The sequence below is a fragment of the Cervus canadensis genome, chromosome 11 (genome assembly GCF_019320065.1).
Source record: "Cervus canadensis isolate Bull #8, Minnesota chromosome 11, ASM1932006v1, whole genome shotgun sequence".
In the NCBI taxonomy this organism is placed as follows: Eukaryota; Metazoa; Chordata; class Mammalia; order Artiodactyla; family Cervidae; genus Cervus; species Cervus canadensis.
The window spans coordinates 27,514,146-27,586,234 of NC_057396.1; the positions used below are offsets into that span (position 1 = coordinate 27,514,146).

A 72,089-nucleotide genomic window follows, 5' to 3' on the forward strand; every position below is an offset into this window, starting at 1 on the left:
GTTGGTTCCACCAGCACCTGGCATCTCCAAGGCTGTGTTAGCAGGGGGCTGTCAATCTCCAGGCAGAAAAACAAGAGACAGAAAGGAGAAGAAACAATCAAGAATCAGACAGCAATGAGAGAGCGGGAACAAGAGGCTGGAGGACTATTTTAAGGAATGTTTGATAAATTACCTGCCTGTTCTGGCCTTCCTATAAAGGAGATGCTGTGGAGCCTGTGTTTGCATTTGACAACTCACCAAAACAGTGGGTTGCGAAGATAAGAAAGATCGAGGCTGAAGGAGACAGCTGTGTGCTTTCTGAGCAGGAGCCCAGCTTGGGGGCCAGGTCCACTGGTCACAGGATCACATGTGACCACACACGCAGCATCAGGCACACACACAGAAACGTCTATACGTGTAGGAAATGTGACAGCCATACTCTTTCTTAGGCACAGGAGTACATAAAGCTCACAGGGTGCCTAATCCACACTACACATGAGACCCTCCCCCTTCAGGTAAAGACAAGGGCCAAATGCATTCATTGGCTCCGGTGCTGTTTCCAGGCAGGCAGGAGAAGATGCCCAAGCTGTGAGTAGGTACCTTAATTGTTGGGGGGGAGAGATGGGGGCATGGCAATTTTCCAGAAGTTAACTGCTCCCTCCCGCATCTTGTCTAGATCTTTGTGGTGCCCTAGGAAGCCCTCCAAAGTCTATTAATAAGGATAATTAATTAAATTAACAACATTCTGTGAAAGTGGTAAGATTGCTATAAGAAGAATGTTTCTAAGTAAGGTACCTAAGTCTGACTGGACTTCACAGCTTCTGAAGTCTCTCCTGCATTTGCTGACCTCAAACCTGCCCTCCCTGCCTCCCCCAAGAGAAACATCTGGGTACGGATTAAGCATGTCAGATTCTCTAGCTGTAAAAATGGGGACGATATTACCTACTTTAGTTTGCTTCGAAGGGTTGGTCTGAAATTAAAATGAGATCATGTCCATGAGCATGGAATATACAGGCTGACTGTTAAGAGAAGCTGCAGGTTGTCATGCAAAATTGGAAAACTTTGGCTGGTGTCCCCACTTTCTTGTGACTTAGGCAGAATGCCTAGCCTCTGCCCTTCAGTTTTCTTGACTCCTGTCCTACTCTGCCGTGGTGTCACGAGGATCCAGTGAGACTATGCTTTATAACTATAAAGTGCATGCCTGGTGATTGCTCTGTTGATAATGGGATCTGGAGAACCAGCGTTCTCCAGCTGGTGCTGGAACAAACCAGGGAAGGGGCCAACAACTGGGATGTTGGTAATCTAGGGTGGCAGGGGTACCTGCTGCCCAGCAGGAGCAATGCCCTTCTAGTGGAATATTAAAGAAGTCTGATGGAATATTCAAGAAGTCCGATGGTAACTAGCCCAGACTTGCTGGAAGGGACTCAGTGATGCTGTGATATTGCTTCCCTGGACTTCATGACCAGAAAGAGCAAGGCTAGTTATTTCTTTTAGAAATCCCACCAATCCCACTGACTTGACAACAGATCCAGTCTTCCTCGTTTCTTTCCCACAATTCTTGGAATTCCCTATCAATAAAGTCCAGAGACTTGGACATTTTCGAGGAGTACGAACTCTAGAGCTTCTTGCATCTCCATATTTCCAGTTGCACAGTGCCATGGGGTGCTTCTATGTCCTCATCTGAAAAGCAAGGACAGCATCAACCTCTCGGGGAAGCTGCGAAAATTCACCCAGAAAGGCCACCCCAGACGGAGAGGCAAAGCAGGGCCCAAGCCTGGTTCCCTACTGACCCGGGAGCTGGCCGCCGCTCAGCATCCTCACTGCACATGGGATGCCTTCCTGCCTCAGCAAGATGACAAAGGGCTACATGTGGAGGGCCTCTGGGGACACTCAGAAGTGGCTGAATAGAAATGCTAAGTCCAGGAATGCCATCTGCATTCCCTCATGACAAGGAACTCAGATGGGGATCAGAGGCCTTGACTTAAACTGGGCTCAACCCCCAAGCAATCCCCAGACCACATCCACAGACCAGGAACCAAATGTGCCCTTTGCTGGCTTCCCAGGCCTCTGTTGGCTTTCCTAACTCAGGGAACTAACAGCCATGCAATGGGGCTGCCCTGGGAAGGTGAATGAAATGATGTAAAGGAGGCTCCAGGAGTCCTGGCCAGTTTTTCCTGGGTCGCATCCAGCGCAGGGAGCCAGGCAATAAGAGGCAGGGCTGATACTGGGAGGGGCGGGCTGGGAAGGAAGGGAAGAATGCATTGAACGGTTCCCCCTCCACAGAGATGTGGCATCCAGATGTGGGTCTTGGCCACATCTGCTCTCTGCTCCAAGCCCTGACTACATAGATGCCTCTGCTAGCCAGGGTTACTGAGAGATGACCCCTGCATCTCCAAGGAGACGGCAGGACTGCTACCTTTCATCTCTGATCCACTCGCTGCTATCTTGCCCATGGGGGAAAGCAATCCAAGCATTTGTTCTTTCCTGAAATGCTTGTTGAGATCAATGCGCAGGCAGACCCAGAGGGGAGCCATGTAATGGGAACACTGTCTTCCAAGTTCTGAGCTCTCTCCCAGGACTCCAGAAGGCCAGTCATGGCCGCCTGCCCAGCAAGAGCACCACACAGATTTCTGCCGTATTGTTAGAATTTTCACCATCCATATCAACATGCTCCTCATCTGGTAGACACATACATCTCTGATCTGACTGCGAAGGAATGTGTGATGGTGGGAAGAACACTGAACTTGGGGCAGGAATCCCAGGTTCTAGTCCATGTCAGCCACTAACTTGCTGCGTTAGTGAGTCTTCATCTATGAAATGGGATGAACGGTATCTGCTGCTCTTATTTTGTGAGCTCAGATGAAAAAGTGTAACAGTAGTCATGTATGGATGTGAGAGTTGGACCATAAAGAAGGCTGGGCACCAAAGAATTGATGCTTTTGAACTGTGGTGTTGGAGAAGACTCTTGAGAGTCCCTTGGAGTGAAAGGATATCCAAGCAGTCCATCCTAAAGGAAATCAGTCCTGAGCATTCATTGGAAGGACTGATGCTGAAGATGAAACTCCAATACTTTGGCCACCTGATGCGAAGAGCTAACTTGTTAGAAAAGACCCTGATGCTGGGAAAGATTAAAGGCAGGAGGAGAAGGGGATGACAGAGGATGAGATGGCTGGATGTCATCACCAACTCTATGGACATGAGTTTGAGCAAGCTCAGGAGTTGGTGATGGACAGGGAAGCCTGGTGTCCATGGGGTCACAAAGAGACATGACTGAGTGACTGAACAACAATTTTGAACCAAGGAAAAGAAGATGTATGTGTTGATCACCTGCCAGGTGCCAACTGCTTTCCTGTGCATCTTCCCCCACTTATTAGGGACTTGACAGCCCAGATCTCATTAATCCTATCTGTGGCCCTGTAGGTAGCTGTTCTCTTCCCCATTTTGCAGAAGAAGGAAGGAGCCTTGGAGAGTTAAATAAGGAGTTCCAGCCAGTAAATCATGGAGCACCACTGTCCCGGACCTGCAGCATTACCTGGGAGCTTGTAAGAATTGCAGAATCTTGAGCACCACACAGCCCTATGTATCAGAGTCTGTATTTTATCAAGATCCCCAGCTACCTGTTCTAGACCATTTTCAAGTATTCTAATGAAGCGGGAGGAGAAGGGGGCGATAGAGGATGAGCTGGTTGGATGGCATCACCAGCTCAATGAACATGAGTTTGAGCAAACTCCGGGAGACAGTGAAGGACAAGGAAGCCTGGTGTGCTGCAGTCCTTGGGGTCACGAAGAGTCGGATTTGACTGAGCGGCTGAAAAACAGCAACAACAACAAAGGAAGCCCCAGGACAGAATGTTGTGGATAATATAACAACCTCTGGGGCAAACTCTCCCTCCAGGAGAGGTTTCTGAGAAACTCTGGTTCCTGTCTCTTGGGATCAAACCCTACCCTCCATGGCAATTTCTCAGGCTATCAGAAGCCACAGGCCCAACTGGGCAGCCTTGAAGGACATGCCTGAGCCGGCTGGACAGCTGTCTACTGCCCATCCTGTGCCTGGGCCGTTCTCCTTCCTGGAAGTGGGGCAGAAGAAAGCCTGCCTCGTTAGCTCTAGAACGTGCTTCCCCAAATGTGTGAGTTCCAGGGCCCGGGCAGACAACGAAGTGTTTTTTCCTTCCCATTTATCCCTGCTGGCCCCTGTGGGGTGGTGATTGGCTGCGTGGCCAGCTTGTGCAGGTTTTGAAGTCGCTCCCACCAGGGTGTCCCAGTAAGTGACTTGATCTCGGCGCTGGCACGCGGCTGGGCTGTCGGAGCCTCAGCTGCCTTGGTCTCATGTGCCCCCTTCGTCGGAGTTTTCCTGTTATTTAGCTCCACCTGGGACTCGGAGCTAAAATGAATGGAGTCTCCTATGGGTCCTCAAAGCTCCCCATCCACCCAAACCCTCAGAAAAGCAGTGGGAAGGGGACTTGGACCACCCTCTCTTCCCTGCTCCCCCCACCTCCCTCCAAGACTATAAATAGGCTGCTTCCAGCCTTGGACTGGGGTGACAAGCCTTCCCTCTACTGTTCAGTGCAGGAGGTATATCATACAGAGGGGCAGCAACCACAGAACCCCACAAGGGCCAAGCCTCAACTAAGGGGCCAGGGCACCTGAGCCTCCTCCCCAGGGGTTAGGTTGGGTAGGCTAATCCTGGGGTGGGTGTTGGCCAGGTAGCCCAGAGGTCAGTGTCCAAGCATTGAAATTAGACACAGGGGTTCAAGTGCAGGCATTAGCAGTTAACCTCTCTGAGCCTCAGTTTCACTATCTGTTAAATGGAAATAATAATGCTTCATAGTATCTACCTCTAGTAATAAGGATTTAATGAGATATGGATGCTAAGAATTCAGCAGATAATTGACAAATAGTAAGCAGTTAATAAACTGTCTGGGGTTTCCCTGGTGATCCAGTGGTTAAGAATACATCTTCCTGATTCTTGTTGATGTTTGACAGAAAACCACAAAATACTGTAAAGGAATTGTATCTTTCGATTTAAAAAATAAATAAAGTGGCAAAAAAAAAAAATCTGCCTTCCAGTGCATGAGGCACGGGTTCAGTCCCTGGTCCGGGAAGATTCCAAATGCCACAGAACAACTAAGCCCATGCACCACAGTTACTGAAGCCTGTGTGCCCTAGAGCCCATGACCCACAACGAGAGAAGCCACCACAGTAAGAAGCCCATGCCTCACAACTGGAGAGTAGCCCCCACTCCCAGCAGCTAGAGAAAGTCCACATGCTGCAACAAAGACCCAGCGCAGCCAAAAATAAAAGTAAAATAAATAAGTATACAATTCCATGCCTTAAATAAATAAATAACCTATGGCTGTTATTATTCTTCATTAGGCCTATCCCTGCTGCAGAACGTACAAGTTAAAATAGAAGAGAAAGCTTATAAACGGGAGCCCAGGAAAATGGTTGTGTATTCAAAACGACTGTTCTGAGACTCCCCTGTGTGCAGGGCATTAGAAAAACGATGAGACAGGAGCCGTGGCCTTGCCTCGCGTGCTCACAGAGCGGTGGAGGAACTGCTGGGCCACATGCTTAGACCGCAGGGTGGTAAGGGCGCCACCAGGTGGCACAGAGCCCCGCCTGGAGACACAGGGAAGAGTTCCTGGGGGAGGTGATAGCAGAACTGATCTTAGAAGATGAGTTAATGAAGCCAAGAGGGCTGGTGGAGCAAGCGGGGAGAAGTCAGAGCATCACCAGAGAGGGGTGGAGAGGGAATACGCGGGCATGGGGGTGTGAGAGCGCATGGCACCTTGGGGACCTGTGAACAGATCTTGTGCCCAGAGCATGGGGAGGGGCGGGGGCACAGGGCAGAGCCAGATCACCAAAGACCTGGCACATTGGCCCAGGAGTCAGGACTCTACCCTGGGCACAGTAGGCACCAGGTAAATATTCACTGTCAGCAAAGAAAAGAATGCCGCTCCCTTCAGGAGGTCTGTGATTGTCTACACAGTGATCCTCAGAACAGCCTGGAACCCAGTCCCAGGAGAGAGCAGTGGGAGAAGCCGGGTACCATCGACCCTGCATGTGGGCCACCTGGAGGGGCTCTCACAGGATGGGCTTCTGGGCTTCAGCCTGCTGGCAAGCATCCTTTTCATGCAACTAGGGTGGACCAACACATGCCCCTTCCATCTTCCCAGGACAAGACAGGAGTCAGAGAGCCAAAGGAGGCCCTGATGCCTCTAACCAGGCAGCTGGTCAGAGAATGAGGGTAATGAGCAGAAGGCTGAGACCCTGCATGGACCAGAGTCGGACAAAAGGGGGCGCCCTCACCTTCACCTCTTCTCCCTCCTCCTCTTCCTCCCCATCCCACCCCAGCCACCCCCACGGGGCCACTGACCCCCTCACCTAGGCCTAGAAATGATCTCTGAGTCAGAACTCGATGCATAAGGAGCTTTGTAACTCTTCACGTTACTGGTGTGGAAGCCGGAGTCCTGGAATCCACGCTGGAATCCCAGCAGGCCAGGGAGGCTGAGCTCTTCCTTGTCGTTGGGGACATTGCCAGAAAGGATGGGCAATACTGCACTCTCCAGAGAGCGGGGTCAGAGAGGAGAGGCCATTTCAGCTAATGCAACTAACACTCTCCGTTCATTCAGTCACTCTTTAACAAATTACTATTTAGTGTCAAACCTGTCAATCCTAAAGGAAGTCAACCCTGAATACTCATGGGAAGGACTGATGCTGAAGCAGAAACTCCAATTCTTTGGCCACCTGATGTGAAGAGCCAACTCAGTGGAAAAGACCCTGATGCTGGGAAAGATTAAAGGCAAAAGCAGAAGAGGGCCACAGAGGATGAGATGATTGGATGGCATTACCCGCTCAATGGGCATGAACTTGAGCAGACTCCTGGAGATAGTGAAGGATGGGGAGGCCTGGCATGTTGCAGTCCATGGGATCACAAAAAGTCAGACGCGACTGAACATTTAGCACCTACTGTGTGCCAGGCATTGGGTTAGCCTCCAGGAATGAACCAAACAGGCCCTGCCCCTGCCCTCAGGAAGCATGCAGTTTAGATTACTGCACACCTATGTGCTCTTCTTGGAGGCAGGCAGTGAGATTGGACCCTTGCCCTGGGGAACTCAAGCTCCAGTGGGAGACAGGGGCACACACTCAACCCCTCCCAGGCTGGTCCTGGTGGGTATATAACCCAGCCACCAGCCCAAGCCCCAAAAGGCTGTGCCCACGACACTTGGAAGCCTCCACATTCTGAAAGGGGAAGGGTCCATTCAGCCTCCCTCAGCTTCCTCCTTTCTTCCTTTGCACCAAGTTAGTTTACCTTATTTATTTCAAGCCTGAGCCTTTCTAGTTGTATTTTGAAAGAATAAACTGCCATTTTCAATCACAATGGCAGTCCTGCTTCCTTCTGGGAACTTCTAGGTATGGAAGTATAGCAAGAAAAAGGTACCAGGGCTATGACCCAGCTCCACCACCTAAAGTATGGGGCAGCCCTTGACTATCCAGGCCTTCATTTCTTCACGGGGACAATGACACCTACTGTATGTGACACACAGGTTTGTGAGGCCCTCATAAGTTAATAAATGCAAAGCAATAGCAATACTGGTAATATCTGTCAGGTACTGAGTGCTTGTTGCCTACCAGGTTCTAGACAAAGTGCTTTCCACTTGTTATCTCAGGGAATTCTCTGCTGGACTCAGAAAGCTGATCACACAGGGAGAAAGTAGCAAGCTTCAGATTTGAACCCAAAGCCAGACGTCTCAAAGGCTCCCCAGCTCTGGCTGTCACCAAAACTTTTTATAGAATTTAAACAACACACGATGATGACTCTCCGTGGAGGAGTCCTGCCTGGGAACGCTTCGGGCAGTGAGTCCAGAAGCTCACATTCTTCATCCTTCATCTGGGTCTGAGTGGCAGCCCCTTCTCACTCCCTTCTGCTCGCTCTGCATTCCCTCTGGCACTGGGGAGGGGGTTGGGATACCCAGAACAGCCAAGATGTTGTTGAGGGATTCATTTATTTTCATCAAAGTTACATCTTCTCGGCTACATTTCCATCCAGAAATCATCAATATTTCAGGACTATTGCTCAGCCCAGGGTGGCAGAGATGGCCCCCTCCGTGTCAGAGAGACAGCTTCCAGTTAAAAAGTTCACCACAGAAAATTTGATGCCTAATAAATTGGAGCCTTCCCTGCTTTAAATCATCTTTAAGCCACAATTGCTACACCAAATATAATTATTACAAACTGGTCATTTGTAACAGAGAAATCTCATTAAAACAATTCCATGCTGGAAAGGCAGGTGGGAGGGGGAGGTGAGGGGGGGTTGTGGTGGTGGTGGGGGTGGGGATAGGGGGAGGCTGGAGGAGCGGGAGGTCTGAGGAAGGTTTGCAAAGGGCTGGAGGATGCTCTTAATTACAGATTGATTATTTCTGGTGATTGAGCACAGAATATAATCAACTCAACATTTTTCAGACCAGAGCAGAAGGGGTGGGGACAGGCGGATGACAAGGATGGAGGAATTTTCCAGCTCTTCTTTTATTCTGAGCTGAGTGACTGGCTGAGGTCTGTAGGTGGCTTGATGGGTCACAAGTGGAATGGTCCCAGGCCTCCTCTGTTGAACTTCTGGCTGGTCCTGGCCTGGGATGGTGGCTGCAGAGTTTTCTAGCGGACCGTAGAGCTGTTTACTTCCCCATACAGGACAATGGCTTCACTACTGTCCGAGATGTGGCCAATATCAGGGAAACCGGATGCACGGCTTGAAATCAATGGTTCAAAGCCCGACTCTGACTCTTGGGAGCTGGCACTTGTGGGGAACTGACTTAGCCTAAGCGCTGAGCCTCCGTTTCCCGGGGAAATGGAGCTAGTCCTGCCCTCCCCACCCTGCAGGGCAGTGGTGAGGCTCACCTGAGACAATGTATACGTAAATTGCTTTACCTGGCACAGAGCAGACTCTGGAAAATCAGTTCGATCTAAACTTCCTAACAAAGATTGGGAGATGTGGAAAGCAGCTGCCAGAATGAAATTTCCTTCCTGGAAGAAGACTAAGAACAAGACAGATGCTCCTCTCTAAGGAGAGGTGTGGGAGGTCCATCTCCGAGGCAGGGTCGGGAAGTGCAGCCTCCGGGAAGCCCCTGGGTTGGTCACACAGTCCCTGCTCTGGAGTCGGTGCTGGGCTGTGATGTGTCTGTAGGGTGGGCACATTTCCTGCCAGAAGCTGCCCCCTGGATGTTCACCCCCTCCCATCACCTGTCCAGGAGGCGCTGGGGAAGCCCCAGGCCCATCACCTCTCTGGGGCTCAGCTTCCACTTCTGTAAGTAGGATATGCTAATAATAGCTGTTCTGCTTCCTTAAGGACAAAAATGTCCTGCAAGGTGGGATTATTACAATTATGTTCAATATCATCTTTATGACTGACTGGTCTAGGGTCATGTGGGGAGTAGAAGGGGAAAGCATTCTCCTAGTTAGATTTTTTTTTTTTGCCTCAATTTTTAAAAAGTCCTCCTCGAAGACTGAGAAGGTGTTCAGGTTCTGCCTACCCTGAGGGTCCTTGCCTTCCTCATGCCAGCCATCCCAAGCAAGTGTCTCCATGATTGGTCAGTCAGCCTAGCCCGCTACGAGCTGGACAGGTTCAGAATGGGTACCGTGGGTGGACAGGGGGCAGGGGCACACGGAGGGGCACCTGTGTGCATGTTGGTGGGACTATGGGTGGCTATGTGGGCAGAGTCCCCCATTGCTCAGAAATAACTCGGCCACACAGCGGTGGCGGGGAAAAACCAGTAGGCACAGCCTAGGGTGGGCTGCTGCCTGAGGGTTGCCCAGGAAACCATGGCTGCAGGAGCCCCCAGCCATTCGCCTCTTTGCCATGGAGACGGCGAGACGGAGGCAGCGAGGGTAGCAGAACAGGTGGCCTCCACCAGGAGCTTCGGGGAAACAGCAGCCCCCATGCCTATTACTGGGGGAGGGGGCGGCCAGGGGATCAATTTTCCAATTACACAACCATGTTCAAATGTCAGTTCCTTCTCTCCTGCTCATGGGTTTCTCTCTCCCTCTGTTTTGTCAGTCCGTCCCCCTCCTCTCTCCTGTTCCTGGCTTACATTTCATGTTAGCGCGAGCGTGATCTTTGAAGAATGAAATTTGTCAGCAACCGGGTGCCTGAAGTGACCTCATCCTGTCTGGTGTTTTCGGGAAAGGCTGCTTCCTGAAAGGCGGGGCGTAGGGAGCGGTGGTGGGCTGCACAGGGTCAGAGCCCAGGAAACCAAGCTGTGGGCACGGGGGTTCTCCAGATTTAAATGGGCTACCACCTGCACGTGGGGGTCCGGGGTGCAGGGTGGGACATGGGGCTCAGTGAAACCTTTGGAGCCCACTCATCACCATCTCCAGAGAAGACCATTAGTATGGGCCAGCTCTGCCAGTTTGCAGAAAACTCTTCCAACATTCTCTCATAGCACTAACATGCAGGTTCCCTTCTAACTAGCTCCCTTTGGGAGTACCGAAAGGTGACTGGTTGAAAACTGGGCTGGGAGGGTTCTGTAGAGTTGATCCTGCTCAGCCCCCATTTCTCTAGATGGATCTCCCCAGCAGCATCCAGGTCCAGGTCTCCCCTGCCCCTTTCCAGGGTCCACCAACCCTCTCATTGCAAGGTAAGCCTCACTCTAGGAGAAAGGCACTCACCAACCTCTCAGTAGGAATGCCCAGGCTTGTGGAGGAAGACTGGCTCTTGCAGCCTTCTCCTCATCCCTGCCCTTTACACTAGTCTTTCCCCATTTCCCAGTCCCCTAAGACTTCGTTCATCTGGAAATGGTTTTTGCTTATGTTTATCATGAGTCATTGGCTTTTACTCCAAGCAGGCAGAGAATTAAGAGCCATTGACCAAGGAGAAGGCGATGGCACCCCACTCCAGTACTCTTGCCTGGACAATCCCATGGACGGAGGAGCCTGGTGGGCTGCAGTCCATGCGGTCGCGAAGAGTCAGACATGACTGAGCGACTTCACTTTTGCTTTTCACTTTCATGCATTGGAGAAGGAAATGGCAACCCACTCCAGTGTTCTTGCCTGGAGAATCCCAGGGACGGCGGAGCCTGGGGGGCTGCCGTCTATGGGGTCACACAGAGTCGGACACGACTGAAGCGACTTAGCAACAGCAGCAATAAACCAAGTTAGAGGCAACAGTTCCTCGCATCAGTTCCTAGAGTCTGCCTCTCCCTGGTCACCACGCAGCCCACCACCTCCTCCAGCATAGTCCCTGTTCCCCAGTGTGGCTCCTCCCCACACTAGCATCCATATGCCTGCTCCCTCCTACTCTGGGTACCAAGTTGTTGGCCAGCACACCCTGCCCACTGGCCCCACTCCATCCAACCATGGCCATCTGTCCATCTGTTAGACTCTCTGACTTGTCTCTGCTCTTTGATGTTCAAACCATCGGCTGTGACAATCATATCTGATCATTAATAATGCAATAATGGAATAGTGACTGGAGAGACACTTGGATAATCAGCTAGCACAGGCTCATTAGTGGCACAGAACAATCACGGCGATGTAATAACAGATCCCAGGAAATTTCAATTAAACCTGGAACTTTGTTAGGTTTTCATTTTATTTTCAGCACAGCGAAGGACAGCGTAATTGCAATCAACTAAAGCCAATGCAAATCTCTTCCAAAAGAGACCCCTTCCCCTGGGTATGCAAGGGAATTAAGTCCCACTCTTCCTTAGTCCTGCCCATCTTAATTCTGAGCCACTTAATGAACTCCTTCTCTGCCCTGAAGAATGTTCCAACTGAGTCCCTGGTTCCTCTTAACAACAGGATCATTCTGGCCTCCAGCTGTAATGATAAAGATGAAAATTAGCATCCAACGAGGTCGGGACATGTGCCTCGCCCTTTATATGGTGAATCTCATTGAAAACTCACTGTTGTTTATTGAGACACTGATTACCATTACCATCATTTTACCCATGAGGTTTTACGTGCATGTGTGCTACGTCGCTTCAGTCATGTCCGACTCTTTGCGGCCCTATGGACTGTACCCCACCAGGCTCCTCTGTCCTGGGGATTTTCCAGGCAAGAATACTGGAGTGGATTGCCATGCCCTCCTCCAACCCAGGGATCTTTCCAACCCAGGGATCGAACCCTCGTCCCTTGAGCATCTCCTTCACTGGGTCCTTTACCACTAGTGCCACCTGGGAAGCCCTCGCCTATGAGGTCACTGAACCTCAAAGTTGAGAAAGATGCTTTGGGTAACACATCTTGTAAATATTAGTGGTGCAGTCAGAAATGTAAGCCAAATCTGCCTGGGTCCAAAGCCCACAACTGTTTGCCTCACTTACAGTCTCTCTCTTCTCCCCTCCCTTCCTCCTCTCTCTCTCTCTCTTGCTCCTTCTCTCTTTTCTCCCACCCCTTCTGCATTAGGTATTGCACAGCCTAGAAAATTCAGAAGAAGGATAGGGTAACCCAAGGACTGTCCTCCCTATGCACCTCATGTCGGGGCTTTGGTGTCCAGTTTACGGTAGACAACTGTGGAGATTTTTTTTAATAGAGCTCCTTTTATATTTATATTTTTATTGTATAATCGCTTTACAATGTTGTGGTAGTTTCTGCCATACACAAAATTGAATCAGCCATATTCATATATATGTACACGTATATCCCCTCCTTCTTGAACATCCCTTCCACCCCCTCCATCCCACCCCTCGAGGTCATCACAGAGCACTGAGTTAAACTGGGGAGACTTAAAGAACAGTTTCCCTGAATGCTACCCCCAAATCAAAGCACCTAACCAAAATCTCTGGGAATGGAGCCCAGGCATCTGTAAGTTTTCAAGGCTCCTTTGGTAAATTTAAAGCCATTGTGCTCAAAACCAGGCTTCCCAGGTGGTACTAGTGGTAAAGAACCTGCCTGCCAATGCAGGAGACCTAAGAAACTTTTGTTGAATCCCTGGGTCAGGAAAATTTCTCTGGAAAAGGGAATGGCTGCCCATTCCAGTATTCTTGCCTGAAGAATCCCATGGACAGAGGAGCCTGGAGGGCTACAGTCCCTGGGGTCGCACAGAGTCCGACGCGACTGAAGTGATGCACGGACGCAAGCACTTGCTGAAAAGCTCGCCCCTTGCTGGTGGGGACTCCAATCTGGACCAGTGGCTCCACCCTGCACCCCATGAGTTTCAGAGGGAAAGTGAATCTGGGCAAGGCTCTTTCTGAGAATGTGTGTGCTGACTCCCCTTCCATGACCTCAGCCCTGGCTTCCATTTCCTCATCTCTGATACGAAGTGTTGGGCCCAGCGGTGCTTTTTTAGATGCCTGCTTGCTCTGGCTGCCTGCAGCTCTGACAGAGGTTTCCCAGAATGGGCAACACCTTGTCCCAAGTCCACGAATTGTCACAAGCTTGTCGGGGAGGGAATTCAGGGCCAAGGGAAACTTTTCAGGACCCCTTAAGTCAATTTCTCAAAAATCAAATCACACTGCTTTGTATTTGCCTTTAAATCAACTCACTTCATTAAGTTAAATGTTTTTTAAAACTAAAGCTTATATCATTACCATATATGGACAGCAATAGCCACTGCCAAGAATCGAAGGCAACAATAATAATTTGGCCATCTAAATTCATCTCCTGTATCCTCAGCAGCGTGCAGACCACACTGGCTCCAATCTTCTCTCCCAGGCAGTTCCTCCTTTCCTTAGGCGTGATCCTGACATCTCACCTGTGGCACCAGTCAAACTGCAGAACCTCACCACTTATTCTTACAACAAAGAACCCAGGGAGGGTCTAAGTCTTGGAAGATGGAACTGTCTTTTCAGGTCTTATTGTTTAGGAATCATGCCCTTTCAGTGGACTGAATCTGCAGCATCGCCCTTCTCTGAACCTCAGTCCTGACACCAGCAGAATGGGTGTGTGTGTGTGTGTGTGTGTGTGTGTGTGTGTGTGTGTGTGAGAGTCGCTCATTCGTGTCCAACTCTGTGTGACCCCACGGACTGTAGCCGGCCAGGCTTCTCTGAGTAGTGAATTCTCCAGGCAAGAGTACTGGAGTGGGTTGCCATTTCTTTCTCCAGAGGATCTTCCCAACCCAGGGATTGAACCCTGGTCTCCTGCATTCCTGGTAGATTCTTTACCTTCTGAGCCACCAGGGAAGGCTGATCATGAGATGAGTCACGACTTGGGCTTCACGGTGTTACTAGCTGGCTCCCCCTCCCTCCCCGGCTCTTATCATCACAAGGGCAGGGGCAGAACTGACTTACGGAGAGGAAGAAAAGAAGAATGGTTGTGTGGTGATTGGAGGGACTTTAGAAAGAAAGTCCCTGGACTTCAAAGCATCAACCTCTCCAAACTTGCATGAGACACCTGATCTGCCACACTAGTAATTAGAGTTCTGGGTTTCCAGCCCATTTAGACCACTTGGGCCCCATTTCCTCACCTGTAAACACTTGGAAAACCTCCTGCTAAGTCATTTCAGTCGTGTTCGACCCGTGGACTGTAGCCTGCTGGTCTCCTCTACCCATGGGATTCTCCAGGCAAGAATACTGGAGTGGGTGGCCATGCCCTCCTCCAGGGGATCTTTCCAACCCAGGGATCAAAACTGTATCTCCTGCAGCTCCTGCATTGCAAGTAGACCTTTTTTTTTTTTTTTTTTACTGCTGGGCCACCAGGAAAGCTTTTGGTAAACCTCAGCTAGATGCTAAAAGGATTATGACCCCGCCCTCCCCTCCTGGAACTCCATTCCAGCCATGGGGCAGACTCGTGACGAGGGTGCACACTACGCAGTGCTCAGTGCCAGCTCTGATGGGTGGTCCCAGGGCAGGGAGGGGGCCACTCAGCAGTTTCCCTCTGCAAACTCCCTCCTCTCACCCCTCAATCCAAACAGTGCCTCTACCGGCCCTGCATAAAATGTGAGCAAATGTGAGCCCTTCGCCTTGTCTATTTGGGGTCCACTCGTGACTGGCAGTTGGCCTAGAGGTGAAGGGCATGGGCTCTGAGGCCCCAACTTAAGATCTGTGTCACTCACAGTCAAGTATTAACCTTTCTCAGCCCCGGTTTCTTTATCTGCGAAATAGGGACCTTCGAAGGATTACGTGACATGGTGTCTGCGTGGCACTCAGCAGAGAGGATGAGAGAGTCAGCCCTCCAGAAACATTAGGTGTAGTTCATATTGTTTTTTTCATATTGTGTTTTGGGGATGGGGCAGGCCTGGTTCAAATGTGTGATCTACTCCTTGCTATGCGTACGACCTCAGAGCCTCGCTTCTCATCCATAAAGATGGGTGATAGTGACCTCTCAGGCAAGGATATCAAAGCAGGGTCTTGAATGCTGCCCATCTTGAACCACTGCCGTGGGTAAGGGGAGGCTGCATGCCCGGATGGCAGAGGGCAGTTGTGGATAGGGCAAGTTAAAGGCTCACCTGTCAGCACCCCTCCCCATCTACACTGCCCTATACTCAACCCAGAGTGACCCCTCTGAAATGCTTTTTCTTTTTTGGGTGGTCACTTTCACTGTCATCCTGAGACTGAAAGGACAGACTCCACCTCCACAGCTCTGGATCAAGGCTGGCCACCAGTTTGGACGACGTGGCTGCTGATCATGACAAGGGGCCTGTCCAGTCCGGAGAGGAGGGGGCAGCTGCTCCAGGTGAGGTGAGGGTGGAGGGCAGAGTGGAGGAGAGAAAAGGAGGAAGAGAGAGGAAAAGATGCCCTCCCTTCTCCCTCTCTCTCTCTGCGTCCCCTCCCTGCTCATCAAAACCCTCACCAGCTCCGTGAAACTCTTCAAGTGGCAGCAGTGGTACAGAGGAGAGACTCAGAAATTCTAGCGGAAGATGTGTTTGAATTTTGTTTCTGCCATTGCCACGTGAAGCTGGATGCCCCTGCTCAGAGTTGCCTCTATCTATAAAGGTGAATGCTTTGGCCACCTGATGCAAAGAGTCGACTCATTAGAAAAGACCCTGATGCTGGAAAAGATTGAAGGCAGGACGAGAAGGGGACAACAGAGGATGAGATGGTTGGATGGCATCACCGATTCAATGGACATGAGTTTGAGCAAACTCCAAGAGATAGTGAAGGACAGGAAAGCTTGGCGTGCTGCAGTCCATGGGGTCACAGAGTCGGACACGACTGAGCAACTGAACAACAATAAAGGGGAATACTTTGGGAAGTTCTTTGGGAAGTTCTCCAAAGGTCACTGGGAGGAGTAGATGAGAAACTGGCAAAGGCACAGACTTTTCTTCTTTTTCTTCCCTTCCTCTTCTTTGAATCCACAGCTTTTCAGGAGCTGCCAGATTATCACCCCATCACCCCACCCCAACCTCTGGGTGCCTCTTGGCCTCCTAAGCCTCCATCCCCCCCACCCCCACCTCTAGGCCACTCTTTGCCTCCCAAGACAGACACACTCACCACCACGACCTTGGGTGATGCCGAGGCAGATGCAGATTTCAGGCATTGTGAACTCCCAAAACATTAGGACATTGGCCATGTTATTAACTAGCCCTTCTCTGGGCTCCACCCAGGCAGACCTGAAGGCCCCTTTCTCAATGACAGGAGAAGGGGGAAGGAGATTCCTACCCCAGGAACACTTATATTAGAGCATGTGGATGATGATGGGGTACCCTCAAAGAGCATACCACTTGCCCCGTTACTCGGAGCTGGGACATGTCCTCTCCTACCCTGCTGGAGCCACCCTCTCCCTCACCTGGCATTTCTGGATTGAGGCTGCCTATCCTTGGTCCATGTTACAGTACCGCACACCCCAAACAAGCCAGAGTCTGTTTGAAGCAAAAATCCTTCAGCAATTACCTGTAAAAACGAGATGGAGAGTGCTGGGGAGAGAAAGAGGAATTTATTTATTTGTTCTCTATGCTTTGAGTTAGTTTTTAAATTGTCCTTCTGTAGATAAAGGCATCTCTCCAGCGGCTCAGCCCCAGATCACGGCAGCTAATCTACATCCGGCGAATCAAAATAGCCTCCAAACCAGATGGAGACCCAGAGCTCACCAGGAAAGCGGAGCCGGTTCTGAGTGCTGAAAGCAGGGATTTATATAGAGTCACGTGAAGCCTTCTTGGGATTTTCTGGGGCGAGAGGGGGATAGAGAGGGGAGACTGGAGTTGCCAGGCCTAGGAAGATGCTGGGAGCGGGGAGGCAGAAGTTAAGGAAGGGAAATGGGAGTTCACTCTCACACTTTCCCTATAATTTTCTTCAAAGCCTTGAGTGGGAGCAATCTTCCCAGGGGTCAGGGTGTACGTGTGTCTGCAGTGTTCAGACGGGAGCAGACGGTGGAGGTGTTTCCTGTTTCCCAGAGAGGAAAGCATGGGCTCTGGAGTCAGGTTTGGTTTTCTGTTTCCCCTGGGAACTTTGAATGAGAGCATTTGCTCCCTCGAGCCTCAGTTTCCTGGTCTGTAAATTGGGATTATGGTATGTATCTCTTCGGATTTTGATGAGGCTTAAGAAAAGGAACAGTGAACCACTGGGTATAGACGGAATGTTTATGACTCCCTCCCAATTCCTATGTTGCAATTCTGACACCCAACACCCAAGATGATGGTATTAGGAAGTGGGGCCTTTGGGAAGGTGATTAGGACGTGAGGGTGAGACCCTCCAGGACTGGGACACGTGTTCTTATAAAAGAGGCCCCAGGGAGCTCCTTCACGCCTCTGTCATGTGAGGACACAGCAAGAAAACAGCTGTCCATGATTCAGAAAGCAGGCTCTCACCAGACACCAAATCTGCCAGCATATTGATCCTAGACGTCCAAGCTTCTAGAACTGTGAGAAATTGTTTTTTAAGTCACCCAGTTGATGGGTATTTTTGATACAGCAGCCGGAAAAGACTGAGACACCCGGGAACTGAAAAAATGTTTGTCCTCTATCCTGAGACCCTGAAGTCCCCCTTGGGGATGCCTGGTCAACCTTTGCCCAGTGAAGGAGGAGAGGTTCAGTTTAGGTTCCCACAAACTTCTTTTCTTCTCTGGGCCAGCTGGCCCCCTCCCAGAGCTCTGGTGCGGGCCCAGGCTGACAAGTGAAAGTTCACTTCCAGACTCAGAGTCCACGAGCAGGAAGAGGCCATGTCTGTATGTCCATCACTGTGGCCCTGGGGCCAAGCATGGTGCCTGGCACACAGTAGGCGCTCCATAAACACCTGCTGACAGGATGACTGAGTGAGTGATCCCAGAAGAGGAGGGTGAGTGTCAGCATCAGCGCAGACTCTGACCGCAGCCAGTGACAACGTTTTGGAACAAGGGAAGTGACTCTTACGGTGCATTGTGGGAACTTCTCAAAACACCCTCTTCCAGCACCCACCCAGCCCAGCCCCAGCTCCAAGTCTGTCTGAGACCTGGGCTCGGGGGTCACTCAGAAATGAACACAGCCAGCCTGCCCTGTCTGAGGCTGTCTCCTGAGTCTTAATCATCTTTTTGGAGGTCTGTATTCCTAGTGGAGGGCTTCCCAAGTGGCACTAGTGGTAAAGAACCTGTCTGCCAATGTAGGTAGACCTAAGAGACACAGGTTTGATCCCTGGGCAGGGAAGATCCCCTGGAGGAGGGCACAAAACTCACTCTAGTATTCTAGCCTGGAGAATCCCATAAACAGAGGAGCCTGGAGGGCTGCAGTCCACAGGGTCACACAGAGTCAGACACGACTGAAGTGACTTAGCACGCACGCCTACCTTTCTAGTGGAATGGGATCTCCTTGAGGGCAGAGATAAACTTGAGAAGCTCTCATCTTGGATGCCCAGCACAAGGACTGCCAGGGATTTGGTGGAAGGACAGTCAGGAAGATGGGCAGGGAGGGTAGGTGGGAGCCAGGAGCTGCATCAGGTGGAACAGGGTCCCTGCTGGCCCTGGGAGGTGCCTGAAGCCGGGCTCCCACTGCAGCCACCACATGGCCTGTCTGGGGCCTCACGTTCTTCCTGTCCAGGTCACACCTGGCCGGACGCCTTGCTCAGCCCTGCACTCCCTGCCCCACGTGCCCCTTGACCCTGGCCTGGCCTCCTGCTCACATATTCACCCGAGGCCAGGCCCCTGGGGCCACCAGGACTTAATGAACTGCCGAGTTGCCGAGGCTGCCTTTGGTCCCCGCGGTGTGGCCGAGGAAATCAATACCATTAATGGAGAAAATCTGGACTGTGATGTGGAGATCTGGGAGGGACTTGGTGGCCATGTGACTGCTTGCCCACCTGCTGGGGGTGGAGAGGGAAGGACACAGCAAGGAATGAGCCCTGCAGGGGAGCTGAGAGGACAGTCAGGCCCCAGGGGCCTTGCAGGGCAGGACTGGGTGAAGGTCCGGAATGAGGGTGACACCCTAAGAAAGTGCAGAAAAGCTAGAAGAGAGAACCCCAGGAAGAGCAGCACAGCGAAGGTGTGCTGGGGAGGGGAGGGGGCAGAAGAGAGGAGGGCGGAAGGGACCGGTGGGCAGCAAGAATTAGAGGAGGACGCTGGCATGCAAAAGCCCAGGGGACAGGATGGGTAAGATGCCTGAGAGGGAACACATCCGTGGGCCAGATGGCCTGGCTTCAGCAGACTCCAAGCAGACGAACAATGACGCCAGTGGGAAGTCTAGAGGGGTGGATCCCAGCAAGGGCACCTTGGGATCTGGGGGAGCAGAGCTGGGAGAAGGGAGCCATGTAGAGTGACCCACTGTATGGTCCTGTCTCGCTCACCCCGCCAGTGCCCACTCTCCCACTCCGTGCTCAGCTGATGCATCCAGTCACATCCAAGTCCCTCACCTGAAGGCAGGACCAGGGCAGGACTCAGTCAACAGTTGCAAGGGCACCGACTGGCTGGTTTTGCCAAGCACAGTGTTCCTACCTCCCTGTTCCCTCCACCCTAGTGCTCATTCATCAAGCCTCCTTGTTCACACTTTTCACTTGGTGGCCGCCTATCTGCTGAGCCAGCCTCCCCCCACCGGGCCCTCTGACTGCAAACCATCGGGGTTCCAGGGTCTCCCACTGCTCCAGGCTCCTAGAAGGCCAAGGCCAGCACAGCACAGGCGGCTCAGCACCCCGCGCTCCCCATGGCCTCAGGGCACAGCTGGCTCCCCAGTTAGACGCAGAACCCTCAAGGGGAGTGAGCCAGTTATGGCTGCAGGAAGGCATGGCCTGCACCCTGAGCTGCTCTGGACCTGATTTCAGACAAGTCCCAGCTCCTTGCAGATCCTGGGACTCCCCACTTACAAGGTGCAGGGTGGTAACACTCACCTTGCCACCTCATAGGGCTCAGCAGAACCCTCAAGTGAGAAAACAGATGTGAAAATACCACCTAAGGTGCTAGATAGATGCAACTATAAAAGGCATGTGCACACACTTGGCCCGGCCCCTTCCTCCACACAGGAGCTCCTTCCTAGGAGCCAGGATGACCCTGGGCACTCTGAGAGAGGCATCCTTATCCCTGAGGGCATTCACGGTCAGGGTAAAGAGCAGGGCAGGGTCAGTGTGGAGTCATAGGAGGAAACATCACAGACATACACAGAAATGCACCGAAGAGCTCTGTGGGGCTTCCCTGGTGGTCCAATGGTTAAGAAAGTGAAAGTCGTTCAGTCGAGTCCAACTCTTTGCGACCCCATGGACTACAAGGAGTCACCTTGCAATGCAGGGGACAGCGGTTCAATCCCTCGTCTGGGAAGATCCTACATGCCTTGGAACAATTAAGCCCACGCGCCACAACTACTGAGCCCGTGCTCTAGAGCCTATGACTAAGCCTACGTGCTGTAGCTACTGAAGCCCATGCGCCTAGAGCCTGTGCTTCCAACGAGAGAGAAGTCACCACAAATGAGAAGCCTGAGCACCATGATAGTGTAGCCGCTCTAGCCGCAACTACGAAGACCCACCACAGCCAAGAAATAAAATCTTAGAAAAAAGAGCTCTGTGGCTCCCTGAGATCTTGCGAGGGTGGTTAGTTTCACAGCCCCAGCTGACACCCTGGACCTTGGTGGGAGATCAGTGACCCAGCCAGGGGGTGCTGAAGGTAAGCTCAGAGTCCTTAGCCGCATTGGTAGGAGGTAGGGAGGTTGCAGTCAAAGGACCGGGCCCCTCCATCCCTTGTGGGGTAGGGGTGGACTTCCCGATGATCTGTGGGTGCCCTGCACGCCCACCTGTAGCACTGGGCCGGGGCCCCACCTGGGCTTCGCCGGCCGCCGGCTCTCACACCTGGGAGCGGCAAGGCGGGAGCTCAGTGTTCTGGGCACTCTGACAAGAGCTCGGCAGAACAAGTCTGGGTGTGCAAATGATCTCCATCCTTAACGGCGCCCTCCCCTTTACAGCCGCCCCTGGGGCCCTTGCTCGTCCGCGGGAACCACTGCGCCCACATGGAGGAGGGGAGGGGCAGGTGTCTGAGGCCTGGAGCCAGCGACCTGTTCTCAGGGGGGGCAGGGCAGGGGTCTGATGTAGGAAAGGATGTCAGACGAGGGGGTTCGTGCCAACGGGACTTACTGGGGGCAAGTCTGGGCAGGGCTATTTGCTCAACCTCCTGGAAAAGCAGTCCCCGCCTCCCTAGCTCTGCCCCCGGAAAGAGCTCACTTGGGGTTCCCACCCAAGCCCCACGCCCCTTGTAGGGACCCAGGACCAAACAATGGCCCACCCCACACTGCACACTCCCACATCAGCTGTCCCCTCAGTGGCCTCCATCTGGCCTTGGGCCCTCTTCAGCCTCATCTCTGGGCTTCTGGGGCCCTCAAGCATCACCACAGTCAGCAAATGTGCTTTTCCAGTTGGCTATGAGAAGGCAGAAAGGTTTCCGAAGACGCTGTTCTCCCAGGGTTTAACCACAGAATCAGGATGGGCCTGTGGCAAAATCGAGGCTGTAGACCCTGGAATCACAGCCACATCAAAGCTTTCCAGTCCTTCATTGCACATCCCTCACTTCGTAGACCAGAGGGGCAGAGATGCCCAGGAGCACACCGCTGGTGGACACAGGGCCCATCCCACCAGGAGCCCAGCCTGTCTTCAGCTCCTTCCAGCCTGAGGCCCCTCTTCCTACATGTCCCCCAGGGTCCTTGCCAAGTGCAGGGGCTGAGCAATCAGGGGCTAAGACACCCTCTATCCAATGCATCCCAGGAGACATGCCTCTCAGAGAGTGAGAGGACCCTTAGGGACTGGCGATAGTGACAAGACTGGAAAGAGGCCAGCTGGAGTCACCACAGCCCCAAGCAGGGCTGTCCAAGCCACTCTCCCATTGGTGGTGATATCACAGAGGTGGGCTCTGGGCCGCAAGTCAGGAAACAACCTGCTGCTTGAAGCTGCACGACCTTGTAGCTGCAAGTTGTAGAATCTCTCAAAGCTCCATGCTCGTCTGGAAAATGGGCATATACCTACCTCTGATTCGCTGAAAGGGTGCCCACAGATGGGTGTGCAGCTGGGTGTGTACCTCACAGCAGATGCCCAAGCACTCCTCACCTTTCCTCTTTGCTCCTCCCCTTCCCTCTCTGGACTTCAGTCTCCAGAACTGTAACAGGCAGAAGTAAATTAAAATGGTTTCTATTACATCTTACGACCACCTTTTCCAACCCCCAGGTCATTTTTTGAAATTTCTAGTGGCTCGATGGAGCCAGCACACACACTCTGCATGAGGGCCCTTTGCCATACACACACACACAGGCCACACGGGGCACGCTGACTCTGTCACAAAATAGGATTTCAATCCTGAGTTACATATGCTCTGTGAATATGGTATTCATAGATTTTTCAGAAACAGTTCTGATTTATGACTGTTTGTCATCTGAACAGTGACATTTTTAGAATGAAAGTGTTGCCAGGACAACAGGTATAAACCAGGAATGCCCAGAAATCCTATGAATACCCACTGGGGCCATGATCTCCTAAGATAAAGAAGACTCCTGCCACCATCCCCTGCTGGGGATGCTCACTGCTCTGTGGGTCTCTGCTCTAGGACATCTCCTGAGCCCCCAGGCAGGCTCACTGCTCCTTCTCTGAACATCTCAGTTCCTCGTGTTTTCTTTTTTCTTCACAATTAACTCTGCTTTGATCACCTACTTGCCTCTCTGCCTCACATTCACCACGAGCCACTTAGGCACGGAAACCCCCATGCTGATTTCTGCCTGGCAGATAGAAGATGCTCAAGACTTTCCCGATGGCTCATTGGTAAAGAATCCACCTGCAATGCAGGAGACGCAGGGGTCATGGGTTACATCCCTGGGTTGGGAAGACACCCTGGAGGAGGAAATGGCAACCCAGTCCAGTATTCTTGCCTGGAAGAGCCCATGGACAGAGGAGTCTGGTGGGCTACAGTCCATGGGGTCACAAAGAGCCAGACACGACTGTGCATACAGGCACAAGAAATGTGTATCACAAGACAGAACAATGACTTCCCAGTTAAGAGCAGGAATGTAGGCAGAGAGCAGGGGGTTAATGCAGCTCCTGGTCGAAGCTGGAAGAGTCGGCTTAGCCATCAAGAAGAGGGCTGTTGTTTCCTCCCAGGCAAGCCAGAGCAGGCTTCTGCGCTCTCCCCCTCCAACCCCCGCACACACAGCTCTGCAAATGGCACCTGGTGGTTGGCCAGGGAGCTGACATCCTCATGCCCGCAGGTGACAGGCCGAGAGGACAACCAGTGCTTTGTTGAAAGGTTTTCAGAGTCAGAGTCTCTGCACTCAGAAGAGGAAAGGCAATACAGAGCCCTCTCCAGGCAGGGCCCAGCCTGGCTCCGGCATCCAGAGTGGGTCCCCTGAGCTCTCAAACCGGCTGCCTGGGTGCCATCACTTGTCACTTGACATTGGAGAAGGATGTTTCTCTCCTTTCCAGCTCAGACAAGCTTTCGGAGACGCTATCTGACTGGGATATAAATCCATTGAGAAAGCCCTGGAGGGAGCCCCTCACAAAGCCCTAAATTGGACACTAAAAACAGATAAAAGCCGATGGTTTAAAGGCTTTATGTGAGCTCCATTTGGGGGAAGGAATGAAAGCAGGGATTTAGTTTGTCCTCACCTACCAACACACTTTGGGAGGCTGAGGACTGAGATTTTAAATCTTTTGTGTTCCTGTTGCATGGATTCGAGTGGACGATGAGCTGGAGTGGAGCCCCTGAGCTAAGACAGCCGCTCCCTTGCCTCTCCACCACTACCCCCTACGCCAAGTGCAGGGCTCAGCACTCCAACACTGAGCCCTGGCACAGCCCAACAGCTGCCCCAGTAATTACCCAGGTCAAGGTTGGCGGCATTTCTTTAGGGCCAGCTGAGCCAGGTCTGCCTGTGCTGCTCCTGCAGACCAAGGCCCAGTTTCCCCAGACCAGGTGGGAGACGGGGTAAGTTAACCAAGAAGGGGTGTTGCCTACCTGGACGCTACCTCCTCACATACCTATATCTTCCTTGGCTGCGACCTTGCAGAGCAAACATGGTACCTAGTAAGATGGAAAGGCCAAAATAGACATTTGGGGAGGACTTTGACCCAACACCAAGGATACCATGGAACCTGGAGTGACCAGGAGCACACAGCCATTCTGCAGCCCCCCCTTTAAGGTGATCAATGCAAGTGTAGCTGTTCCGATCAACAGTCTAGGCCATCACTTTCTCAAAATATTGCCATGAGGGGAGTACTTAACTTCTTAACCACTGGACCACCAGGGAAGTCCCTAGTAACAGTACTTCTTAGTAAGGGAAGTACTAATCTTATTCTAATTCAGTGGTTCTCAGTTTACACATTAGAATTACCCAGGAAGCATTTTAAAATCCCAATGTCCAGACCACATCTGAGACCAATGAAATCAGAGATTTCGAGGCACTCCCCTGTTCTAATTGGCCAGACCTAAACAACAAACACGTGGAGACTGAGGGTTCGAGGGCACTTGTATTTCTCAAGATTCTTCCACTGCTGCCTTCACCTCTACCCTCTAATTTAGACCTGAAATGGGATGGGGGTGGGGAGCTGGAGGGATGCCCAGCAATGAAGGTCAAAGTCAAGACTATCACTGTTTCCTTCCCGCAGGTGTGGTAAGCCCGACCTTGGAATGGTCTGAGTTAGGATTTGCAGGTTATAGAAACAGCCTGCTGGCGTCTGGGATCATGTCAGATATGGGAGGGGTGTAGGAAGTCACATAGTTGACTACCTCCAATTTTACATATGAAGACACAGAGGAGACTGGGGTGTAATCTAACTAGGGTCACTGAACACTTGTCTTAGTCCTGGGCCCTGTGCTGTTATACAATAATGCCTCTCTTGGGGTTTCTGGTTCTATGGGACTTCCAGCTCTGCCACTGAAAGTAGTGGTCTAACACAGCAAAATCTTTTGGCTTCTGGCAACCTCTTCCTGAATACATTCACCAGGACAAAGAGGAGAGGAGCTGTGGTAGCCCCCAGGTGAACAGATCTATTCTTGAATCTTGGCCCTGCCATATAGATTCTCTGTGACCTTGAAGACCCTCTCAGACTCTCTGAGCTTCCACTCATCTTTAAGATGGGGAAACTAGGGACTTCCCTGGTGGTCCAGTGGTTAAGAATCTGCCTGCCAATGTAGGGGGCGTGGATTTGATCCCTGGTCCGGGAAGATCCCGCAGGCCACAAGGTAGCTAAGCCTTGTACCACAGCACTGAGCCCATGTCCCCTCGAGCCTGTGATTCCCAAAGCCACCGCCACGAGAAGACTGTATACCGCAACTGAAGAGAAGCCCCCGCTCACCGCACCTAGAGAAAGCCTGTGTAGAAATGAAGACCCGGCACAGCTAAATAAATAAATAGATCTTTAAAAAAGCAGTCTACCTGTGACTGTTTGCATTAGATAAAAAAGATGGAGATGCTAGTAATGGTCAAAGGAGGCTGCTAGGTAAATGATAAATGAGCTAATGTGTCTAAGGTACCTGAGCTCACACTAAGAGCTTAGCAAAAGGTGTTTTCCACACCTCCCTTTCCTCCTCCTAGTCTTTTCCTAGAATTGAAATGATGTTTCCAGCAGGCAGGATCACTGCTGTTCATCTCTGAAAGCCATGCAGACTTGGACCAGTGTAGGATGTGTGTCCCCAAGCATCTATAGGATGGGAGCTGAAGGACCTTGCTCTGTCCCCAAGAGAAGCCCCTGGGTTATAGTAGAAGAGGTGGGGCAAGCTCCTTCAAGTTTCATAGGAACGTTGTCACAAGGTCAAGCCTCTGAGCAGAAGGGTCATGGTTCTCAGCTGGTCCCTCTAGTCCCAAGCTGGCATCCTTTACGGCCTGGAATTAAGTGAAATAATTAACTAGTCAACAAGTACCAAGTGAGTACTTACTTTGGGCCAGGGATAAAAAGAGTGACAAGACAGACATTGGACACGTTATGTCAGCTCCGGGAGTTCATGCTCCTGGAAGGGAGCATGGTGAGGGGGCTCTGACCTCGAGACTCCTCATTAGCAAGACAGGGCCAGCCCCAACTCCCTGCTCTCTTCCCAACTTTACAGTTGCTGCTGAGCCTCATGCTTTAACGTCAACCTGAGCTGAGCATGATTAGGTAGCGTAAGGCCGGATGGAAGTACAAAAAAAAAAAACCCAAAGCTTACAAAGCCAAAGAAAAATGGTTCAGGAATTATATTAGCATTAATAATCGAGGGCTGACAGCCTATAGATTTAAACATTTCCAGGCCTAGTTTTTACCCAAGGCTGGGAACAGGAGCGTGGGTCTCATCACCTGCCACTACAGGAGGATGTGGTGGTAGGTTTTTCCTTTTTAACAGTCCAGGAGAAGAGGCTGTGCTTCCCAGGTGGTGGGGGCAGAGGCTGCAGGCTCACTCCAGGTAGCCCCGTTTGTTTTTGAATTGTAGATGGCCCAGTTTGATTGGAAAGTCAGAAGTCTAGCCAGGCCCCCTGCAGACCTATTTATGTAGAACCCATCTCCTCTCTGAGACTGCATAAACATCTGAGACTACCCAGGCTGTTGTCAGAGCAGGTGCCAATGTCAAGCTCATGCGGAACATTTCGGGATCGCTGGAACCCTGAACAGACCCCCCCACCCCCGCCCAATGTGCTCTCAGAATTTCCTTTTCCTGCCTCCTGTCTGCATCCTGCCACATGAAACTTTTAGCATCTGCCTCCTCCTCAGCTCCTAAGTTCAGTCCCTTCTTCCTCCTCCACCACTTCCGTTTCATCTCTAAATGATCTAATATTAATGTTCTCGTCATTACAGTGTTCAGAGGAAAAGAACGGGTTTTGTCCACAGAGAGAGGGAGTTGGGAAATTAATATAATATTTGTTCAGGATTGATTTCAAGCTGTAATCCCTGCTGCCAGAGAGACCCATCTGTTTAAAACTATCAGACACTAATTACCCAGAGCTCGAACACAATAGCAGGATTGAGGAGCCCTGTCCTGATACTCCCACACACGCTCGCAATTTAGCATTGTTATTTATTAAGGGGAAAAAAAAATCTCTCCATGAAGATGGATCTCCCATCCACTTGACTGGCAGAGGTTCCCAAAGGACTGAGCACAGTGGGAAAGAAGCCTGTGGAATTTCTTGATCAAAGACTGCCAGGAATTGCATTCATCTGGATGTACAGGCCAAATTCATTCCCAATTCTTTCCCACTCCCTGCCGCAGTCGGATTCCCCACCAAACCAACTCTTTGGTGATAGTTAATAAAGATACCATCATCCTCCAGGTAACAGGGGTTGAAACCACTGATTCCTCTTTGAACCTTCTCTTTCTTTCATCCTCTTGAGTAATCAAGTGCCAAGACCTTCAAAGTCTGTTTCTACCACTCCTCTCACATCTGGCCCGAGTCCTTTATTTTCAAGGCGAACACCCGAGTATTTGGGCAACAGTCTATCTCTTAATCGATGTTATGGCCCATTGTTACCACGATTCCTCCCACCAAAAAGGTGAGGGCAGGGAGGTGAAGTGAAGCAGAAGGGGAGGAGAGGAGAGAAAACTGGCAGCAGCACAGCTAACTAAGTCATTCACCTGTTCAGAAACCCTCCATGGTCCCCCTAGGCCACCAAATAATTGGATACTTAACACTCTCCAAGCACTGGCCTCAAGGCATTTCCAGCCTTCCTTCTCCCTTCTATTTTCACTCTGTAAATGTATAATCCAGAGAAAGTGGACTAGTCTAGTCTCCTCATTCATTGCAGACATTCTTGCCTCTTCTCCTTTGTCAAGTTCATTCTCCTAGAAAGGCCTGACCCGGCTCCCTTTGCCCCTTCCTTCTTCCAGCCCTTCCTTATTCCACAACCAGATCCCTTCCCCTTCTGTGATCCACTATAGTGTTTTGTTTAGGTCATGCTTTAAGGTATATAGAATTTGCTTAATGTATATATTTGGGTCCCTGTGATGCTACGATCCCAGTAGACTGAACCCTCCTTGAGTTGGCAAACGATATTTATGGAACTCCTGTCTGGACCAGACACTGAGCAAGGCGCTGGGAAATAGCAGTAAATGAAACAGACATAATTCTTTCATGAGCAGTATAGTCTGATGACAGACAGTAAATTAACATGAATGTAGCATTTGTGAGCACACAGACTCCTACTAAGGAGGAGGTGCTCATAGAGATACATCACTAGACTGGGGGTATGGGAAGGTCTCTATAATAAAGCCATGGTTTAAGGCAAGTGTTATCTAGGCAAAGAAGGGAGAATGACATTTATTTTCTACCTTTTATCTGGAAGAAACAACATGTATTAAGGTCCTTCAGAGTCACACGTAGGTTCTAGAAAGGTCTCATTGGAAGCAGTGTAGAAGATGGATACCATAGGAGGCTTACAAAAGCAGGGGTAGGTGGGACTGTGGGCATGACAGCAAGACTGGAAACTGGAAACCCAGTTAGGAGTCTGTTATAACTACTCACATGTAAGGTAATAATGATCTGAACTCTGTTGGCGAGGAGGAGTTGAATTTAAGAGATATTAAAGTGGAAAAAGAATCACTGGAATTTAATTTCCAGTGGGCTGATGGTGAAAGAAAAGGATAAAGTCCAGAAAGGCTCTTGGGTTTCTGGGTTCTGGGTGGAGGGTAGTGTCCTTAACCGGGAGAGGGCATGTCAGGAGCAGCAGCACATTGGAGGTAAGTCAGGAGTCCTCCTGGGATTTACTGAGTTAGAGGTACAGGAGATGTTATAAGGACATCCAGCCTTTTACTGGACCTACCATGATGATATTTGTAATAGCTTTACTGAGGTTTAATTGACATACAATAAACTACTTACATTTCAAATGTACAATTGGATGAGGTTTTTTTCCTTTTTTAATATTTTGTAATTAAAAAAATTAGTGAAGTATTAATTGGACTGCAAGGAGATCAAACCAGTCAATCCTAAAGGAAATCCACCCTGAATATTCATTGGAAGGACTGATGCTGAAGCTGAAACTCCAATACTTTGGCCACCTGATGCCAAGAGCCAACTCATTGGAAAAGACCCTGATGCTGGGAAAGATTGAGGGCAAAAGGAGAAGGGGATGACAGAGGATGAGAAGGTTGGATAGCATCACTGACTCAGTGGACATGAATTAGAGCAAACTCTGGAAGATAGTGAAGTACAGGGAAGCCTGGTGTGCTGCAGTCCATGAGATTGCAAAGAGTCAAACGTGACTTAGTGCCTGAACAACAGAAAAAGTTGATTTACAATGTTGAGTTAGTTTCAGATGTACAGCAAAGTGAATCAGTTATATATATAGCCAGTCTTTTTTTTCTTTCTTTTTAAAGATTCTTTTCCCCAGTTTGATGAGTTTTGGCAGGGATCTACACCTCAGAATCCATCACCACAGTCAAAATAGTGAACATACCCACCACCCAAGAAGTATCCTCCTGCCCTTCGTAACCTTTCCCTGCCAGCCCTCCCCACCTCTCCTCTCAGGCCACCTTGCCACTGTAGGTTAGTTGGTCTTCTCTAGAGGTTTATATAAATGAAAGCACACACTGTATACTCTTTTTTGTGTGATTTCTTTCATTCAGCATCATGATTTTAAGACTCTCCATGTTATTGCTTGTTTCGCTAAGTTGTTCCTTTTTATCACTGAGTGGTATTCCATTGATCGGATGTTCTACAGCTTGTTTATCTATTCACTTATTGATGGATATTTGGGTTGTTTCCAGTTTGGGACTATTACAAAGAAAGTTGTTACAAACATTTGTATATGAAGCTTTCATCTGGTGAAAAATTACTTATTTCCTTTTTTCTTGAGTAAATACCTACAATGGAGTGATTGGGTCATATGTATGATTATAATACTGCAGTAAAATTCTGCACAAACCCTCTGAATTAATACAGACGCTGCAGATTAAGGAGGTAGTCCCCAAGAAGACTGCTCTCACTTCAGAAGCCAGTCACAAGTTTGGGGATCCTCAGGCCACCTATTCTTTGGAAAAATTGGCAGCAAATTCAGAAGTTTCTACACCTTCCTTGGGTTTTATAGTTTAATACAGCTTCCCTGGCAGCTCAGCAGTAAAGAATCTGCCTGCCAGTGCAGGAGATTCGGGCTTGATCCCTGGATCAGGAAGATCCCCAGAAGAAGGAAATGGCAACCCACTCCAGTATTCTTGCCTGGGAAATCCCATGGACAGAGGAGACTGGTGGCTACAGTCCATGGGGTCACAAAGGGTTGGACACAACTTAGCGACTAAACATAGCAACCCACAGAACTCTGGAATGTACTATACTTTCAATGTGTTTATGATAAAAGATACAAATCAGGGCCAGCCAAATGAAAAGACCCACAGTCAAGGTCTGGGGGGTGCCCAAATGCAGAGCGTCCATAGCCTCTTTTCCTGGAATCAGAACGTTTGGTTCTCCTGGGACATCAGTATGTTCACCAGCCAAAAGGTTCCACTGAGCTTTGGTGCTCTGAGTTTTTATTTGGGGTTTCATTATGTAGATATGATTGATTGCATCACTGGCGAGGTGATGCAATCCCCTCCCTCTCTAGAGGAGGTCAGGCCAACATCACTTCACTCAAAGCCCAACTCTATAATCACAGAGTTTGTTTCTCTGGAAGGACCAACCTCCATCCAGAATCAAGTCCTTAGTACAAACTCAGGTGTGGTCCCCAGGGGCCCATTGTGAATAGCAAAGACACTACTACTTCCAAGGGTTTAGAAGCTCCCTCCTGGAAACCAAGAACAAAGATTAATCAAATTCTTTGTTATAAAACAATGGTGTTTTATAGTCAATAAATCTTTGTTAAATATATTAATGACTAAATTTATAAATGAAAACACCAATAAATGAATGACCAGTAATAAATCTTTTCAGTTACATACAAATGAAAACCATCTCAAACTAATTAAGCAAAATGTTGGCTTGTAAAGTGGAAAATAACTAAGAGAGTTCAAAGAATGAAGAGCTCCAGGGATCCAACAATCAGAAGCCAAAGCTGGGAATCAGTGCCATCAGACACCAGCCTCTCACCATCCATATCTCATCTGTTTGTCTGTGTCATCTGCAAAACAGCTTTTATGCCCTTGTGACAGAGAAGATAGCTTTCAAATGCCCTGATTCATAGCTTCCCCGCCCCCCATCCCTTAGCACAAATAGATAAATTCCAGGAAAGAACTCTAATTGGCTCTATTTGGATCATGTGATCAACTCTTGGGCCAATCACTGTCCTAAGGGAAGAGATGATTGTCTGGGTCACATGCTTAGCCTTATGGTCTGTTGTGATTGACAGGCCAGTTAGAACCATGGGGGCCACAAAAGACAAGAGGATGTAGAGATAAACATTGTGTATCTACTACATTTTATATCTATATAATTGTTTATTTATTTTTTTATTTCTTTGGCCACAGTGTACAGCATGCAGGATCTTGGTTCCCCTATTATGGGATGGGCCAAGGTTGCCCCATAAGCCTCTGAACTGGAATCCATCTCGGGAAAAGTTGCACACACATGCTTGGGAGGTCCCCAGGGTAGGTAAGGTGTGGAAAAAGAAACCAGATTATTGGCTAAAGGTAAACAAAGACCCAGAAGAACTGCCCTATATACGATTAAACCTCTGCTTTGCTGTGCTCCTCCTCATCAGGAAGGCTCATTAGAAGGCGCCCCTCCGGGGGAACACCCACCTCATTTCTCTCCAGGTGCGCACCTCTGTCTTGCTTCTATCCTAACTGACAGACCATTTCTCCACGTGCTCTCCCACTTGTTGCTGTGCTGTGTCTAATAATAAACTCTGAACCTGTATTCACAGTTTCTGCCTCCGTGAAAAATGCGTTTTTCAATGGGGGCAAAGATCCAGGAAAAAACAGCTTCTAGCCTCTAGCCCTTGCTGGTCTGGTGGTTAGGATTTCTGGTTCCCATCCAAGGTGGCTTCCCTGGTGGCTCAGATGGTAAAGTGTCTGCCTGCAATCCAGGAGACCCGGGTTCAATCCCTGGGTTGGGAAGATCACCTGGAGAAGGAAATGGCAGCCCACTCCAGTACTCTTGCCTGGAAAATTCCATGGATGGAGGAGCCTGGTATGCTACAGTCCATGGGATCACAAAGAGTCAGACATGAGTCCTGGTCTGGTGGTTAGGATTTCTGGTTCTCATCCAAGTTACCCAGGTCCAATTCCTGGGGAGGGAGTGAAGATCTCGCTTCATGTCACTGTTCACTGCTGCCTCTCCGAAAGCACCCTGACCAGGGATCGAACCCATGCCCCCAGCATTGGGAGTGCAAAGTCTCAACCACTGGACCACCAGGGAAGCCCTTGTCTATAAAATGTTTTCAAGTTTAGAACATACATTATCTCAGGTAGTCTTCACAGTGACTCTGTGACCTAGGGCTTCACAGAGTTGGCCTTTTCACTGTAAGTCCAGAAAAATATGTACCTAGCTTGTATTTCAGAGTACAGACAAAAACGTTTCATATTCTTTAATCAACTATTTAATCACATATTAATTGAGCCCCTATAAGACACCAGGAGACACAGCAGTAACAGCGTTGTACTTGTGGTGCTTGCGTTCCAAGGGGAAATGGGTAATAAATAAGCGGAAGTGCAGCTAGCAGTACTAAGAAGAACATGAACAGGCCAGTGGGAAGAGGCGCTTTGTGCGCAGTGACCGGGGAGGCCTCTCCGGGGAGAGGTCAAGGGCACTGAGCTGAAGCCACTCCACGGGCCACTCCCCTTCCAGCTGCAGCCTGAGCACATTAACTCCTTTGTTGTTGCCTGTTAGTCGCTCAGTCATGTCCAACTCTTTGCGACCCCATGGACTGTAGCCTGCCAGGCTCCTATGACCATGGAATTCTCCAGGCAAGAATACTGGAGTGAGTAGCCATCCCCTTCTCCAGGGGGATCCTCCCGACCTCCTTTGCTCCCCAGGAATGATGCCCACAGCCACCAACCCACCCAGAACACCTTCCACTGAGAGCTCCCTCTCTAACTCCTTGATGATGAGCCTGCCAAGTCTGAAATGTGGAGGAAACCAGAACAAAGTGAAAAACATTTAAACTTCAGCTTGAATTATTTAAATGTAACTAAGGGCGCTCTTTCAGAGTCCTCTGGAAAGGAAATCATGGATTCTCTTTGGCAGTAGGATCTATTTTCACCTGGCTAGGGTGGCCCTCCAAGGACTTCATGTGGTCTTTTTAGGGGCAGAAGCGTTGAACTAACCAAGGTCTGTTCCAGCACTAAGCTTTGAAGTTGTGATGAAAACAAGCTCATTTTTGGCCCTTGATCCAAAGACAATGCAAAGAGAGCAGCATCTCTGTTCCTTTGGGAAGCCGGCCCTGTCTTTCTGGTAGTCAGGAAGCCATGTAATATGTCCATATCAGAACCAACGACACTTCTGGGAGACCATCAGACTAAGACCTTTCAATTGGAATGCCTAATGCTATTGATTAAAGAGCAGACACCAAAATCAGAACTCCCCTGGACAGATTTATGCTCTCCTTATGTTTAAATTTTGACTAGTGCACACTTGGCACCCTTAGGAACTCAGAACTCAGACAATAAGCAGAGCCCTGTACACTTTTGCTGGAAGATGCTTGCATTAGCCTCAGTGAGGGGTAGAAGGCTAGACCTGATTTCAGGCCCTACCGCCCGCACCTTCTGTGTGGCCTGGTGTTCCTCATCTTTATGAATAGCAGCTGATGCCACTTGTAAGGTGCCCCAGAGCACAGAGCTGAACACACCGAAGATACTGCAAGAAAGTGAAGTCGCTCAGTCCTGTCTGACTCTTTGCGACCCCATGGATTGTAGCCTACCAGGCTCCTCCGTCAATGGGATTTTCCAGGCAAGAGTACTGGAGTGGGTCATCATTCCCTTTGCCAGGGGATCTTCCCGATCCAGGGACCGAACCCAGGTTTCTCGCATTGCAGGCAGATGCTTTACCTTCTGAGCCACCAGGGAAGCCCCTGTATAGATACTGTACTAGATTAAAAGAATCAACGATATAGTTCATAATTTCTAAGTTTGAGGCAAACACCAGGGAAAGCAATTGAAAGTGCCTTGCTGGTCTGAACAGTGTAACATCAAGTCTTCCCTCCACCTTCTCAGCTGTCCATAGAGCTCCTATGTTTCCTTCAAAGGCATGGTTCAAAAGTCATCTCTTGCATGATGCCTTCCCTGAGGCCCCAGGCACAGCTGCCCCGTTCCCACTGTACATGTAAAGTACCCACCACCTGGCACTATAACATGTACATGGGTACATATGGCTTCTCCAAGCCTGTAACAGTGACTTGGGAAGAAGAATCATGTTTTCTTAGCTCATTTTCCTCATGCTCTGCCCAGTGACTGGCTGGGGCTAGAGAGTTGAAAATATTTGTCAAATGAATAATTCAGTGAATGGACAGATGGGCTACTTATGCAGACCAGGGCCTTTCCTCACTTCGAAATCCTTTTGACCATGGATTACAGGTTGGAGAACATCAAAATCTCGGCATAGTGAAATTGGTATGATGATCTCAACACCCAATAAACAGTTGATCCACAGAGCTGTGCTTTCTTTGAGGAGCCATCTCAATTCCATCACCACTGGGAATTGTGATGCAAAGGAGATGCTAATAGGAAAATAGCCATTTGTGGAGCCTGAGCCAAAGATGGAAATAAGATGGAGAGAGATGAATTAAAGCCATGAAGGAGACAGGAACACCCTGATCCCCACACCTTGCCCACCTGACTAACCTTGGAGATCAGGATAGTGAGAGAACAAAGCCAGATTGGCTTTAATAAAGGCAAAAATCTACTGGAGGTCTTCCTCCAGGTGGTCCAGTGGTTAAGAATTGCCTTCAATGCAGGGGACACGGGTCCAATCCCTGGTCAGGGAACTAAGATCCCACATGCTGCAGGGCAACGAAGTCCATGTGTCACAACTAGAGGGAAGCCCATGAGCCTCAAAGAAATATCCCGTGTGCCACCACTAAGGCCTGACACAGCCAAAGAAATAAAATTTTTTGAAAGAATAATTGCTAACCGTAAATAAAATGACAGCGGTTAGGATTTAGGTTAGAGCAATCCATTCCCACCCCTGGAAAAGGAAATAGCAACCCTCTCCAATATCCTTGCTTGGAGAATCTCATGGACAGAGGAGCCTGGTGGGCTACAGTCCAAGTTGTTGCAAAGAGTTGGACACGACTGAAGTAGCTTAGCATGCATGCACACAATCCATTGCCACAGGAAGACCCCATGAGTGGGAGAGCATGGGAGATAGATAATAGAATTTCATTTTCTGCAGTTCTTAAAAGAGGCTTCCTCTTCTCCCACACCACCATCCCTCCTCAAACTTGGCACAGTGATTGTGGGACAGTCCTGCCTGGAAGTCCAGGGAAAGAGACTGGGATCTCCACCAGCCAGAGGATTATGGGAATATTCTAGGTTCCTATTGCCAGGATACCGGGCAGACCACCAAGGACGGAGCGGAGGCTTCGCCAAGCCGCTATTCCAGGCACAGCAGCGTCAGTAATTAAAGTTCACTCCATCCTGACACCAGCAGAAGGGAGCATAACTGGAGAGGCCCAGGTCTCACATGGAGGGAGGTAAAGCAGGGGCTGCGGGCCGTGATTCTGCCCACCCCCTGGCTGGTGTGAGGCAAAGCCAGGTGCAGGAAACAGCTGAATTAAACAATGTCATGAGGGTGGGAGGAGGGAGGTGCACTTGTGATAGGAAGGAAATTCTCATTCCAACAAAGGAAAATCAAAGCCCCAAATGATTCCGCAGGGAGGAAAGGTGAGGGGGAGGGAAGTGAAATGGAAAACACCAACAAATTGGAAATCAAGCACTGAGGTGGTGGAAGGGATTGGATGCTCTCAAGCAGGGAGACAGCTCCTCAAAGGGCTAGTCTTTCTGGTTCAGATCCAGCAGATCTGAACTGCATTTCCTTGGAGAGAAGGGGGACCCCCTGTACTGTTTTTGCTCCAGCAAAGAGGTGGCCAAGGGTAGGCCTCTCCTGTCCTGGAATTCTGATCTAGTCACCAACTTCAAAGACTGGTTTATTCTCTTGTAAACAATGATTTCCTAATAAGGTGAAGGGCCTCCTGGGTACCCTCAAAAATATTTCTTAACTTCAGCGAAAGTGCAAGAAGTCAGACTGATCTGTATACAAGTCCAAAGGCAGTGTGCAGGTGTCAGCTCTGCTGAGTCTCACATCTAAAGGATGTCCACTGTCCTTTGAGAATCCCCTGAAGGGTTAGCTGCTCAATCATCTTCAGCTCTTTGCCACCCCATGGACTGTATGTAGCCCGCCAGGCTCCTCTGTCCGTGGCATTTTCCAAGCAAGAATACTGGAGTGATTTGCCATTCCTTTCTCCAGGGTATCTTCCAACCCAAGGATCAAAACCAAGTCTCCTACATTGCAGGTGGATTCTCTCCTGACTGAGCCACCCGGAAGCCCGTGGGGCTTCAGCAATTTGAAAATTAACTCCCTAAGCCCGGGTTCTGGGCAGAATGAGTGTTTTGCCAGTGGACTGACTGGCTCCCCCTGGTCAGGACGTCATCAGGCAGACAAGGTTTGCAGGGCTCAATTACTCTGGGAGTAGTAGTTATGATGCCGCTTTGAAAAACCAACATACGAGGCTCAAAGTTGGCCACGTTGCTCACTAAATTCCCTGAAAGAAAAAATTCTGAATCAGAATAGCCTTCAGATATTCATTTCCAATCAAAGGAACATAAAACAATGCACAAGAGGAGCAGTTTAAGGAAGCAGGGCTGTCCTCCCTAAGGAGAGAAGGCTCAGGTTTGCATGAGACGTCCAGGGTGATGTAGCTGATAGATTAGATTCCATTTTTGTGCTCCTCAGGGGTGGCAATCAACTCAATGTGGACAAATTTCAGTTCATTGGAAGAAAAGCCATAGAACCATCCAGGTGGCCCTGAGCCTTGAGACATACAGAGTTCCCTGTTGCTAGAAGGATACAAGTGGGGTGATGACCAACTTGCAAAGGAGATTTGAGAATGGAAAGAGGGGAAAAGGAGGCAGGGAAGGGGAGATGAGGAGAGGGAACCAGCTGACTTCTAAAGTCTTTCCAGTCCCAGAGAATCTGGTCATTACCACAGACAGACAATGGCTTCAAACAGCGAGGGACGTCAAAGGCCTCTGGGAACATTTCTCCTGATCATGGCATCATAAAGTCTGCAGCAAATTCCAGGGGTCTTTTTCTACAACTTCCCTGTCCTTAGATGGCCCTGTCCAGGAGAGAGCTCATCACCCACATAGGAATTTTCACTGGAGCTTGCTGGGATTTCTACAGGGCTGCAGCTGGAGGTGGGGGATGGCTCTGTGGTGGCAGGTGGAGTGAAGAGGAGCTCTCTTGGCTGGCCCTCAACCTGGGGAAACTTTAGTAAGGATCCCACCCTCCGCCGTGTGTCTATAACGGTGTACCAATGTAAGCTCCGGTGCTGCAGGGAGAGATGGGAGTGAGCTTTGCTTAGGTGGAGGCAGTGAGACAGCTGAGTTTGTTCCATTGTTGAGCTGCCTCGCCAGCTGCTGACAAGGAAGCAGATTTTACAGACAGACTGAACCTCTGGCGGGATGAAAGTCGCTCAGAGACAAACACACACACTCACAGAGTTTCCTGCGTTTATGCGCTGTTCGGAAGCTCCTGTCATATGCACCTTGAGCAAAGAGAAAGGAAGTGATGGCTGCCGATGGAAGCTGGGCATGTTTTCCCAACGCTGGCACTGCTCTCTGTAATTCTCCTCCTTCATCGCGGAAGCTTCCTTTCAAAATAGTTGGGGAGTGGCGTGATTCACGACTGCAGCGCCTTCACTCCGGAGGAGTGAGCCGCTAGTGGCCTTGTTGCTGAGTGGCGGGTGAGATCCTCCTCCCCACAGGGATATTCCCACACTCCTCTGCAGCTGCCTTGTGCCGGCTGATGGGGGCCAGACCTCAGCGATGCCAACCCTCTGAGCTCTAGAAGCATCTGGTGAGCTGTTTACACTTTCCGTACAGGTGGCCGGTGTCCTGTGGGCACAGCCTTAGGATCTCAGAGTAGGCCTGGGCCAAATTGTCCTCCTGGTGGTAGAACAAGATTAACTGGGCTGGGATCCCACTGCAGGAGAGTTGGTGATGCTGGTTAACTCCCGCTGGTTACTCCTTCCAACTCTACTCCTTGGCCCCCTTCCCCTGCCCCTCTAGTCTGGGTCAGATGCGGCCTTTGGGTCCTCGTCTCCCCGGGGTTTATCTCTGATTATCACATGCACATTCCATGTTCACTTCTTCACCTCACCTGTGAGATTCTGCAGACTTTGAGGGTCCCTCTCCAGAATTTGTTGAACTGAACGAGCCTGTGCCTGAGATGACAAATTGCTCAAAAGCAGGGCAGGCTGGGACTAGGATGAGCAAGTGATGCCCCCAGGGTGCAAAATCGAAGGAGGTGCCCACTCTGGGGCCCATTCATTCACCTGAGAATGAATGCCTCCAGAGGACACCTCAAGCCACCTGGCTGGGCTCACTCCACTCCTGGCCCTGAGGCAACGGAAAAGGAAAGAATGTTAATTGTCGAGAACCAACCATACAGAGGCAGTGCATTATTTCATCTATTCCTCAGAGCGACTCTATAAAAGAGGTACTGACACCCTCCTTTGAAACAGGAAGAAGCTGAGCTTCTTGCCTTTCGGAAGGTTCCAGAACTATTAACCAAGGCAGAACTCACAGCGCAGGTCCTCCTAACGCTGAAGTTCTAGCTCTTTGCTCTTTGCTGTCCCAGCTCTGAGGGGAGCTCGCTGTAGAGGCCCGGCTCACCTGAGGGGAGAGCCACCTCACCACTCTGAAGAGGGCCGGTGCTGCTCCGCCAGGCCCCCCTAGGTCTGCCTGGGGCCTGAGGAGCTCTCTGCTCCCCACTTTCCCCAGGTGACTCCGAGGCCCCTCCTGGGGGTGAGGCCCCCCCGCTCCTCTTGATGCCCCTGTCTCAGCACCTGGCAGCATCTCAGTGCTCTGGGTCAGGAAGTCCCCCCTCAGGTCGGCCCTGACTCAGGCCTGTAACCCAAACCCCTCCCTTCACACCCAGGCGTCAGCAGAGACCCTCTGCACGATCTTCCTGCCTGGAGCTGTCCAGGCTTCTAAGTTGTGCTACTCAGGCGGGACCCCAGGGTTGCTGTTCAGTTGCTCGGTTGTGTCCGACTCTTTGTGACCCCATGGACTGCAGCACGCCAGGCTTTCCTGTCTTTCGCTGTTTCCCGGGGTTTGCTCAAACTCAGGTCCTTTGAGTCAGTAATGCCATCCATCCATGTCGTCCTCTGTCGTCTCCTTCTCCTCCAGCCAACCCCCGGGGGAGCGTCTGTTTTACCTATTGCCACAGGCTGCAGGGGCGGCCCCGGGGAACGGCCTGGCGCTACCAGGACTCTGCACCAACTTAGAGCTGCCAAGCAGCAGGCAGGATGGAGGCCTCCGTCAGCAGCTCTCCTCCTGGGCCTGGATGGCGCTCAGTCCCCGGCCCCACCCCTCCAGCTCCTGCCTCCTTCTGCACTCCCTTTCCACACAGCATCACCATCCAGAAGTAAGACCAGTCCCAGGAAACCACTGATGAGGGGCAGGGATCCCGGCCTGCCTCAGTGGGCCACCTGCATTCCCTCCAGCAGAGCCCCAGCAGCGGCTGAGCCCATGGTTGGCAGAGCGTCCGGCCATGCTCCAAGTTTCCAGAGTGGAAAGGAGAGGATCCAGCACTCGCTCGGGGTGGATTCCAGGGTGCTGAGATCAGCAGGTGGCCCAGCTTGGAGCCAACCTGTCTACCCTGATGGAGAAATCAGAGGCTCACCCAGGAAATAGGGCTCAAGAGAGGATTTTCTGACTCCTCCCAGCTGCCACCACCCTCATTACCTCCCACCCAACCTTAGTCCTCATCTTCGGGTCCTTCACTGACCGCTCTGCCCCCCAGGGATGCCTCTAGCCCAAACGACAGACCTTTACTATCAACCTTCCCAAGCATAGCTCGGGCCAGGGACTCTCCCTGCCCACACCTCTGCCCCTGTGGAACTGAGGACATTCCCCTTGGCCTGGCATCCCAGGGCATCCACGACCACACGCTCCCCAAATGGGAGGGCAGAGACCCTTCCATCCCCACTGTCGCACCTCCCCTACGCCCACCTGGCTCCAACCATTCCCACAGCTCTCCCAACACACAGGAAGCTGTTCTCCAATCTTAGCTGATGGATTCTGATGTGGAGCAGTCCTTGGGTTTAAGACGCTGCAGAAGTTTCTTTCTTCAGCTGACCTTTGTAGACAGGAAGTTCTGCCTTCTGTCTAGCCTAATTCTACCCTACTTATGGTTCATTTTCATTCCTCAGTGGAGATGGAAAGCAGTGGATTATCTTTCCCTAAATAATAACTCTTCTTACGCTTTAAGACTGTTATTAAGTCACCTTTGAGCCACCTTTCTTCTTCAGCCTAAATAATCCCACCTCTTTTCATGTTCCTTCAAAATGTTATGCCCTGCCCTGTAATTACCTTGGCAACGCTTCTGAATTCTAATTTCTTCCCATCCAGAATGAAGAAGGCACTTGAGAGCAGATGACAGGACCCAAATTGAGGACCTACTGTGTGCCAGGGACTAACTCTCCACCCCCACCACAAATGCACCACACTGCATTTGATCTTCCTAGCAACCCACGAGGTAGCTGTTCTTCACCCCCATTTTATAGATGAGGAAACAGAGGCTCATATTGTGGTTGACAGGATTTCTCAATCTAGGCACTATCAACATTTGGGGCCAGATAACTCTTTGCTGTGGTGACTGACCTGTGTGCCTGGAGGATGTTTGGCAGAATCTCTGACTTCTACCCTCTCATCAACCTGTAGCAAACCCACTCTCCCAACTGTGACAACCAAAAATGTCTCCTGACCAGTGTCACCACTAGGTTGGGGGACTTCCCAGAGACACTCAACTACTAAATAGCAGAGACTAAACTCAGATCTGGCAGCTTCAAAACACATTATTTCTCTTGCCCCCATGCAACTTCCTAAAACAGAGTCCTATGGGAAAATAATGAGAGATGCCATATATTTTTTTCTGTTTTTATCATTCCCTGTCCAAACATCTGGGGCTTCCCAGGTGGCGCTGGTGGTAAAGAACCCACCTGCCAATGCAGGAGACATAAGAGATACAGGTTCAATCCTTGGGTCAGAAAGATCCCCTGGAAGAGGGCATGGCAACCCACTCCACTATTCTTGCCTGGAGAATCCCATGGACAGAAGTGCCTGGCAGGCTACGGTCCACAGGGTCACAAAGAGTCAGACACTACCGACACGACTTAGCACACACACACGCACACCCCAACATTTACTCCTTTACCTGTGTCACTGGGATCAACTAATAGATTGCCCTTCTCCAAATCTCACCCCACACTTTCTAAGTTTACCCATTCTCGATTTGAAAGCATTAACTTCGGCCTACTGTGACCACAGAACTTTTTCTAAAATGTTTAATTTCTTAGTATCACTCAATTCAGGCTTACTTCAGGCACCTGGGAGCAAAGAAAATAGAAAACACATCCTTCTCTAAGAACAGAAGGTCTAACCTGGCAGCTGGGTAGACACGTGAGCAGTTCCGGCACTTCCTAAGAAATGCTCAGTCCACTCTTGCAGCACCCCTGGGCGGGCTGTTGGAAAGTAGGAACACCGAGTCCCCTGAGCAATGGCTTAGATTAAAGATGCCAAGCAGTCAGTTTAAGGAGTCATCTGAGACCAGCCTTTGGCACAGTGAAGTCACTACCATAAACTAGAGCAGATGAATACTGTGGGCTGCAAATTGTGATGGGGACGTGAGTGATGAAGGGGGGCAGGATAATGGGACCGGCGCCTGTGGGCTGCATTTGCTATTTCTGTGCCGCAGCCCAGCCTGGGGTTTGCATTCTTCTGTTCCCTACTCTCGGTTTTACCGCCTCTGTTCCAGGTGTCCAGGTGGGAAAAAAATTTCTGGTTTGTACGCGGTGAAGCTTTTCACTTATTCTCCTGGGCTTTCATGTGAAGGCACGCCAGGCTTTATTATAGAGACTTCCTTTCTCTCCATCTATCAAAATCAGATTCATTCTTCAAGATCCATTTAAATGCTGCTTCCAACCTCTCTCCTCTAACCGTCACCGCCCACTCTCCGTTCTGGCCAAATCAGTCTGCCGGTCTTACCCAAACAGACCTTGCAGCTTCCTCTGAACGTTCCCTTTTCTCATCCACTCTTTTAACCTACATCTTTTGAGAATCTACTCCGTGCCAGGCACTCTTGTGGGCACTGAGGACACAGCAGTATACAAAAAGACAAAAACCTCTGCCTTATTGTACCAAGTGAAATAAGTCGGAGAAAGACAAACACTGTATGATATCACTTCTATGTGGAGCCTAAAAAATACAACAAACTAGTGAATGTAACAACAAAGAAGCAGACTCACAGATAATGGACAAACTAGTGGTTGCCAGTGGGGTGGAGGGGGAACATAAGGGTGGAAGAACGGGAGGTACAAACTATCAGGTGTAAGATAGACTCAAGGATGTATTGTACAACATGGGGAATATAGCCGATATTTTGTAATAGCTGTAAATAAAGAGTAACCTTTAAAATTGCATTACATTTTTTAAAATTAAAAAAAAAATCCCACTCTCATTTTTTGGGGGGGAGAAGCTGATATTTTGGTATCATTATTTCTACCAGAAGGCTTTGACCTCACCCACTCCAACTTAAACTTTAAAAACCCAGCCCTGCCTTCAGCTGTAGGTCCTCCTCCATGAAACCCTCCCTTTTTTCCCCAAGCAGCATCCCTCCTCATCCTGGACTTCAATTGCTTTGACTCCATGAGCCGTGTTTGGCACATCACACATCGCCTTTTATTATCTGCGTGTTTCTGTCCTACCTCCCAACTCTAATGGGAGCTCCCCGGAGGGCAGGAAGTATGTTTTACCTCTGTAGCCCTGCAGCATTCAGCAGCGTGTCTGGCACAGAGAAAGAAAAACAGCATTTAGAAAAATAATAATAATAAGGACCTACCGTTGATCTGAGTACTTAATAAGCAAGAGCTCATTTGATCCTGATGACGAGCCTATGGTGCTGGTGGGGGCTCGCTCAGGGTGAAACACGGGTGGCGGAGGCAGCGGCTGCAGAGCTGACGATGTTGTGCACCCGGAGGATGAGCTGGCGGATGCAGGTGTGGGCTTGGAGCAGGACCTGGACTGGAGTCCTGGCTCCATCACTTCTCAGCTGGATGTCCTTCGGCGGGTGATTTCTCTTCCCTTGGCTTCTGTTTCCCTTCCAACGCCTGGGGATAATTACAGCACCCACGTCACAGAAGGGCATGACAATGACATGAACTCATGCAGGTATCACATCTCCAGCACAAGGCCTGACACGGCTTCCCCGGTGGCTCAGCAGTAGAGAAGCCACCCGTCAAGCAGGAGACACGGGTTCAATCCTTGGGTTGGGAAGAACCCCTGGAGAAGGAAATGGCAACTCATTCCAGTATTCTTGCCTGGGAAATCCCATAGAAAAGGAGCCTGGAGGGCTACAGTCCATGGGGTTGCAAAAGAATTGGACACAACTTAGCGACTAAACAAAAACAACAGTGCCTCACACACTAGAAGCATTCAACACATGGTGCCTACTCTATTGTTTTGTTTCCCCCTTCCGAGAATGACCCACACCTGCTTCCTGTCCCATCCTGCCCCAGTCCCCCAGCCCCTAGCCACCCACTGCACACACACACCTCCTTCCACACCTTCAGTGGAGCAGAGGAAAATTTGAGTGCAATATACTGAGAAGACACTCTTCTTGGCTACCTTATTCCTCCTCTTCCAACAAATGAGCTCTGAAACAAATAGATCCTAGACATCACGACTCATTTATAATAATCCAGCCCTTGGGACCAGGAGGGGGATGCAAGCTCTGCCTGGATGCTGACAGAGCGACAAAGACTCCAAAGTACAAGAGATCAGGGGACAGTCCGGAAGCCAGCCACGAGGAATGTGCTATCATCTCTTCCTGGGCTACTGCAGAAATCAGCTGAGCTCTTTCATTAGAAATCTGATGCTGCTATCACACACACACACACACACACACACACACACACACACTCACCCCAGCAGGCTCAGAATGTGGGCTTAAAATGACCTCCTTGGGGAAGCAGCTCTATTTACATCGCCTGCTAACACTGAGGGCTTGTTTGTCCCCTGCTTTTTTGATTGTTAGGCCCCCCAGCTCATGACCTTTGGTCAGTCCACATTTTGCAGGTATCAGGAGCTCCAAATCCTCCCTATTTCTCATTCTAGACAGTGGCTGGGATCTATGGTGGCCTCCTTCTTCCCTGGCTTTCATCTATCTCTCCCTCTATTTCTGCCTGCAGCAGTGAAGCATCAATTATGCACTCCAATTATGTGATGATACATATTTTCACTAATTAATAATAATTCTTGCTACTCATCCTGCCAACTCCTATTGGAGGACCCCGGAGGGCATTTGAGAGGATAAGTCACAGTTTTGACACCAGGAGGAAAGGAGTAAGGCCTGTAGAATGCCTGGGATGAAAGAGAAACAGGAGGTACAACAAGGTCACTCTTCTGAATCAGACAGAGGGGACCACTGAATCTGAGACATGGTTTTGTCTTGGTGGATTGTTCACTCAAATGTATGGACCTGTGGGATGGTGCTGCTGCCTGGAGAGTGGGCAGGAAGAAGAAAGGAGTTTAGCCCAGGAGTAGTACTGAATACTTTGTAGGTATTAAACTGGCTGTCATTAAGGTTAAAAGTTCCTCCTATTTATAGAAACCAAAATTTTCTGTTTACATGTCTTACTGTGTCCATCCCTCTTAAGACATAATATGCTGCCAGGAAAAATTACTTGGTGATCTGGATGAGAGCATCGATCTCTTTCTCAGAGTCATATATCAGAACAGGATGGCCCTGGAAGGTCACCTGATCCAACTTACATATTTTGCAGAGGCAGAAGCATGAAGCTCAGAGCCAGCACAAACAGCAAAATAGCTCAGCACCAAGTCCATTGGCAAATTTAATTATTGAAACCATACAATGAGGTAAATTTTACTATCCCCATGTTACAGAGGAAATGGGGTCTTAGAGAGACTTGCCCGAGGTCACACTGCTTGTAAGTGACAGAGCTGTGACTACACCCAGGTCCCAGTACATTCCAAAACCACTGACTTTTTCACTGTGCCATGTTGATAACACAGCCAATTAGTGGCAGAAGACACGAGCACTTTGATGCAGATGACAAACCCATGAGCTCTTGGAACAGAAGATAAGCCAAACTGACAAAGAACAAGACATTCCTTCCTTAAGCTCAGTCTTCCTGGAGCCAAATCTCATTTTGATTGGTGCAGACAGCAGACCTAGTCACTGAAAAAAAAAAAAAAATCAATCGAAGCTGTTTTTACACTGAACAGACTGGTCAGTGGATGGGCCTGATGCGTTGAGGTCCAACAGTTCATCCAGGCTGAGTTAAAGCTCTGAGTGATGGCAGGATTAGATCTGCCCGCCTCGAAGTGGAAATCTCACAGGACTGAGTCCAGCCACCTGTGAGCACAGACCAAATCACCTGCCACTCAATGGCCTGTGGGCATGACCAGCAGACCGAGCTCACTCCTGCCTCCACCACAAGGGGGAGACTGAGGGCCAGGTCCTGTTTAGGTTGACTCTCCAACCAAGGGCAGAGGTGGCCTCAATGGACTTGGAGATGGGGCAGGCTCAGAACATATGTCCAGGAACAAGCTAACTCATCAAAAGGAAGCAATGCCATGAGTCTGCCACAGTGTCTGTCAACGCTCCACTCTGCAGTTACCTGCCCCCCACCCCCCCTCCCCGGGGAGCCCAACAGAGAGGCAGCCACTAGCCAAGCACTGAACCATTCCCGCCACAGAAACAGGTCTGAGATCCCTTCCAGTCACTTGCCCCAGCTGCTTAGTTCTGAGAAAATGATAAAAACCTCAACCTCACCGTTTCAGCTCAGAGATCAGATGTTACCTCTCCTCCTTCTCACACCTACATCTTTTTATCTGTCCTCTTCATTACATCATGAACTGATATGCCATGCTGTGAACTAATTTTCTGTATAATCTTCTATGGCCTCTATTAGAGGTTGAGCAGTATTAAGATGTTATTATGTGCAAAAAGATTTACATGTGGCCAATAAGTACGTGAAAAGATGTTCAACATTATTAGTCATTGTGGAAATGCAAATTAATAACCACAATTAGATACCACTACACACCCATTAGAATGGCTAAACTCTAAAAGAAGGAAACTCCAAAGGCTGGAAGGATGCGGAACTCTATGTATCGCCTCACATGGTGGACTCATCCACTCCTGGTAGGAGAATAAAAATGTACAATAACTATGCTAGAAAAATAGGCAAATTCTTAAGAAGCTAAACATACAATTACCACAGACCCCACCCCATTCCACTCTTAGGTATTGCTCAAAAGAAATTAAAATGTGTGTCTACACAAAGATCCATATACATATGTTCATAGTAGATTTACCTGTATCAGTAATATAAAAAACTGGAAACAGTATGTCCATCAATAGGTGACTAGATCAGTAAATGACAGTGTCACTATACAGTCAATGGAATAATACTCAGGAAAAAGAAAAGTAATATTCCACAACCAAATGGATGAATCTCAAAAAAAATCATGCTGAGTGAAATAGATACAAAAGAGGAAGTAGTATTAATTCTATTTATACAAAACTCTGGGGGGGAAAAGAAATTTAATCTAAAATGATATGAAAGCAAAACAATAATTGACTGGGGTCAGGAGTGGTGGGAGATTGACTAGGAAGGAGCACAGGGAACTCTGGGATTTTGGAAATGTTTATATTGTGATTGTGGTGCTGGTTACATGAGGCTAAACATTTGTCAAAACTCACAGAGCTCTACACACTCAAAATAGGGCTGTAAATTACACCTCAATAAAATTAGGGGAAAGGCTGTGTACAAGACTATTATGAACAACCTTAACTTTGGATTTAAATGACACTTTTAAGTTAATAGCATTGAAATCTAACCCAAATTTAAAATAAAAAGAACAAATGTCAAGTAAACATTCAAACAACACACATACACCCACATACGTACAAATAGGCCTATGCACACACACATGTGCATGCATGCACAATGATGCTATTATGATGGACTCTGACCTGGGGACCCAGGAATACCTGAAAGCTGCCCTTAGTAGATAGAACAAATACAAAGGAGGAAAGCAAGACAAATAAATAAGGTCTTGTTTTTTGTTTTTTTTTTTAATCAGCCATGGCTTTGTCTCCAATCTCCACTGCAGAAGCCTGGGAGGCTAAACTGGAGCATGTGGTAGGTTCCATTTGCTGGCCCAGGGGGCCTTGAATGGTATAAAATCAAATAACTCCCTCTGTCCAACTCAACCCTATGTGCTCAAACCCAGAGTCTCCAAATCTACTCTTCAGCTGGACACAGCCCCAACCAGCACCCAGAAGAAAGGACACAGAAAGGGGCCTCCACCCATTCAGGTCTGTTTCATTCCCTAGGATGGGTGCACTCAACCTCTGGAATCTAGTGCCTGATGGTCTGAGGTACAGCTGACGTGATAACAGTAGAAATAAAGTGCACAACAAATGTAATGCACTTGAATCATCCTGAAACCCTCCTCTCCATTCGTGGAAAAATTGTCTTCCACAAAACCAGTCCTGGTGCCAAAAAGGTGGGGACCGCTGTCCTGGGCATCACCCAGTGGCTCATGCAGCCTAATCCATGTTCAGTACACCCTTATTCTATAATGGGGTGTGCAAACTCAAATACCTATAGGGACCTACCTGTAAGGGAAAGAAATAGGCAGGATGCCGTGGGCCCAGGAACACATGAGTCCTACATGAACGGAGCACTATATTTCAGCACTATATTTCAGAGCCAGCCCAGAGTTGACAAGTGGGAATGCAGGACCAGTGCTGTCAAGCCTTCAAGAGAAGCCCCCAATTTAAACTTTTCTATGAACAGTCTTGGTTTTAAATATTGGCAACACATTTCTAAAAATTTTAAACATGGTTCAGGCCAGACAAGACCCAAGCTCAAACCAAAGCACTGAAGAGCCATCAGTTGGTGATACTGTTCTAGGGACTACGATGGTGGTGTCTGAGGGCATATTCCCCACTGCAAGGGTCGGATTTCAATCTCCCAGTCAAGGCACAAATCCTCTTTTTCCAGCGAGCTGTTTGCTAGCCCATCCTTCCAACCTCCAGTGAGTGAGGGATGAACAATTTTATCACGGGATGGTACATTCTCTTCCTCTCCTCCCTGCATCTTGGCTCTGACCATTCCTTCAGGACTTGGCCAAGAGTCACCTACCCAAGGACACTTCCCCTGATCCCTCAGACCTGCTATGCTTCATGTAGGCCTCCCTATCCCAATGCCTTCCACGCAGCATTACATATCTCAAGTTCCTGAGAGTGGGCACAGTGGTGAGGGTTGTACATCTAATAATTAACACACACAGTAGGTCTATCAGCTAGCCTTTTTTTGATTGCAAGTGACAATAATCCATTTGCTTAGCTCAGTATAAAGGAAATATATTCTCCATTTAAGCAACCAGGAAGGCACAAGAGTGGAGCAGGGGTTAACCCAACATCACCACAGCTGATGTCATGCCACCTCCCAGCCCCACTGCCTTCTTCACGGTGGCCTCTGTCTCAGCACGCATGTGGTAGCAAGATGGCAGCCACAGAGAGATGACCCAAGATGTGCAACCCATCACTGTCATCACCCCGTATGGATGAGGAAACTGAGAGACGAAGATGTTAATTAACTTACCATGATCATGTGGCTGTGAAGTGAAGAAGTGAGGAAACAAAGGAAGCAGTCTGTCACCAGAGCCCAGGCATTGGACGTTACAGAATTCTGCCCCTCAAGACGTGCTTTTCTCTTGGTCATTTCAGATGTGGCCTCTTATGGTCTTGGCCTAAATGACACAATAGCATCCCCTTGCTGCCCCCTACGGCATCAGCAGTATATGATGGTGGGGAGGGAACAGAATGAGCACAGTGGAGAAGAGATTGGGAGGTAGCATGCACAGAGGGTACCAGACCAGACCTCACCCCACGGCCCTCTCTATGCCCACAGACAGCGAGGTTCTTTGTCCTTCCGTGTGTTTTCTGAGAGGTCCCCCTTGCCCACTGCCTTCCACAGCCACGTTTGAGATGGACCCTGAGGAAGATGCACCCTCCAAAAGGGAGCTCTTCTGCTCAGTGAGGAACTGGGGAACCTGAGGACTGCCGTAGACAATTGCATCTTATGCAGGTCTTTGGACAGACTGGGTGTTTCTTTTGAAGAGTCATTCTCTTGGGTCCTTAGTAGGCTGTGGGTGTTTGCTTCTGGTCTGCTCCGTGGTTAGTACCTGAAACCAGAAATCTCGCTAAGGCATAGCCTGTGACTGTATTGTCTGATGAGTTCTCTGCCCATCCTCCAGGCCAGCAGTTTCCTGGCCTCCATCCTGGAGTGCACATCCTTAAGGTCGTGTGAAACAATTGCTTGGGGGTGGGAGGGGTTTATTTGGCCCCAGTTGCATCCTTTTCATTGAGTGGGATCTCGTCACTGGAGGTACCAGCGAAGAGCCTAGGGGACACGTGTATTCCCAGGTCCCGATCTGATTTCTGCAATTTCCCACCTTCCTGTCTTTACTCACATTAATTTTAAGTTGGAAATGATAATTTAGCTTTTCAGTCCTGCAGGCCTCAGTATTTTTGGCTTCTCAGCTGTTTGGAGTTCAGGTCATGGGCAGAAAGTAGCTCTCTTAGTCAAGCCTGAGAGGCTCTATAGGACTTTCAGTCTTCTGCTTTCAAGCAAGTCAGTTTCAACCCAAGTTTGCTACTTTCTAATAGGAGTTTGCTGCCAGTCTCTTCAGTGTAACAAGGACTCCGACCTTTCAGCCCAGGGAACACGCATCCTCACTGCCCTTACACCTTCTCACCGCTCAGTGTGGCCTGTCACGCACACATCCCCACTATTAGAACATCAGTTTTGTTTAAAAGTAACAAAAGAAGCATAGCTATCCTCAGTGAAAAGAAACATGTAGGCGCATAGGTCTGAAAGTCCAGGGTCTGGCTCCAGGCACAGATGGACTTGGGGCCTTAAACAACATCACTAGGATGTGGTCTCTGTTTCTTAGATCTGCTTTCATCCATGTATTAGTTTTGTCTCAGGTTCCCTGTGGTTAGCAACATGGTTGCCCACAGTTCCAGACCTATAGCTTCACCAATTTGTCTCCAGCAGGTTAGAGTTTTACTTCTCCAACAGTCAAACAGAAACCCTGAGGTTCACTATCATTGGACCAGATCGATCACCTGTCCACCTCTGAGCTAATTATATAGCCATGGTGATGCAGTGCTCTGATTGGCCAGGCCTGATTGCATGCCTGGGCAACCAAGACAACAGAGGTCCATACAACTGATGCTCAGTAGGTATTCACCTTGTGAATGAACAAATGAGGGACTGACCCCTCTGAACAGGAGTGGGAAAGTATTCTGGAAAGAAAGAACACACATTTTTTCCTCTCCCTTACTCAAGGAAATCTGAACAGTAAAAGAGTGTGTCTTGAGAAACTATCCACATTAACAGTGAATTCCCAATTGTTGACTTGTGGCAATTCTTTATGGGTTATGCAGGTCACAGATTTATACCTAGGCTAGAGCCCTTGGCACTACAGGATTCTAAGCAAAACCCAGAGACCAAACTAAGTTACTTTCAAGTTCCCTTCATTCAAAAAGGCTTTGTCGCACTGAATTGTGTCCTCCCAAAATTCACATGATGGAGCTTCAGCCCCTACTGTGACTGTATGTGGATCTAGGACCTTTATGGATATAATTAAGGTTAGGTGGAATCAAAAGGTTAGGGCCCTGATGCCATAGAATTTGTGTCCTTATAAGAAGAGAGACTGGAGTTCACAGTTTCCACACACACACACATCGAGGGAAGACCACGCAAGCATACAGCAGGAAGGCAGCCATCCACAGGCCAGAATAGCATTCTCACCATGAAGCAAACCCTGTAACCACCTTGATCTTGGACTTGCCCAGCCTGCAGATCTGTGAGAAATGTATGTCAGTTGTTGAAGCCACCCCATCCATGGTATTTAGCTAGGGTAGCCTGAGCTGACACAGTCATCCCAGTGTATGTACTCAGGGCATGTGAGTTAAATGACAAATTTAACATCTGTCCAAGCACAGCAGACAGAGGAAAGCAAATTCACTTTTGGCAGGAGTAGGCAGGGAGCGGGGCTGGGGTGGGAGATCGGACAAACCGCCCAGCACCAGACCTGGGTGCTTGGATGTGCACACCCACACGCATGAGTCCAACGCCTCGTACAGGCTCTGCGATGATCTGGCTTGCAGCCTCTGGCCACTGGCATGGGTCCTCGGGACCTGACAGTCCTGGCGGGGCCATCACACTATAGCACTTGATAGAAATGAAAGAGCCTGTGGATTGCCTGCAGCTACCTATGAGCCTCTTTCAGCTTTGCTTAGGGGCTGTCCGAGCTTGGGTTCCCTAGAAGCAGATAGATCCTGAGAAAAAGAAGTCTGAGCAGGGTCCTTACTTATTTCTTAGGGAAGTGCCACCTGGAGAAATGAATCAGGTAGTGAGCCCGTTTGAACAGGGAAGGGGAGGAAGCCAAGGAAGGGTGTGATTTCACGTGACGTCTCAGCCTCAGTCTGATCACATTGAAACTTCTGGAATGTCGAAGACACTGAAGGAGGTTTTTTTTTTTTCATCTTGAAGCAAAGGCTTTTGTATCCCTTGTCCCAGAAGTGGAGGGTGGGGTTGAATAGGTTGTCACCCTCCGGGGACGGCCAGGTCAGGTGGCTCCAGGAGCCCCTGAGCAATCCTCTGAAGGCTGTCCTCGTGAGCCGGGAGCAGGGAAGCACACACATAGGCTCCTGAGAGGGACACGAGGGGACCCGGGCAGGCACAGGAGGACGGAGCTGTCCAGTTAGCTCACGGGCGCAGGCACAGAGCAGCGAGGGTTTCCAGCTCCCAGGTCCATAACTTTGAGCTGCTTCCCTCCAGCTCTGCCCCCTCACTACCTGATGTGTGGTCTTTCCTAGGCTCCTTCTTCCCAGGCAACCCTGGGCTGGAGACCGGGAGATGTGTCAGAAATGGCCCCTCCCGCACGCCTAGCCCCAGCAACGAGCAGGGCGCACGTCGTCCTGATTTCCCCTGAACGCCCACTTCCTCTTCAACAGATGGATTATAGCGAGTTCGCTTTCTGTATCAATCACGTCACAAATCATTAAGCATATTGACACAGAGTGCGGCCGGCGCGTGCTGGGGTGGCTGTTTTTCCACTACTGAGAGAGAAGGGCCTGCTGCCCTGCTCTCAGTCATCAGGAGTCCTGGCCCCTCCAGGAGCCCGGGTCCCACCCTGCTCCTTAGGTCCTCAGGGTCAGCAGGTGATTAATCTGCATCCCTGTAGGGCCCTACTACAGGTCGCAGCTTTGCTCTGCTGGTCATCAGGAGGTATGGGGGCCTGCCAAAGGGCAGTCAGCTCTGAATTCACCCAAGAGTTGGTTGAATATATACTCAGGGCCTCAACACACATAGATGGGGCCCTACCTTCAAGGAACCCCAAATTTCCTCCAAGGTCATCTCTTCCAAACCTTTCCTCTGGGCAGGACCACACATTCTGATGTCATGAGAGTCTCAGAACTTCCTGATGCTACCTCACAATTCCCACAAAAAATTTGTTTGCTTTTTTTTTTTTGGCCATGCTGCATAGCATGAGGGATCTTAATTCCCCAACCAGGAATCGAACCATGCTCCCTGCAGTAGAAGCATAGAGTCTCAAACACTGGACCACCAGGGAAGTCCACACACATTTCATATCTTTAATGGTATCCTATGGGCTTCCCAAGTGGCACAGTGGTAAAGAATCCTCCAGCCAATGCAGGAGACACGGGTTTGATCCCTGGGTCAGGAAGATCCCCTGGAGAAGGAAATGGCAACCCACTCCAGTATTCTTGCCTGGAGAATTCCATGGACAGAGGAGCCTGGCAGGCTACAGTCCATGGGGTCGCAAAGAGTTGGACAAGACTGAGCATGCACATTACATTACAGTACAGAAGTGCAAGGTCACACAGTTAAAAAGTAGCAGGGCTTGTTTCAAATTCCTGTCTGCCTGGCTTAATGGTCAATGACATTAACCATCAAGCTGCATTCTTTGCCTTTCAGCTGAGGCTCCCCCTCTGTAATTCTGTTAGACAGTTCTCTGAATAAGTGCTTTCTGACATCTATATTCATTCCCTTGATTTGTAACTGAAACCCACTTCTCTCCCTCATGGAGTACACCTTTACAATAAGCTTCATTCACTAGTGGACAGAGGTTTGCTCAGCCCACAGAATTTTCCAGACACACTTTTAATGTTGGTTTTAGTACATGTGGGGGAAGAAGGATGGGAAGAGGATTACGTGGTAGACAGAATAACACCCCCTCTTAGAAATGTTCCCCTCCTAGTCTCAAAACCTGTGAATTATTACAAGGTAAAGGGGACTTGGCAAAAGTGGTTGAATTAAGGATCTTGATCATCTTGAATTATTAGTGTCAGACTTTATTTTTTTGGGCTCCAAAATCACTGCAGATGGTGACTGCAGTCATGAAATTAAAAGATGCTTAGTCCTTGGAAGGAAAGTTATGACCAACCTAGATAGCATATTAAAAAGCAGAGACATTACTTTGCCAACAAAGGTCCATCTGGTCAAGGCTATGGTTTTTTCAGTGGTCATGTATGGATGTGAGAGTTGGACTGTGAAAAAAACTGAGCACCGAAGAATTGATGCTTTTGAACTGTGGTGTTGGAGAAGACTCTTGAGAGTCCCTTGGACTGCAAGGAGATCCAACCAGTCAGTCCTAAAGGAGATCAGTCCTGGGTGTTCATTGGAAGGACTGATGCTGAAGCTGAAACTCCAGTACTTTGGCTACCTCATGCAAAGAGCTGACTCATTGGAAAAGCCCCTGATGCTGGGAGGGATTGGGGGCAGGAGGAGAAGGGGCCGACAGAGGATGAGATGGCTGGATGGCATCACCGACTTGATGGACATGAGTTTGAGTAAACTTCGGGAGTTGGTGATGGACAGGGAGGCCTGGCGTGCTACGATTCATGGGGTCGCAAAGAGTCAGACACGACTGAGCAACTGAACTGAACTGAACTGAATAATAATAAGGGTTATTATAAGGGTTAACAAGGGTCCTTAGCAGAGGGAAGCAGGAGTGTGAGGAGACACAAGAGGTCAGAGAGAGATCTGAAGATGCTCCATTGCTGGCTTTGAAGACAGAGGAAAAGGCCACAAGCTGGGAATGACAGCAGTCTCTGAAAGTCGGAAAAAGCCAGAAAGTGGATTTTCTGGTCTTAGCCTGTAGGAGTGCAGCTCTTTACTGCTGGGTAGTAGTACTCCATTGTTTACATGTACCACATCTTCATCATCCATCTGTCGATGGACATGTCGACACACATGGGTTGTTTCCGAGTCCTAGCTACTGCAAATAGTGCTGCAGTGAACACTGGGGTACAGGTGTCTTTAAATTATGGTTTTCTTAGGGTATACGCCTACTAGTGGGATTTCTAGGTCACGTTTGTGAGTGTGTGCTCACTCAGTCGTGTCCGACTCTTTGTGACCCCATGGACTATAGCCCACCAGGCTCCTCTATCCATGGGATTCTCCAGACAAGAATACTGGAGTAGGTTGCCATTTCCTTTTCCAGGGGATCTTCCTGACCCAGGGATCAAACTTAAATCTCCTGAGTCTCAGCATTAGCAGGCAGACTCTTTACCACTGTGCCACCTGGGAAATCCCTTCTGGGTCATGTGATAGTTCTATCTGTAATTTTTTAAGGAACCTCCATACTATTGTCCATAGTGATTGTATCAATTTACATTCTTACCAACAGCGCAAAAAGGGTCCCCTTTTCTCCACAACCTCAGTGAAGCAAGTCAGAAGCAGAAAAACAGATATCGTATATTAACGCATGTTTGTGGAATCTAGAAAAATAGTACAAGTGAACCTAGATTCAGGGCAGATATACAGACACAGACATAGAGAATGGGCATGTGGGCACGGGTGGAGCTGGCAAGGGCAGGATGAATTAGGAGCGTGGCATTGACATAGAAACACTACTATGTGTAAAACGCTGGAGGAGGAAGTGGCAACCCGTTCCGATATTCTTGCCTGGAAAATCCCATGGACAGAGGAGCCTGGCGGGTTCCAGTCCATGGGGCCACGAAGAGTCAGACACAGCTGAGCGACTAACGCTAACACTACATGTAAAACAGATGGCTAATGGGGACCTGCTGTAACGCATAGGGAGCTTAGCTCAGGGCTCTGTGGTGACCTGGTGGGATAGCAGGGAGTAGCAAGGAGGTCCGAGAGGGAGGGGCTGTATTAATATGTACATATATACAGCTGATACACTCCATCATACCACAGAGACAGACACAACATTGTAAAGCAAATTTTTGTTGACCAACAACAAAAAAAGGAAGCAATCCACTCTGCTGACACCTTGACTTGAGCCCAGGGAGACTGGTTTTGACCTTCTGACCTAAGAAACCGTAAGAGAATAAATCTATCATTTTAAGTCACTCACCTTGTGGTCATTCACTAGAGTATCGAGAGGAAGCGAATGCATGAGATAAAACAAGGACATTGCCCAAACATTTAGGACTGCACTCTGGTGGTAGATTTCCCCAGGATCATAAAATCTGGGTTCTAAAAGGAATCCTTGGAGCTTACCCAGCCCCACTTTCTCATTTTATGTAGGAGTGAATTGTAATAGTGACAATTCCTCTAACCTCAGTGTCTATGTCTGTAAAATGGGTTTATCGATGGCTTCCTCTCAGGAGTTTGTGAGAAGTAAATACAAGACTACGTGTCACCTAAAGAGCTATAAAAATGTAAGCTATTGTCAGAGAAAGACAGCCCAAAAGGTTAAAATTTCTCAGGGCCACATGTTTAGCAGGCAGGAGAGCCAGGCCCCACCTTGAAGGCTTAATTAACCCTTCAGTGCTCTCTACACTTACCATTCTATTTCACCAGCCTGCACAGAGCTGTTTGTGGATGTAGGAGCCTGAAGCAAAAGAGAGTAGGGAAAGCTCCCCAAATGTTGCCCCAAGTTCCCTGAGAACCAGCTCCCAGGAGCCCTGACCCCCATCAGCTGAGCTTGACCTTGCAGTCTTCTGCATCCATGGGGTCTGGCAGTAGATGCGTGCTGTGGTCCACAAGAAGAGTTCTCTCTCTCTCTCTCTCTCTCTCTCACACACACACACAGGCCACACCCTCCTCTTCTGCCAAAACTCAAATACTGCTCAACCATCCCTACCTCCTTCTCCAGGAAGCCCTCCCAGAGAAATAAAGTCATCTCCTCCTGAACCTTACCTTCCCAAATAGGACACTGCCATCCCCTGGAGGAAGGCATGGCAACCCACTCCAGTACTCTTGCCTGGAGAATACCATGAACAGAGGAGCCTGGTGGGATACAGTCCATGGGATTGCAAAAAGTCGGACTTGAACTGAAGTGGCTGGGCACGGCACGGCACGTGTTACTAAACACGCTTGTTCTGCTCTGCTGCCTATTTGCACATCATCCCTCCGTCTCTTGTCGGTTGGGGGACTGCAAGCAGGCCCTCGGTGCACGGCGCCCCCTTGGTGCAGAACACAGCCAGCACCCTGTGCAAATCAGGATCCACTTGCACAGACCTGAGAGGGATGCCTCTTACCTTCTGACTCTGAGACGCCTCACTGGCTTCACGTTGTCCAGGCCCGTGGGATGACGCGTGAGCATGGCCCCATCATCTTGCCATCCCTCAAGTCCTCCCCCTACTGACCCCCACTGCTGCGCCTCTCCTGGCCCCTCCCACATGGAGCCTTCCAGTCCTCCCTCCAACCCCTCCCGCCCCCAGGAAGCAGCCGCACTAATGCCCAAAGCTCCACATGACCCTCCTGAACACCCTCCCTGACTCCGCGTGTCCTGGGCCTCTGGCTCCTAGAGCAGAATCCCGCTGCTTCTGCAAAAGCCACCACGGGAGAATTGTGCTGTGACTTTCAAAGGAAATTGAAATCCCCTCTTTACTGCTTTCTAAATGAACCTTGTAATTTTCCCCTGTCTACACCATCCCCACGTTGTCTTCTGTGTGTGTGTGTGTGTGTGTGTGTGTGTCATAGAGAGGGAGAGAACAGCCTGTTGAGCTCCATGCAGCATGCAGCCAGGCTGGGCGAGCTCCTCTGGTCCATCAGATGGGGGGGCCATCACCCGGAGGGGCTGAGAGTGTGCTCCATGGGAAGGAGCCACAGCCCCACAAAGCAGCCTCTCCCCGCCCCCACCTTGGTCCCTTGGAAGTGGATTGACCAAGCCTGGGTTCACCAGGGGATGGGAACTCAGGTCTTGGGGGGAAAGAGGGGCAGCTGAGGGAGGGAGTGGAAGCAAGGAGTTCTGGAACATAAGGGGTGTGTGATTAAAGAGTGGGAGGGAGGTCTTGGAGGCCAAGAACAGAGGGTGGTAGAAAAGTCAGGGAAGGATCCCCAAGAGGATCACAGGGGCTGGGGCAAGAGAGAGAGAAGCCCAGGCCAGGGCAGCAGGGGTGACAGACACACCGACGATGCTGGCAGCATCTGGCTTTCCAGAAACCCCTGATCTCCCCAGGCCTTCATCCAAGGCGGGTGGGAAATCAGGGACCCCTTTGTTGTTCACTATGGGCAGCGAGAGAGCTGAGTCCAGGCAGGGAGTGAGCCGGGCCATTCCTGTGGTCTCCAATATCTGGCTGCAAGTTTAAAGAACATGGAGTGGGACTCTGGCTGAGACCCCAGAGGAGAAACTAGGACTCAAAGTTGGGGGAAAAAAAAGAGGCATCCAGACCCCACATTCTAAAGCAATCAGAGACTGGGAGAGCCTGCAAGAGCCTGCGAGAAGGGGACTCTGGCGCCTCACTCTGGCAAGAGTTCAGGTAGCAGTCTCGCTGAGCCCCACGCAGCTACTGGGCAGGGAAAAGGAGATTGGAGACTGCAGGGTGGAGTCTGCATTTCCACGTGTGACGTGGCAAGGATGCATGAGTTTTCAATCGGTCAAGAACACTGCAGAAAGTAATGGAAGGTAATACAGCTTAAGCTACCTTGCTGGTAACCCCCCAAAGATGGCAGGCAATCTGTCAGGCAAGGAGACCCCTGCTAAGAGGGGCCAAGGGCTTAAAGTGGTTTGGAAAAGTTAGCTGGAACAGACCATCCAGTTTGAAGACAGGACCTCATCATCATGTTGGCATCATCATCCACCCTACTTTCACCCCCACCCCCATGGTCTTCACTCCTGGGAGGAAGAGTAAAGAGTAGACACCTCTCACGCCACCCCAGACCCCAGGGTCACAGGCAGTGAGGAATTGTGAGGTTCAATCAGACATGAGATTTGGGGGTCTTAAATTTGATATATTTTTTTTTTAATTTGATATATTTTATAATCAGAAAGAAGTTATAGAATCTACCTAAGACATTGTCAAGGGACGGAAAAGGGAGATTCAACAGAGTATGATTGAAAACATTGACTCAAGAAAATTTTTTAAGTAAATATTTCATGTTTGTGTTGAACTGAATTGAGGCTCAACAAACCAGGTACACAAGGGACAGACTCCCTTAGCTGAAGAATGCATGTGTGTGGGAGGGGGAGTATATGTGAGGAGACATACAAAATAGTAAATAAAGAACCCAGAATCCCCAGGAAATCCTAACAGTGGGGCCAAGCCCCCCAGGTAGGAGAACCAAGGGGCTATTCAGAAGCTAAGACTGTTCCAACCAGATACCCAGACACAGCAGAGCTTAGTGTTCGGGATTCAAATCTTGGCTCTACCACTAACTGACTGTGTGAGCTTGGGAAAGTCATTAAACCTCTCTGCACCTCAGTTTCTTCATCTGTCAAATGGGAGAGTAGCACCTAGTTGTGAGGATTCCCTCCATCTCTGTGGCTTTGTGGCCCTCAGAACACTTGGATCTCTCTCTGATTTCCACCCTCACCCCCATCACTTGCTCACATCCTCACACTCTGCCTGGCCTTTTTTCTACCTGCCAGCCTCTTCTTCTCATCGGTAGTGGGGGCTTCTGAGCCCTGCTGGCCCAGAACATACATTAGGGCCTCTTGCTTTCTGTGCAGGCTTCAGTTTCTGCTTCCGGGTTGTGATGATTCCAGAATTTCCTAGTTCAGCTTCTTGAGAACAAGAATCTGATTGGCCCAGCCCTTCCAGTTTGGGCAGAGTCTTTTTAAGTCTGCCCTCTATAAGCCACTCAGATAGCTGTGGCCAGGGAGGAGGAGTCATGATATACAACCTGGCCACCTACGGCTGCCCCTTGAGCAGGGGCTACAGAAGTGGATGGGGGGAGCCAGGCAGGTCCCATGATTGGCACATCTTACACAAACAGGGAGATTCATTTGCTCTGTCTCAAGGCCATAGAGTTGATAGACAAAGGTCTAGAAAGGAGATTAGGGATAATCTATCAATAATAATCTGTCAAATCCCATCTACGTGCTCAGGCCAATGCTGTGTGACTGTGTGGGGCAGTGTGGGGAAAGGAAAAAAAAAAAGTGAAGTCGCTCAGTCGTGTCCGATTCTTTGTGACCCCATGGACTGTAGCCTACGAGGCTCTTCCATCCATGGAATTGTCCAGGCAAGAGTACTGGAGTGGGTTGCCATTTTCTTTTCCAGGGGATGTTCCCTGACCCAGGGATTGAACCCGGGTCTCCAGCATTGCAATCAGATGATTTTACTGTCTGAGCCTCCAGGGAAGCAGGGAAAAGAGGAAGGAGGTAAAACCTAGTCCCTGTCCTCTGATGAGGAGGTAGATCAGGTCAGACCCTGTGTGGTGGACATCCCAGGAGCTGCCTGAGTCACGGTGGGGACCCAGAGTGGCCCCCTCCGTCCCACACGCAGCAGCTCACACTTCTCCGAGTCCAGGTCCCTGCATGGACCTCAGATCCTTGCTCAGTGCCCTTCATCATCCCTCCAGCAGATGACCTTCCGCCACGAGCCAGGTGTTCTGCCAGGACTACCTTCTGAGCATCCCTCACATCCCAGGATGCCTTGAGAGTCACTTTGCTCTGGGAAGAAGCTTTTCCTGGCCCCCCTAACAGCTGCTCAATCCGTTGGGCCCCTTGGGGGCCCACCTTTGTGTCTTAGTTTAGTTGGCTTATTTACATATCAGTCTAACAGAGTTCCTTGAAGCAAAGATCTTGGCTCATTCATCTCTATATTCTGGCCCCTTGTGGCTTGGGGAAAAAAAAGAAAAAACTTTGTAAAATGAATGACTGACTAAATAAAGGCTGAAGTTGTCTGGGAGAGCTTCACTGAAAATATGGAGCTTAAATAGGGGAAAGACTTGAGCACGTTAAACTAGGAAAGGGAAGGTGCTCAAAGGGGACATAAGGGCAAAGACAGGGGGATGGGAGGGGGGTGTGAGCAGGGACAAGGCAGTTCTGTGAACAATGAGACCCCTGACCCGATGAGAGGGCCAGGGTCCAGGGAGAACAGAGGAGAGTCATGCCCCCCTAACACCCCACCTTCCGTTCCCTGACCTGCACACCCCCTCTTCCTCCGTCTGCCCCCTCTTCCATCTGCCACTTGGCTCCTGCCTCTCCCACCCCACATCTTTCCTGGGGCTGCTGTCTTGATCCCTGCCTGAAGGTTCCTGAAGGGGAGTTGATCAAGTTGGTGCAGGTCAGAACTGATTCTGGGAGGTTTTTCAAGGCAGCCTGAGCTCTACTTGCTGGAGCAAGCTCATGGGTTGATAGCCTGTCCTTCTCTAGATAGCAATGGGATGGCCCTGGCCAGGAATCCCACTGGGAATCTGCCTCCTTACCTTGTCTTTCCAAGTTCAGGGGAGGCTGGAAGTCCTGTCCTGGCCCCTGATCCTCCTGAGACCTCCAGGGTCATTCTGGAGTCTCCTTTGATGCCAGTAGGGGGTGAGGGAGTTTACTGCATTGAAGGCCTCTTTACTCCAGATCAGGCAAAGCAATTCTCAACACTGGCCTCAAAGAAGAGAAACCTAGAACTTCATGGGGATTTCATGTGGAACCCTTCCACAACCTCCCACTTCCTTCACCATGTTTTGCCATATTTCTCAGCTCTCAGATGAACTCTTCTGCCCCAGCCACGCAAGTAGGCACACAATGAAGTGAGGGCAGGGAATGCACGCATTGACTGAGCTCAGACTAATGCCGCAGGCCTAACAGCGTCATCTAGCCCATCATCTAACCCATCACTAGGAGGTCTGAATGCCCTCAGGTCACCCCTCTGACCCTGGAGGTTGTCACAAAGGAAGTCCTGGGATTTCAGAGGTTTGGAGAAACCTTCTGTCTCCCCCGGCATCCCCTCCTCACTGCCCATCCCCTGCTGCCTTCCTGGGCCTCGGCTAGCACGGCTGGAGGCAGTCATCTGGGGAGACGTTTGGGTGATGAGAGGCTCAGTTCCTGCCCCTATTGATGGGGTTGGGTGAGTCTGGGGTTGGCCAGGCATCTCTGTTATGGTGGGTCCTAGAAAACCACCAAGGCACAGATGAGGCCCCAAGAATCAGAGGAGAGGGATGGCCCCAGGCCCCCTGGTGAGGAGGCTGGCCTAGAGACCAGCCCTCTGGCTTCTTGCCCAGCACTTCCTTAGCCCTCCACGGTGAAGCTCGTCTTCTCCACACCAGCTTGGTCCTGTCGGCCCCCAGCACAGAGGTCCCATGACACAGGTGGTCCCTGGGCACCCCTGCCTGCCCCCTTCCCTCTCCCCGTTGGGCACCTTCTCCCCGCAGGGCCTCAGGCTCAGATGACCACAGGACAGACTAAATACTGGCTCCCAGCTGCAGCCTGACGGAAAACCTGTGGGTGCCAAGAGCTGGCAGTCTGTTGATGTAGTCTATTGAGGGGCGGGGTCGGTGACTTCATTCCTTACTCTTTTTTTTTTTTTTTTATGTTTTTTGATGTGGACCATTTTTAAAGTCTTTATTGAACCTGTTACAAGATTGCTTCTGTTTTATGTTTTAGTTTTTTGGCCCCGAAGCATGTGGGATCTTAACTCCCTGCCAGGGATCGAACCCTCACCCCCTGCACTGGACGGCAAAGTCTTAACCACTGGACCGCCAGGAAAGTCCCCATTCCATACTCTTTTAAGACTATTCTCCATTTTTAAGGGCAAGATTTAACCCAAAATCATATGACGTAAAGGGGGACACTTTGACTCTTCTCAAGTGCTCAGGGCTCCACCTGTTCCAGCAGGGGTTCCTGGTCCTCCCTTCCTGACCACATCATCAGGATGGACCCTGAGACCTCACCCCCTCTGAGGGTCCACCAGCCTCCCATCTGCTTCCTTGTGGTTCAAGTGCTTCTCCTCGACAGAGGATCTGCTCGCCTCCCTCAGCGCCTTACCCCCACCTGTCAGCTGCCCACAAGCCCAGGCTCCACTCAGTGACTGCAGCTTATGGATTTCTAGATAACGGGTAAGACTAGGGAACCCAACAGCCTCATTCAGCAGCCTCTCCGGGGTCCTTGCCAGGCCAGAGGACCCCTCTGGCTGGGGTTTCCAAGAGACTTCCGGGGTGGAGGGAAGCAAGTTCACTTCTGGGGTTTTGAACTGATGTGCGTACTGGTGCATCTCATCCGCTCTTTCTTTCTACAGATAATCTCTCGGGCCATTGAGCCTCCTGTGATAAGAGGGAGGCTTTGTTCCAGAAACACGGGTGGGCGGGCAGCTGATGTTGGTAACCCAGCCAAGTCCCCTCCCAGCAGGAGCTGGACTTGTGAGAAAGAGAGGGGCAGATGAGCGATGAATGGGAGAGGTTTGCTGTGATCCCCAGCCACCCCGAGTGGAAAGGGCCATGGAAATGTTTTCCAGATTTCCCAAGATGATCCCAAGGAAAGCTGCTGGTGAGTGAGGGGAAAGAAGAGCCATCTCCTAGCCCAGGGTCTGCCTTGTGGGTCACACATACATAATGGCACAGGGCCCAGAGCTCCTGCTTGTCAAACACCGATCATCCCCACACTCGCAGTGTACCTGAGACGGGCTCTCTGGTCCCCTCCCTTCTCTGCTGCTCAGGGGCTTGAGGGTCTCCCTGCCCCACCTGACATCCCATTGACAGCATTCGGGATGCCAGGACCTAAAAACAGGACCCTCCATCTCCTTCATCTTCTCCTTCGTCAACGAGCCTTACCTGAGCTGGACGGTAAAGAATCTGCCTGCAGTGCAGGAGACCCGGGTTCGATCCCCGGATCGGGAAGATCCTCTGGAAAAGGGAATAGTTACCCACTCCAGTATACTTGCCTGGAGAATTCCATGGACAGAGGAGCCTGGTGAGCTACAGTCCCTGGGGTCGCAGAGTTGGATATGACTGAGCCACTAACACACACACAGTTGCGTTACAGTGCTGTGTTAGTTTTTGCCATATAGCAAAGTGAATCAGGTACACACACACATACATCCCCTCTTTTTTGGATTTCCTTCCCATTTACGTCACCACAGGGTACAGAGTAGAGTTCCCTGTTCTGTACAGTATGAGTTATCCATTTATACTGTAAATACCTATACTCCAGTGCAAGTTAGCTTTTTAAAAAAAGAAACTTGCCCAGGAATCTGCTCCAAGACTGCCCAGCCACCTGCCTCCGTGTGCCTAGAGACCCGGACACAACCAACTCTGGACCAGCATCTTAGGCTTCCTTCTCCAGGAAACCAGGCAAGGGCTGGAGGAGGGCCAGAAGTCACTATGACTCTCGTCCAGAGCAAGACGGGGCATGAACCAAGCAAGCTCTAAGTGTCTCAGGGAGAAAAAACTGAGGCATTTTTCATGAGGCCTGAGGGATGTCACAGGGCTCGTCTCTGTGGGTTGAATAGTTTTTGTCAGAAGACTGGATATTTTTCCTCTCAATTTTTTACTACAGAAAGATTTCATACATACCACAAATCTCAAGGAATAAGACAATAACAGCCATATACCCACTATATTTACATTCTCCAATTAAAATTTTGTCAAATTTGCTTTATCTGTGTGTTTCTCTGGGCTGTTTGAGTATAAGTTGCCGACATCAAGATAACACACTCCTAAATGCTCAGCCTATATCTCTTAAAAAGGACCTTCTCCTACAAAACCAAGATGTCATTATCACACCTGAGAAAAATTAACAGTTTCTTACCATTCAATATCCAGACCATATTCAAATTTTCAGTTGTCCCAGAAATGTCATTTATTAGCTGTGTTTTAACAGCAGACTCTAAAGGTCAGACATTGCATTTGGTTATCATGTCTGTTCAGTCTTCTATCTAAAATAGCCCACCCCACTTCCCCACCGCACTAGCTGTTTTTTTTTTTTTTTTTTTCTGTCATGACATCAACATTTTGAAGTGATTGAGCTGATAGTCTTACAAAATGTCCCACTTTTTGAGCTTGTCTGGTTATTTCCTTATGGTGCTATTCAACCTGTCACTTTATTTCCCCGTATTTTCTGTCAATAGATTGGATTCAAGTTTAAGATTTCATGTAAGAGAATATCCATGGTGGAAGCTTCTGAGATGGCCCCCACTGATCCCTGCATGTGCGGTCCCCTCTGTTTGAGCATCGGCTTCACTTTGTAACTTGATTCTAATAAATTGAATATGGCAGAAACAATGAGATGTCACTTTGGAGATTAGATTATTTAAAAAAAACAAAACAAAACAAAACCGTAGCTTCTGTCATGACTGTTGTTTCTCACCCTCTCTTGGATCACCCGTGCTGGGGGAAGCCAGTCACCATGCCATGGGGCACTCTTTGGAGGGGTCCATATGGTAAGGGTATGAGGCCTGCCAACCACTGCATGAGTGAGCTTGGAAGTAGATCTCTTCACCCCACCCCAGTAAGCCTTCAGATGAGACCATAGTCCCAGGTGGCGGCTTGATTACAACCTCATGAGAAACCTTGAACCAGAGGCATCCAGCTAAGCTGTGCCTGCATTCCTGTCCCACAGAAACCATGAGATAATAAATATTTGCCGTTTAAGGCTATTTAGTTTGGCAGTATTTTGCTATACACTGCTGTGGACTAGATGGTGTCCCCTTGTTCCAAATTAATGTGTTGAAGCCCCAACCCCTAATGTGACTGTATCTAGAGACAGGATCTTTAGGGAGAATTTAAGATTAAATGAGGTCATAAGTAGGACTCTAATCTGATAGGACTGTGGCCTTATAATAAGAATAGGAGAGATCTCTCTCTTCCTAACCCAACCATGTGAGGACACAGCAAGACGGCGGCTGTCTCCAGGCCGGGAAGAGAGCCCTCACCAGAAACTGAATCAACAAACACCTTGATCTTGGACTTCAACCACCAAAGCTGAGAAATAAATATCTATTGCTTAAGCCACGCAGTCTGTGGTATTTTGTTATGGCAGTCTGAGCAGACTAACACATAAATCAATAGATACTTAATACTACTTTGTAGAGGATGCTATCAACATCATATTACATCACATCAGAAGGCATGTACTGCCAAGCTGTCCTACTAATTTTCATCACTTGGTTAAGGTGGCCCCTGCCAGATCTAACCATTGAAAAGGCTTATTTTCCCTTTCTATAATCAGCAAGTTATCTGCAGGACAATACCTTGACCTCTTGGAATATCTTGTTCTTCATTTAACCTTTATTGATGATCCTTTTCTGAATTAATTATTTCTTTAAATATTGCAAAATGATGATTTTTTACAAGTCTATAATTCTTTTCATATTCACCAGCTCATGTTCTTCCCAAAGAAGCATTTTTTCCCCTCATCAACAGATTAAGAACAATTCCTCCCGAAAAGGCAGGTAAATGCTTAATTCTTTCTTTTTAATTATGAATTTCCTGAATAAAGAATTGGTTCAATAGTCACCTTCAATGGTGGTAAATGAGTTTCTCTCTATTTCTCAACTCTGACAGTTATTTAGTTATTCATTTGCTTATCTATCTATCTACCATGGTCTGATGGATATCTACTTGTTCAGTGTTTTACAATCAGTTGTACTCATTATTCTTTTCAAGACTCAGATTGGCCCAGAATTTGCCAGCTAGAACCCTTCCTAGCTGAATTCCAGGTCCTTAAGGAAATGTTTTCAGAGGGGGCTGTTTTCAGCAGTCTACCCACCACCCTTAGAAATCCTTGCCAGACACCATGGATGAGGAGGGCAGTGAAGGAAAAGAACAGTGAAATGAAATAGGCGGGGAAATGAGAAGAAGAAGTGGAAATGAGTCATCCAGATCCCTGAGTCCTGGTCCCACTGGCCTTGCAGTTTGCTCTGTTTCATAAACACCAGTGGCCTCCTTCTCTGCACCTGGGCACTCGAGTTAGCCACCAGGCATAGGCAGGGGCAGTGGAAAGCAGAGAGCCCTAGAGACATGTAAGACTGCGTCAATAGGTCCTGTGCCCCAGAAACCACGGGCCCCCAGGAAAACAGGGAATGGGAGAAGGAACCTGGGATTTGAAATATCTTCACAGCTGAGGGGTGTTCATTGGGAGAAAGTTATATTGGGTTGGCCAAAAAGTTCGTTCAAGGATTGAAAATCCCAAGCTAACTTTTTGGCCAACCCACTACAAGCCTCAGTTGCAGCCTGGGAGGGAGGAAGAAATTGAGCTGAAAAGGCTCCCAGCCTTCCCCCAAGGAGTCAAGGAGATGGTAAATTCAGGTTCCTCTGATCCATTCCAGCCTCTGGGACTCTGAGATTCCTGGCCTGCAGCCAGTCTCTATACCCAGAGGGCATGAAATTAACCAGCACATCTGAATTGTGCAGAAGAAAGACTGGCTTGATGTCCATACAACCCCCAGTGCTTGGGTCATGCCCTCTGTCCACTCAGAATGTGCTGAGTTTTGAGTTCACTTCCCAGCCTTCTCCCCTGCTGCCTGAATCTATTCCTACCCCTGACTTGAACTTCTTGAAAGGCAATGAGCAAGCTTATAAACCTGATCAATGAAAACCATTACAACTGCTTACTTCTGAGCCTTTTGATATTATTGTATTGTGAGAATACTGTCTGGGCCTCCACCGGAAATAATAACAAGACCTTGGTTCCAGTTTGGAAGGCATTGGAGGCTCCTAAACATGATCTCTCTCATTTTTCTCCTTCTGCTGGGTCTTAACCCTCCTCCCCAGCAATACCCCTCCTCCATCCATTTTGCTGTTCCACTGACACTGGTTTTCTAAAAGCCCTTGGCTTAAACAGTTGAGGGGAAGTAATTACATCTCTATTATAAAGACAATGAAGCTGTATCTCAGAGAGGGGCTTTCTCAAACGCCCCACTGCTCCATGCCCACAGCAGAGCAGAGAACAGACAATGTTTGAACACCTAAAAGAAACCCAGAACAGAGAAAAATGCCAAGTATCCTTATACTAGGGCTGCCCTGGTGGCTCAGAGGTAAAGAATCTGCCTGCCAATGAAGGAGACGTGGGTTCGATCATTGAGTCAGGAAGATCCCCTGGAGAAGGAAATGGCAACCCACTCCAGTATTTTTGCCTGGGAAATTCCATGGACAGAGGAGACTGGCGGGCTACAATCTGTGGGATCACAAAGAGTCGGACTGACTTGGCAGCTAAACAACCACAATCCTAGCAACCATATAGCAACAATAGGCAGAAATCACTGTTGGAAAAACAGATATCACTCCTCCTGGCTCTCTCTCTCGTGATAGGGAGCAATATTCCCTGCACCCACTCTCCATTCAAGCACAGCCAACACACGACTTTCCATCATCTCACAGGTGAAACTTCTTATGTCTATTTCTGCCTCTCACAAACACCACTTACACAGGAAGAAAAGAGCCCACATGTCCTCTTGCCCCTTTCCAGGCTCTCACTTGACCTGAGGAAGTTCGGCTAACTTCTCAGATTGGTCCATGCTTGCCAGGCGCGGTACCATTGCATTTTGAGCAGCTGATGCTCAGCTGGGACAGCCTCATTTCCCTCCTCTCATCTGTCACCAGATGCCAGGCAAGCAGTCCTGCTTTCTATTCAGCTCAACAGACGGCACTTAGATTTACAAACAGACCCTAACATATGCCAAGAATATGAAGATGAATAAGGCATCTCTTAAAAGAGCTCAAAATATAATAGAAAACATACAGATCAATGGAATAAAATTGACAGTCTGGAGACAGACCCTCACATTTATAGTCAACTGATTTTCTACAAGGGTGACAAGACAGTTTGATGAGAAAGAAAAGTCATTTCAATAAATGGTACAGAAATAACTGGATATCTACAATGGATGAGGTCAGATTACTACCTCGTACTATCTATGGAGATTAATTCAAAATGAATCAAAGACCTAAATGAAAGAGCTAATACTATAAAACTCTTAGAAGAAAATATAGGCATAAATCTTCAAGACCCTGGCTTACAAAATGGCTTCTTAGATAGTACAGGAAGAAAAAAATAGATAAATTGGACATTCAGTTAGTTCAGTTGCTCAATCGTGTCCAACTCTTTGTGACCCCATGGACTGCAGCACACCAGGCTTCCCTGTCCATCACCAACTCCCAGAGTTTGCTCAAACTCATGTCCATTGAATTGGTGATGCCATCCAACCATCTCATCCTCTGTTGTCCCCTTCTCCTCCTGCCCTCAATCTTTCCCATCATCAGGGTCTTTTCTAATGAGTCAGTTCTTCACATCGGGTCCTCACAGTATTGGAACTTCAGCTTCAGCATCAGTCCTTCCAATGAACATTCAAGACTGATTTCCTTTAGGATTGACTGATTTGATCTCCTTGCAGTCCAAGGGACTCTCAACAGTCTTCTGCAACAGCACAGTTCAAAAGCATCGATTCTTTGACTCTCAGCTTTCTTTATGGTCCAACTCTCACGTCCATACATGACTACCGGAAAAACCATAGCTTTGACTAGACGGACCTTTGTCAGCAAAGTAATGTCTCTGGTTTTTAATATGCTGTCTAGGCTGGTCATAGCTTTTCCTCCAAGGAGCAAGCGTCTTTAAATTTCATGGCTATAGTCACCATCTGCAGTGATTTTGGAGCCCAAGAAGAGAAAGTCTATCACTCTTTCCATTATTTCCTCATCTATTTGGCATGAAGTGATGGGACCAGATGCCATGATCTTAGTTTTTTGAATGTTGAGTTTTAAGCCAGCTTTTTCACTCTCCTTTTATCTTCACTTCACTTTTATCAAGAGGCTCTTCAGTTCCTCTTCACTTTCTGCCATAAGGGTGGTGTTATCTGCATATCTGAGGTTATTGACATTTCTCCCAGCAATCTTGATTCCAGCTTGTGCTTCATCCAGCCCAGCATTTTGCATGATGTACTACTCTGCATATAAGTTAAATAAGCAGGGTGACAATATACAGCCTTGACATATTCCTTTCCTGATTTGGAAGCAGTTTGTTGTTCCATGTCCAGTTCTAACTGTTGCTTCTTGACCTGCATACAAATTTCCCAGGAGGCAGGAAAGGTGGTCTAGTATTCCCATCTCTAGAATTTTCCACAGTTTGTTGTGATCCACACAGTCAAAGGCTTTAGTAGTCAATGAAGCAGAAGAAGACGTTTTTCTGGAAGTCTCTTGCTTTTTCTACGATCCAATGGATGTTGGCAATTTGATCTCTGGTTCCTCTCCTTTTTCTACATCCAACTTGAACATCTGGAAGCTCTCAGTTCATGTACTATTGAAGCCTCGCTTGGAAATTTTGAGCATTACTTTGCTAGAGCGTGAGAAGAGTGCAATTGTGTGGTAATTTGAACGTTCTTTAGCGTTGCCTTTCTTTGGGATTAGAATGAAAACTGACATTTTCCAGTGCTGTGGCCACTGCTGAGTTTTCCAAATTTGCTGGCATATTGAGTGCAACACTTTCACAGCATCATCTTTTAGGATTTGAGATAGCTCAACTGGAATTCCATCACCTCTACTAACTTTGTTTGTAGTGATGCTTCCTAAGGTCCACTTGAGTTCACATTCCAGGATATTTGGCTCTAGGTGAGTGATAACACCATCATGGTTATCTGGGTCATTAAGACCTTTTTTGTATAGTTCTTCTGTGTATTCTTGCCACCTCTTCTTAATATCTTCTGCTTCTGTTAGGTCCATACCTAATTTCTGTTCTTAATTGTGCCCATCTTTGCATAAAATGTTCCCTTGGTATCTCTAATTTTCTAGAAGGTATCTCTAGTCTTTCCCATTCTATTGTTTTCCTCTATTTCTTTGCATTGATCACTTAGGAAGGCTTTCTTATCTCTCCTTGTTATTCTCTGGAACTCTGCATTCAAATGGGTATATCTTTCCTTTTCTCCTTTGCCTAAAAATTGGACATTAGCTAAATTTAAAACTTTTGGGCTTCAAAGGGCACCATCAAAAATATACAAAGATGCCCACAGAATAGAAGAAAATCTTTGCCTATTATGTATCTAATAAGGGACTCATATCTAGAATATCTAAAGAGCTATTATAACTCAATAAAAAAAAAAGACAATCCAAATGAAAAATTGGCAAAGAATGTGAATAGATAGTTTCCCAAAGAAGCTATACAAATGGCCAATAAACGCAAGAAAGATATTCAGCATGATTAGTAATCAGGGAAATGCAACTCAGAACCACTATGTGATATAAGTTCACATGCACTAGGATGGCTATAGTAATAAAAAACAACAACAACAAGACAGATGGTAAGAAGTATTAGTAAGAATGTGGAGAAATTGCAACCATCATGCATTTCTGGTAGGAATAGAAAATAGTGATCCACTTTGGAAAGCAGTCTGACCATTCAATGATTAAACACGGTTACTTATGATTCAGCAATTTTTACCCAGCCTGTTTACCACTCACCGGTAAACATGCAAGAAAAGAGAAAGCATAGGTCCAAAACAAACAAACAAAACACAGAAACGTTTAGTGGCATTATCACAACAACCAAAAGGTGTAAACAACCCAAATGTCTAGCAACCGATGAATAGATCAATAAATTATGGTATGTTCATACAATGGAATATTATTCAGCATTAAAAGATTACTATTTTCTTCTTCATCTTTCAAGAAACATAGTAAGATTTCTTCCTTTTTTAAATCTGTTAATTGGGCAAAATACATTGATTCTATGTACCTTGTATTTCTGTAACAAATTCCACTGGCAATTGTTCAGTGGTAAAGAATATGCCTGCCAGTGCAGGAGATGTGGGTTAGATCCCTAGGTCAGGAAGCTTCCCTGGAGAAGAAAATGGCAGCCCACTTCAGTATTCTTGCCTGGAAATTCCCATGAAGCCTGGTGGGCTACAGTTCATGGGGTCTCAAAAGAGTCAGACACGACTGAGTAAACAACAACAAAGATATTAAGAGATATTTCACCAAAGAAGATCTACAGATAGCAGATAAGCACATGAAAAGATGATCAACATCATTAGCCCTTAGGAAAAGGCAAATTAGAACCAGTAACAATAAGATACGACTTACCACAGCTATTTTAGAATGGCTAAAATAAAAAATAGTGACAGTACCAGATGTTTACAAGAATACAGAGACACTGGATCACTTATACATTGCTGGTGGGATTGAAAAAAATATTGCCATTCTGGAAAACAGTTTGGCAGCTTTGTTAAAAAAGAAAAAAGTGAGCATATGATTACTACCTGACCCAGCAGTTGCACTCCTGGGCATTTATCTCAGAGAAATAAAGATTTAAGTCCTCACAAAAACTTGTACATAGATATTATAACAACTTAATTCATAATAGTCCAAAACTAAACACCACAAATGTCCTTCAACAAGTGAAAGTTTTAAAAGTGGTGGCATATTCATACCATGGACTACTACTCAATACTAAAGCAGAACGAACTGGGTTCACATGACAACCTGGATAATTATGCTGAGTGACAACATAAGGGAAGTTTGAGGGGATGGA

The 72,089-nt window shown here is 48.8% G+C and overlaps 1 long non-coding RNA gene across 1 annotated transcript; it reads right to left on the reverse strand.

Annotated features, from left to right (window-relative positions):
- Positions 1-11,611: 11,611 nt before the first annotated feature.
- LOC122450037 lies at positions 11,612-43,615 on the reverse strand. Its single transcript, XR_006272054.1, has 4 exons — positions 43,213-43,615; positions 22,244-22,373; positions 16,635-16,761; positions 11,612-11,789 (listed from the first exon to the last, which is right to left on the reverse strand). It is a non-coding gene; the product is annotated as an uncharacterized LOC122450037 (long non-coding RNA).
- Between the last annotated feature and the right edge of the window lie 28,474 nt (positions 43,616-72,089).